The sequence below is a fragment of the Mizuhopecten yessoensis genome, unplaced genomic scaffold (genome assembly GCF_002113885.1).
Source record: "Mizuhopecten yessoensis strain PY_sf001 unplaced genomic scaffold, ASM211388v2 scaffold4123, whole genome shotgun sequence".
In the NCBI taxonomy this organism is placed as follows: domain Eukaryota; kingdom Metazoa; phylum Mollusca; class Bivalvia; order Pectinida; family Pectinidae; genus Mizuhopecten; species Mizuhopecten yessoensis.
The window spans coordinates 399,517-453,341 of record NW_018405387.1 but is presented as its reverse complement, the minus strand read 5'-3'; the positions used below and the strand labels follow the sequence as shown (position 1 = coordinate 453,341).

The following is a 53,825-nucleotide window of genomic DNA, read 5'->3' as shown; positions in this document are numbered from 1 at the left end:
TTAACCATATATATTGATATTTCAGACTTAAATTCATAAACGAAATAAACGATTTTTAAATAGCATTTAATTTCATCGATACACTATTATGCATGCATACAAATATATTTATAAACATTCCTTTGTGCTTATAATATGTACTCGACTTACCTTGTTGTCAAATTCTAAGTGGATATCGTCCATGCTGGATAGATCGATGCTAGGGACCGACAGTGCCAAATTACCTGGGGTAGGCTGTTTATTGCAGCATGTTTGAACAACTTACACATAAAATATAAATGAACCACTGTTGACACTGGTGTAATAGCGCTTGAGGTGAATGTATGCAATCTTCCGTAACAATGATTATCAATCAATATATGTAAGCTACATAGTGGGGCATTTAAAAATGGCGAATTATTTTTGGAAATTACAACAAATGGTCTATCATTGCTTTGGTGAATACAGGATACATGTACTTGCAGGTCACGACTTAAAGTTACAGCACAATGAATGCTTAACAGTTGATAACCTTACATGATCGAGGACATATGTATATTTCTTAAAATATATCAATGGCCTAATATCATGAAATAAAAGAACATTGACATACAAAAACTGCTATAAAGCAATGTCAGGGTATCTTTGCTAACAATAGACTGACGTCACTAAAACTAGGTCAACATCATACACTTGAAATAGTAATCAGACCAAATATATATGTATATGAACTTACGGTTTTTTGGTGCTTTGTGTTTGTTTTGTTAATTCTATTGTCGTAGAAAGCAAAAAAAATAGGGTGGGGACAGTTACTTCCAAAGGGTGTCAATATTGTTTTTCATAGAAAGGCATATGTAGAATCTATGGTATGAAATGTTTACAGCAGAAACAATACTATGGCAAAAGACTGATACCTGATCAGAATCACGACAAAATTCGAGTGGGTATTCGTTTCGCTCTATTCTCGATGGGTCAAATTAACACTGTTTTCGTTCTACTTACTTTAAAGTTGTAGCATACAAGCACATCATTTTATTTGTGCCGATATCATCAATAACATTTTCAAACTTTTCTCAAATTCTGTCAAAAGTATTTCTTTTAATAATTAAAGGAAAGTATTTTTTGTGTTTTACGTCCTATTTGCAGCTATATGTATGTTCATTTGAGGACGTGCCAGGTTTTGGTGGTGGAGGAAAGCCGGAGTTCCCGGAGAAAAAACATCGACCTAGGGCGACTGTCCCATGTAGGTATCGAACCCGCGACCCAGAGGTGGAGGCTAGTGATAGCTGAATGTCAGACGCCTTAACCACTTGGCCACGCGGTCCCAGCAATAGTAATTGGATAATGATCGCCAAGTGTTGTTCGGTCCAAAATACATGATCTTTGAAAAAAACACTTCCAATTTCAGGTTTTGTTTGATATAATCTGGAAAACAACATGTAGAAAATTTAGCGAACTTTGTAAGGAATAGGGCTATTTTAATGGGTCTGAGGGACGTGTCAACCTCAGAAAGTAGTGGTTGGTAGGTATTTGCTTTTTCGAGATTTAAACTGACATAATTGCGTTGTTATCAGTCTGATTAAACAAATGCACATGTTTCACATGCTTGAAGTAAGATACCATTAGGAACGAAAGGTATCTTGCTGAAGAATATGTTGTTAGCGTACTGAATTATTAGACCATAAATAACGTAATACATTAATTATTTTGAAGTTTCCAAATAGGGTCTGTTCGACGTAATTTCATAAATTTAACTAATCCTAGGTGTTATTTTGCAAATGTGAAACAATATCATTGTGATATTTTTCAAACTGATGAAATAAACATATTTATTGAATGGATAATTCCCAATTTTTCACATTTAAAATGTACTAAACACATTCATACGTTTAACTTTCGTAACGCCAATAAAATAAAACAATAAAATATTAAATTATCTGCAAATACTATAAAACCTTCATACATTTTAGTATCATTACCCCGATAAAGTAAAATGTAAATACATTAAAATACATACACTTAAGTTGTCAACCATTCATAAGTTGAATCATATTAACATTAGTAACGCAAAGTAAGTTTTAATTTACGTTTCGTTACATCAGTTATATATCTGATGTCTTCGTTGAAGCTGTTGAACACAACATTGTCATAGTTTTGTTAATATAACGTATAACAGGTTACTGGTTTGCCTCGATCAGGACTAATTCCCTCGGCCTTCCATCAGTGGGGAAGTAGATGTGGTCGCGGGGAACCTGAAGCATGCTATATCCCTCAAAACCCATACTTTTATTTACTGTATTTGAGATGCGTCATCTATGACTTTTAGTTTCCGCAAATCGGAATTATATTCAATGTATGATCCAAAACTGTCTCACAAACTTGTAAATGTGCGCAGGTGATAAATATGAGTGAGGCACGTACATGCACGCATGTACTTATGTAGCATATATAAGGTCAAATATATCAGGTATACTGTTCAACGTGTATGATGTAGTCCATATTCAAGAGAGGCCGATAATTCAAATGTAAAGCTGTCCCAAACGTTGGATTTTTAAGTATTGTACTAAATAACGTTCTTTTGTTTCAGTAACGCACGATGTATCGCATTTTAATTATTTACTGACATCTGGTTGTGGCTAGATGCAAACTGGATGCCTTTACATTCTTATTTTACTAAAGTCTTATCAACAATCCTTATTTAAAAACGTACCTATTATTTGATCTAGTTATTATTCCACACGTATCGATAGCTTGGGTGTCTATTAGTTTGAATAATTATTTGCTTACGTTTTTATGGAAATCGTTCGATAACTAAGACTGTATCAAGTGAAATTACAAGTGTACGTTGTGAATAAACATGAAGGTTTTGAAACCCATAGTAAATGCAAAACATCGACAAAATATAACTGGAATTCTCTACATATGCAACATTCCAGATTATAAATTGGAGTTACCTCCCGTACCCGGTAATTTTAGAAGGCTACGGAAGTTAACGTGTCTTCTCTTCACTACATATTCGAAACAAACAACACAACGAGCAAATCACATGTGCCCGACCAGCCTGTCGTGAAAATAGAGAATAGAGAAAATAGATTTGTAATTTCGTTGATCTCGTTGGTACTCTTCATCCACAAATTCATAGGTTCACGAATTAAATACGGGTTGATGCAAAGTCATTCTCCGTATGAGTAGGTACTCGTAATCCACAAATTCATATATCCAAGAAATGGTGTTTTTTGGGGAAACCACGAAATTTGGGCCCCATGAAAATATCTGATTTCACATTACGCTAATCGACCTTTTAAATGAAATGTTATATTAAAATGTTGCTATTGAAAGATAAAACTTGTCTGAAGGATGATGAGCTTCCACAAAATACGAGTTTATTTGATCAATGCAACTCGGCTATAGTATCATTAGTCGTGCTAAATATAATTTATTTGAATACTCTGAAAATCACATGAGGTGTTCGTCGCAAATTGCATACAATCTATATTTACGTCACTTAAACAAACCAACAAAAATAAAAAACGACACAAAAACATTTTGAAAGCAGTCATGTTTAGATGAGATGCCATTTTATATTTTGTCAATATGACTCTTGAATCTGCTTAAAATGACAGGTTGAATAGCTTTTGAAACAATCGCTCAAGTGACGAAAATTGTGGGATTGCTGTTCCGTCAATATCGCTTCATTAACAGCACTCACACAAAATGCAGTACTAATAAGAATACTTATTCAAACGTACGAACAATAGCTAAAATATTAAGAATGCCAACATTTCCAAATAGCAGAATTCATGAAAACTGCATGTATGTATGCAATCTGTTTCCGCTTATATAGGTATGTCCATTGTCCTCTAGGAAAGCCACGTGCCAATGGATACGTAGTTAGCTTTTTGCTAACGTAAGTGCTGTTGCTTATGCTATGAATACCATTTTTCGGGACACCTCGGTACAATTCATATAAATATGCACTTAGACGTATTCCTACTACTGAATATGGCTGTCGTGTATTTCTATTGTAAAGTATCCAAATTTGTTTTAAAAGCGGTGTCAACGTCACGGAACATGTCAAAAATGCTGATCATACCATATATATAGATGCTTTAAAATTTTTCAGAATTCCAAAATCTTCTTGAAAAGTCCTCATAAACAATGACAGTATGTCTTTCGACATAATGTTTATGAACATTTCCGTTTCTTATACAAATAAGGAATAAATCATTGTCTAAAAAAAATGTCATTTATGTTTTCAACATTAAAGTTGCAGACAATACAGAGGAGTTCCCTTACTGAACTGTTTGTACGTTTTGTCCTCTCCTTCTCAGTATATCCATAGCAGTTTCATTGTAAAAAGAGCCTAAAAACAACAAAACAAAAGTAATTGTAAAAATTAAATACTAATTGTAAAAATACACTTATTTAAAAAAAAATTCGAGTATAACTATAAATGCTATTGTATTGAGCGTATTTTGATATATAATAAAAACAATTGGGTCAGATTGTTCGAAAATTTCAAAAAGACATTAGTGACTTTTTTTTTAAAATCTTATAAATGTGATTCTGTTTCTTTGCCTTACACTTATGATTCTGAACCTTTCTTTTAATACGTTATGAAATATAACGTATTTTATTTATTAAATGAGCACGGACTATATTCTTTCAACGGAAGCATTTAAACAAAGCCTCAGAGGTGCAGAGGCCATATAAATTGAGGGCACAACGGAAAACTTGTACACTACATGTACGTATTATAGGGTGGAGGTACAAAAATGCACGAATAAATCATTGCCAAGTGAAATCTGGAAGTGGTATCACCCTTGGACCACCTGTCTCATGAAGTGTAGGAAAATCTAAACTGGGATACATCTATGAACATGGGATGTTCCTGTGCGAGAAATATTTCTTTCTATATTTTTAACGAATTATTTTTTGAAACTGTTTGCCTATGGACTTGCATCAGAAATACATATATCTTTCGTTGACATGGTAAACACACATGTAGCAATAAGATTGAGGACGACATCATAAATTACAATTGACACCATTTAACATAAAACTGGTCGAAGAGTCTCGCTAAGGAGATTATGGGCTTAAACACATATGTTAAAATTCAAAGGAATAACTTGACATTATTTTCGTAATTTTTTCTCCTCTGATATTTCTAATATATCGATCTTACATTGGCGTATATCCACTTGAAGGTATGCCTCCGCCATTAAAAATGTATCGGCACCAGGGGTTAGATGGATGAGTACTTCCAACAGCTCCGAACAATTTTGCAAAGGCTGTATTTCACTTTCGTCCATCACGCAAGTCCCAACATTTTCCAAATAACTGTTACAAAAAGATACAACGAAAATCATGCTAATATACATGTACATGATTGTTTTAATAATATCGTATACATGTTTTGTAATAAAAGCAAGTTCCCACATAAAAGTAACTTGGGATCAAGGAATGATTTATTAATCAAAGATGATTTTTGTATTATTACTCCATTCAATGATATCTATATATATGATATTTGGTTTCTCGTTGTAGAAACACATTTATCGCTGATGATAGGATTCCAAAATATTTCATGGGACAACAAATAAAGATATTCTGAAGCTGAAAAAACATTCATTTTTGGACTTATTGCATCAAAAATATATAAGTACGATGATGTTGTTCCAAATCATGTTCTGGGGCTAACCATATAATATTTGGCGCCATATTCTAATGGCACCACGCTTATCAACAGTGCGCATCTTAAATGAGCCTCTCACGCCATGCAATATGCAATACTTGATTACTTGCTCTATATCAGATGTGTAGGTTTGCATTAAACTTAGCATCTGTAACAAAAATGTACCAAAATGTTTCTCCAGTTGCATCTACTCATGATCACTATGGTTAGATTTCCATATAAAAATAAACTAAAGACATTAACAATGTATGTAATATGACAATAGATCAGATATAAATACGCAGCACTTACCTACCTAGCTAGTCCGAATTATTCTGACGTTTTATCGACTTTTTTTTATATCGGTCTGTCGTCGATTAACGTCAGAACTCCGGCCCTCTATAATATGCGGGAAATAAGCGACCCGCGCCCGGGTCGCACTTCAAACTGATATTTTAGAATCACATCGTCACTTTCACACACATGTCGCACACGGATCGCAAAAGGTCTAATTTTTATGCACTAGGTGGTATGAAAAACATGTTTCAAAGATCATAACGAACAGTATTTTACAACGTTTTCTATACCAATCCATGTTTTTTAATGGAAATGAGGACATGAGCAATGTCACATGACTTGACGAGATCTCGCGTTACCGAAGGTATTTCCCAACGTTATGACGTAGGCCGGCGATATTTAGGTCACCTGGCATTAGAAGGCGGGGCTATCAAAAAACTAGAATAAAACAGAGTAAGTTTAAAAAAAATATGTTTTTATTGTTTGAATTGGTTGTTTGAGGCATGTTATTTATGTTCATCTTGTGCATAAAGAATAGATCTTTCGATCCGTGTGCGACATGTGTGTGAAAGTGACGATTTGTTTCTGAAATATCAGTTTGAAGTGCGACCTGGGCGCGGGTCGCTTATTTCCCGCATATTTTAGAGGGCCGGAGTTCTGACGTTAATCGACGACAGACCGATATAAAAAAAGTCGATAAAACGTCAGAATAATTCGGACTGCTACCTAGCATACATAAATATAACTAGGATATCTTACAGTGACGCTTATACGTGAAAGATATCAAATTATTAGCCACACGATTAAAATGTGTGTTATACTACAGAAGACACTGTTATAAATTCTGTTTATATCTTCTCTTTTTTTACGAAAACCTTCTCTGGAACGAAAAGAGACACATCAAGCTAACAATACTTGATCTTGATCATTTTACCATAAGCATGTCTGGACAACTCTACTCGACAAAATATAGTCCTCTCTTCAAATATTTCAATAAAATGCAAAAACTCATTATTCAACTGGCGAAAAATGGTCACTTTTTCAATATTTCACTGATAAAATGTAATAAACAGTGTTTAATGCAGATTAAATGACAAGGATGTTCTACTCAGGAAAAATATCGGTATCAAAAATGAATATATGACCTTAGCTCTGTATACGTTGGGCTGTTTTATTACTTGATACTCTGCCCCTTTAAGATATATAATATTTGTCTGGGAGAAATAAAATATTTGAAAAAAAAAGTGTATCCTGTTTTGTTGATCGTAGGTGAAAAAGTTAGTTGGCGTCGAAAAAGAAGTTTTAAGCGTTTAAACTTTTAATATATATTATTTCATAACAACTTTTAATAAATATTATTTATTTATAACCATTAATAAATATTGCTTTTTTCAATTGACATTATTTAGTTATAATCTTAAATAAATATAATTAATTTTAAACTCTGATAAATAATATTACATTGTAACCTTTAATAAATATGATTTGATTGTTACCTTTAATAAATTTGATTTCATTGCAATTAATAATATTTTATAACCCTCAGATATATGTTTCGATAGGAAACCACCTGACACTGTGTTTCTAGGTAAACACCGATTCTAAAACCTTATACACTTACACATATTACTGGAATGTCGAGTTTATATCATTATGTTACTGGGTTAAAATTAACCCCTTATAACACCGTAATCAATTGATATTACACCGGCTATGACTATCTTACAAATATTATTAACACTTTATACTGGGGCAAAAATGCATACTATAACTCAAATACACGTCTTAAATAATAATAATAATAATAATATACAACATTTATATAGCGCCCCATATAATGTGTAAAATTACTCTAGAGCGCTTTACAACATATGGATAATAGTAATGGTTATAAATGTGAAAACAAAAAACAAAGGCTTACAATCACTTTTATACATTTAAACAAGCAATGTGCACATACTTGAACAAATAAAAGGGTGGTATTTACATGACGTCTTTGCAAGGATTCTAAAACGCAGACGTGAAGAGGTAGGTTTTGATGTTCCTCCTGAACCCAGCCAGGGTATTTGGCTTTCTAATAGCAGATGGTAAGCTATTCCACAACGTAGCCGAAACCCTCCCAAAGCATCTGTTTCCGTAGGTCACAGTACGAGATTTTGGGACACACAACAAATATTCTGACTCCGACCGCAGTGATCGTGACGACTGATACAGGGTAACAAGCTCCTGTAGGTACTGAGGAGCTGTTCCATTCAGTGCCCTGTATGTGTATAACAGAATTGTGTACTGCGACCTGTATCGTACAGGTAACCAGTGCAACGAATAAAGCACAGGTGTGATGTGCTCTCTGTTTCGGGTTCGAGTAACTAGCCGTGCTGCAGTGTTCTGGACCCTCTACAGACGACTAATTAAATGAATAAATATTCCTGACACCCTCAATACATCTGAACAAATCAAATCTACTTACGAGCATTTTCTCTCCGTCGTTGTTTCCGAAAAGTACTTGTCAATATCAAAGCAGTTTCTAATAGACTCACTGGTTTGAGTTCTACATCTTTCCGCCATCGTCTTTTCATGCTTTTGAGCTATGCAAAAACATAATGTCATAGATATAGGATTAGTTTATAGACATAGATTACAAATCATTATTTAGAAAATACTTAATAATCAAGACTTGATTTACAGAAAAAAAGTCTTTATGTTTTTTTTAAACATATTGAATTTAGCATTTATTTACGTAAGTAAAGATTGATATTGAGTTCCTTAATTAAAGAAACAATTTTACAAAAAAAACCCAAATATGAATGACATTGATAATGCATCAGTTACATGTATTACAATACGTATATTTCCTTCTTTATTATATAAAAAAATACATTTCTTCAAAATCATTTACCTGGAGGGTACTGGAAGCCACTTTCTATCGCTGCTATAGAAATAAAACAAAAACATCAAATTTAGTATTAAACCAAATTTGTTAAAATATATTTACAGGGATATTCCCAAATGGATTAAAGATGATATTTAATCTTCAGAGAGTGCCACAAAGGAAATTTTATTGTCAAATTGAAAAATAAAAAAAAAAAAAATCCCGAGGCGGAAATCCGAGAAAAAGGTTTGTCTTTAATGGTCATTTGATCTCAACGATCCTTTTTATAGGTTCGTCATGACAAGAAAAAAAACTATAAATGTTAAAAAGAACCGGCCTATGAATCCGCCGATTAAGTACAACAGGTTTTTATTGTCGTACTACTTTTAAAGGCGGATATGCAAAAAACGATAAAAATCATTTATTTTTAACGTTCAAGACTATTTACAGGTTTTCCATGTCCAGGAGACAGGAAAACTCATTCCGAGGTATTTTTCAAATTGGGTAAAATGCAAGACTTTCGAGAAATCCTGACGGTGGAATTTCCCTATCCTACATTTATTGGGGCGAAAGAGTATTTATCACTCCAATCCCCTAGAATCCTAGAATAAGCCCAAAAACCTTGATCATATTTTTTTGTAACTAGTAACTATTATTTTACGGTATTTACCTTGGAATATTTATAGATAAAACCAAACCAATTCGCGAACTTTGCTGAATTTAAACTTTAACGCTAAACTGTATTTACGCATGAAAAAAATAAATTCTTTTTGACTTATGTTGCTAATTTATTATTGTTGTTTTCAATGTCATCACGCCGCTGTTTCCGCATTGAGGCATGTGACGTCAAGCCTATGACGTGTAAGGTAAAATATTACCTAGTTTTATCGATTTTGAGTTCGAATTATGACTTTGTTGACACTTCAGTACTCTCTTGTTATAATAACAATAGAAGTCAATAGTAAGGTGAATAAACTATTATGTAGTATTCGTTTGTCTCCTCATAAACATATACGTTATAAATATAAACAGCTTATGTATCGACTCACTGTCTCTATATCCACATATAATATAGTAAGGTAACAGAGATAACTAACAAAAATGCATGTCTCCGTATCAACAGATACACTAGTAAGGTTACCAGTGTAACTAAAATTAATGTCTCTGTATCTAAATGCAGGTTAGTAAGGTTGCAAAGGTAACTAACGAAAAGTCATGTCACCGTATCCACGGATACACTAGTAAGGTTACCAGTGTAACTAAAATTAATGTCTATGTATCTTCATGTACGTTAGTAAGGTTGCAAAGGTAACTAACGAAAATTCATGTCTCCGTATCCACAGATACACTAGTAAGGTTACCAGTGTAACTAAAATCAAAGTATCTGTATCTTCATGTACGTTAGTAAGGTTGCAAAGGTAACTAACGAAAATTAATGTCTCCGTATCCACAGATACACTAGTAAGGTTGCCAGTGTAACTAAAATGAATGTCTCTGTATCTACATGCACGTTAGTAAGGTTGCAAAGGTAACTAACGAAAATGCATGTCTCCGTATCCACAGATACACTAGTAAGGTTACCAGTGTAATTAACGAAAATTAATGTCTCTGTATCTACAGATACACTAGTAAGGTTACCAGCGTAACTAAAATAAAAGTATCTGTATTTTGTATCAGTAACCTAGTAAGGTTACCAGTGTAACTAACAAAAATTAATGTCTCTGTATCTACAGATACACTAGTAAGGTTACCAGCGTAACTAAAATCAAAGTATCTGTATCTTGTATCCACAGATACACTAGTAAGGTTACCAGTGTAACTAAAATTAATGTCACTGTATCTACAGATACACTAGGAAGGTTACAAAGGTAACTAACGAAAATTCATGTCTCTGTATCCACAGACACACTAGTAAGGTTACTAGTGTAACTAAAATTAATGTCACTGTATCTACAGATACACTAGGAAGGTTACAAAGGTAACTTACGAAAAATCATGTCTCTTTATCTACAGATACACTAGTATGGTTACAAAGGTAACTTACGACAATTAATGTCTCTCTATCTTGTATCTACAAATACATCAGTATCGTAACAAGAGTAACGAAAAATGATGTATCTGCATCTGCAAATGCATAGTAAGCTTAATTAAAACTAATGTCTCTGTTTCTAACTTTAAAATGTATTTGGAAAGTGTATTACCTTCTCTTGCATCTATTTGATTAAGATGAGAATATAGCACTGAAACAAAAACATTTAATTTGTATTAACAATCAAACACATCCACCAGATTGTGACAAAAATACTATCTCAAAAGAAATTTGAAACTAAGACAATTCGTAAGTAGTCTTATCACTGAAATTAATACCTTATTATTGGACATATTGGAAATCTTCACGCTATATTAATAATCAACTGCTTCAACGGATGTACCTCTTACATAAATCAATGTAAGTTTTGATATATTCTTTAAAGAGAAAACGGTTACATAAATCACAGATATAATATCTAAGGTAAGATATATTCTCAAGGAAGATAACTCTTAAACAAATCAAATGAGTTCATATAACATTAAGGAAATCATCTAACCTTTATCGCAATCATAATGTGTAAGATATTATGTACCATTAACATCGCGCAGTCATCATCATCATCATCACCATCATCATCATCATCATCATCATCATCATCATATCAACATCATATACACAATTTTCGAAGCATTTTTATTATCACATATGCACAATGATGAACAGGTGTTACCCAAATACATTTTTTTCGCTGGGCATTACCATTGTGGAGCACCATGAGATTCTTTATGAAATATTTAGAAGTTTTTCCTTCCGGGTTTGTTTGTTGTTTTTCCTTCCGGGTTTGTTTGTTTTAAAACCAAGCAGTTGTCGCTAGGTTTTGGGATCGGTCAATCAGTGTGTGAAACTCTTTACATATTCACTTCACTTACGTTAGCATATCCAACGTAAACGTGAAAATAAAGACGAGTGTAAAAACTCGGTAACATGTAAAAGTTTACAGAAATTACACCATATGTCATGTCATTATTTTCATTGATTTGATCGGTTTTAATCAAAGGTGTTAAACACTTACGAATAAGACCCGTTGCCGAGCCCACAAACGTGCATATCATTAATGTGATAATGATGATATGTTTTCTTTTCGATGTTCCCTTGGAATCTGAATTTCCATAAAATAAAGAATTGTCGTTACATTTCATATATAAAAAAGAGATTAATTCTTTTGAGAGTAAATATAAAAAAAGTTATTTATTTAAATAACCGATCTGCATCTCAACCAAATTTTTCCTGTACCTCCGAACAACCGTTGATTTTCGCCCTTGAAGAAAGCTAGGAGGCCGAAATATTGGGACTTATAGTGATATTTGTTCTATATTTTTTATCTTTTTTTTCCCTTTGGAAATCATCTGTTGTTTATGATGTGAAGTTTGATGGATAGAAATAAATACATATATAAAAATCTAACACGCAGATTGATAGAATGATTTCGAATGTCATTGTATATAATAAAACTAAGGTCATTTCTTTAAATTTCAATTCACAAATATTTTAAATGGTAACAAATATTGTAAAACCTACCATTTGGTTTTCCTTTTGGAGATTTATTGTAATTTTTGAAATCTTGGGTCTTTGGTTGGTTATGTATTCCAGGATTTGTAGGCGTTGTTATATTTGTGGACGGACTATTTTCATTTATAGGCTCTAACTTGATTGGATTTTCTTTGCTCATAGCCGAGTCCTGAAAACAAAAACCGGAAAAATAATATCAGTAACACACCAAGACAAAATCCGAATTAAGAAAGTGACAATACACAACTTAACACCTATATAAACCAAGGAGTCACAAAAAGCTAGAACGATGACAATAACATTCACAAACACGGGAAAATATCAACAGGAGCCGAGGCGATGACAAACAAAAATCACAACAAAACCTGACAAACTCGGAAATACAACTAAATGAACAAATGAGATTTGATAAAGAATACAGTGAGACACCACAAACCCTCCTAAACAACACTAAAATATAATATCACCGGGACGACGCCATAAGCAAAAAGACATCAAAGGATATCAACAATAAAATACACGCAAAAATCCATCATAAAGAACCCAAAAGACGTAAGAAAAACAAGTCCTCACAAACATAACATAAAACATGCATTTTGTTTAAAATAGAAGTTTAAAGACGAGTGTTTCATCCACCACATGTGGATTCCGTCCAGAGGAAAAACCGATGAAAGTATGTGCGTTTTAAAGTAAGGCTGAGTAATATGCCCCGGTGAAATTAATTGATCTTCCACGTCCATATCGCATTGATTTCTAAGAGCAAGAACGTAAACATGTCAATATTGTTTTTAAAGTATTGTAATAAATCAAGGACTTTAAAACAAAAAAATGCAAAAATAAACAAATATTATTGACCATTTTTTTCTGATAAGACATACTATCAATCCTTCAAATATCATTTCAATCAAATTCCGTGACGTTTTACGTGTATTTTTAACAGCTAAAGCTCTAAACCATCTTGTAAAAGACTTTTAAAAGATAACTTAAATATTTACCAGTCAATTAGAACAAGGCAAAGAATATGAAATATTCTGATTCCCAGTTTATATATTATAAAGGACCTATATGTATTAAGGCATGATGAACTTATTTAGAAATAATATGCATCATCTCCTATATATCTGTTACCATATACCTTGTACGTATATCTCCATGGTTACGTAAGGCACTTCAGATAATATTATGAAAAGTTTTAATGGTATTATGGTATAACCTTGATAGATGAATGTAATGATCTTATATAAATCAAATATTGTTTGGCTTGTTAGACATGTTAAGAAAATGTATAACTAGTCATGTAAATGTCTTGTTATGTTCAATAATTTAAATGTATGAAAACATAACAAGAAACCCTGATTTCGTGATACATATACATACTTTTCATAGAATATACATTCTTACCGTTTCAATAGCTGCCATTTCCAGTAAGTGAAGTAGTCCCCTCTCAGGTGATACCTGGCGGTTAGTACATGCAACTGGAAAAGATGACTCATAACAATTATTCAGATTGCAACAAAACATTCATAATTAGCTCGTCAGTTATTTAAGGCAATTGGTAACTCGTTGGTCTAAAAAATAGAAGAAGAAAGCACAATCAAAAAAATAAAGAGTAACTGTTTTGAAGGCGTCAACATTTACTGACTCTTACTGTTAGTGTAAGGTGCAAACCAATGATGTGACTGCCGGTTTGTCAATACAGAAAGAACATACTCTATGTGATACTAGGTATATACATTACCATAATACATTTATAAATATAAATACATATATGCTGTACAACAATGCTTCGTATAATGTTTTGACGGTTTCGGATTTTCGCTGATTCAAACAATCGCTTTTGTATTTTTTAAAATCAATATAGAATATATTTCAAAATTCTATATCAATGAAGAGGTCATGTATTACTGCATTAATATTCATTTTGATAATAATGTGTTATTCATTCTTGAATGTTAGTCAATGCCTTTCGGATGTGAGAACTCCATGTATTTTCCGCCCAGAAATTAATTGTTATTATATCATGACGTAACAGAGCGAGATATGTGAAACAAGGTATACAGTAAGCGACAGTGAGTGGCTAGATAGGTATTCCAGGGTTAAGAAATGTATGATCATGCTTTACCTAGTTAAAGATGTTTAAGGTTGACACAGTGTATTGTTGTCGTTTGTTCTGACATTAAAATGCTCTCATCTGCATATCTTATAAATCAAACCTTATTATGAGTAGACGTTATAACTTAAACTTTATAATAAGTATAGTCATATATTTAATTATATATTAAATTTTATTATGAGCAGACGTGATATGTTAAACTTTATTATAAGTGTATTCAACTTTATAATGAGTGTATGTTATATATAAAACTGTATTATAAGTAGACGTTATATATTAAACTGTATAATGAGTATATGTTATATATTAAACTGTATAATGAGTATATGTTGTATATTCAACTTTATAATTAGTACATGTTATATGTTAAACTTAATTACGAATATATGTTAAATAAAACCTTAATAATGAGTAGACGTTAAAATGTCCGAAACCCATTGGTATACGGTACCATTTCTCCTTCAGCGCCGAAGCCAACCGAGCAACGCTGATCGGAAGATTCGACCTTCATGTACACCCTTGTTTTCTGTATAAACATGTTGCTCGTCTCGTGAATGCTCTTTTGTTGCACAGAGCAACTCTTTTCTCTGATTTAAAACACGTTACTGGAACTCATTCACTCACTCACTGACTCACCCACCCATCCACTCATCCACTCCTCCTACTCACGGAGAAGTCAGGGCTCTATGTGCGCAGTCTAGAGTGAGGACGTTGGCAGATAATTACAGATCCTCATAACATCTGAGTCACGCGCCTTCCTGCAGGAACGGGTGCTGCTGTACCAGTACTCTTGAATGGTCGTCGTAGGGAGCCTGATTTTGCTAAAACCTGGACTCATACAAGTTCATGTACACAGTATTTCTCCAATGTTGCATCGAGAAGCGTTTCACAGAAAGTGTGTTTAGCGTCACCGCGCGTTTACTGTAAGCCAAAATATAGACTCTACTAAAGTGTGCAATGTTTCTGTTTTATTTGGACCAAAATGACACCATGTTTTCCATGCCGTTTTAATTTATGGACGACGTCTTCGGGGACCGTTTGCAGTTACCTTCGTGATATGAACATTTTTGAACGAGACGTCAAATGGTCATTGGAAGGAGTCCAAGTTGATTTGTTACATGAGAATGCGGAAGACATTGTATACAAAGCGCAATGGTACACCCTATTAGGGCTTGAAAATATTCGAAGGATATTTACATTTTATAATATAATAATGAAAGTGACCCAGGATGTGTTTCCGTTTACATCTTTAAATTATAAATATTATGAATTTATTCCAATGACACAATTCCTTTCAATTCCTTGTTCAGATATATTCAATTTAACAAACGACCGTACAACGTCATGCATCTGCATCTCTGGAAACAATGTGCTGTAAGGTAAACCTGCAGCAATCGACATTAATCACAGAAATCATGATATTCGGAGCAATATATAGTAATAATTTCGTTAACATCCAATTACTTACCTTCTATTCTTAATCCTTCTCAGTTTCTCAGTTTTCCGATGTCGGTATATCCGGACGAATCAGCCCCAACAAAGACCACGAAGAAGAAGGTTTCCCGTTATGCAGCAGGTAACAATTGCTATGGTTTAAGTGCTGCTTGTATGTAAGATAGCAGTCGTAAAAAACAACCTGTCATAATATGATGTACTGATATTAAAATGGAATGTGTGTTCTGCCATAGATAAATGACCTTTATAGATAGACACTAACATGTGATACGTTTTTCATTCTGTTAAACTCCTTATGACCAGTGCCATGATACATGTACAATACCTAGAGAGATAAATGGTAATTTTGAATTACATTATGATATAAACGGAACTTAAGTATGTAACACTGGTAATATCACCGTGATTACTCTTATATCATGAAATTACTATACTAGATAGTCTTAGTAACATGAAATGCAACAAATTATGTGTATTCGAGCAACATGATATCATATAAACCTCACATACTTCAATATATAAATATAATTGTATATAAAAGTATCTTAAATTTGAATATAAACGATGTTCCTAACGACACGTTTCCCATGATTTACCTTTAACAACATATCTCCTTTTATTAGATACAGCTCATTTTAGTGAAGAATCTTCAAACGAAAATATAAATATAACAGGCTTGAGTCCTACTTAACATGAACTGTCCTGTAAGTGTGACACTGAATTGCATTAAATTAAGTTATGCTATCGTGGCCCTGTTCTGCATCGACTAACGTTCATTGAGGCCTACGTTAGGCAGTCGCCATGTACATACCGGGAACTCCAGCTTTCCTCTTTCAAAAAAACCTTGCACGTCCTTAAATGACCATACCTGTTAATAGGATGTAAAACACAAACAAACCAAACAAATCAAACCATCGCCTTACGACTAACGAGTTAAGTATGTCGACGTTTAAAAGTTTCAATATAATATCATATTAGCCGAGATAGTTTTCACGTTTGTGTATTTCCACTGAATAAATCACAACTGAGCACAAAGCTAATAAGGCTGACTGAGGTTGGAAAAAAGCCGGCAAAGCAAGTGATATTTTACCTGTACATCATTCAAAACACTACAGGTTATCAATCATGTAATCTTCCTTGACTGGTGCCAATAGCCTTGTTAGCTTCATTAATTATCGTAAAATATCCAATGAAAATACATGCAATCATTCTTCAGATTGGAATCATTTTCTTACATTTTTCTCGATAATAGTGAATATACGGATACTTCAGGAATGCATGTACAGGTAATTTTTTTCATGAATTATAATATTCAATGTAATATTTTCGCCACTCAAATACTTTCGACAAAACATTTCTGCAAAGGTCATTATTGAGGTCATTATTGACATTGTTCTTGACATAGGTATACCAAGCAGCTTCCATATTTATTTTCATTTTGAAGAAAGTTATGAGCCCATTACAAACTATATACACTGACATGACGCTGACTGAAATACCTTAAGTCGGTTTTTTATCGTGTTAATGCTCGATCATAATATCAATTTGCAATATTTTAGATAAATTAGAACAAGGATAGTTTTCAAAAAGTTCATAATGTAATGTACTTATAGCTTATATTAAGGTATATTAACACATATACATCATTGTATATTTCGTATATCTGCAATATAACTAGATTTATAAGTGGAAAGTCGATGTCACTTCCGGTCATTAACGCATTTGACCTATATTGTTATTATAACAATGTAACATTCCTGTTCCTCCGAATAAGTAAGATGGACGTTATTTGAAACAACCGTTGACTTTTGCCGTTGAAGAAGGTCAGGGGCCGAACTATTGGGACTTAGAGTGACATTTGTTCTATATTGTTCTCTTTTTTCCCTTTGGAAATCATCTGTTGTTTATATCGTAACTTTTTATGTCATAATAATCTCGGCCAAATTATCTTGGAGAATGATATTTTAAACTTATAAATTATTTCGACATATTTCAAGATTATGTCGAAATCTTTTCAGTTTGTTTAGATATCATCTTAAAAAAAAAAATGTCAAGATACGAAACTCCTAGATCGTTAGTCATAGACAGATATAACCACCATCCTATATTCATACTTAATACACATTACAATAACCCACATTTGATAAATCAATCCCATTTTATATACATCAGCTAGCACGAACTATATTTTTTACCGCGTATGTATTTAAAGTCTTCATATATCACGTACGAAGTAAAGAATCAAGTATTTCTTCTTTCTTCCTTTTTCATGTTTTTAACTTGAATTTTTTGAAGTTCCTACCAGACATTTTGTCTTATTAATTTATTTAATTGTTTCCAAATATGAACAACACTTTCATATCATAATATTTTGTGATCTACGTATTTTCTTGGATTTAATGAGCGAAATCACCACGCGTCCCACATGTGGCGCCGGACACGATTGCTTTTCTTTTTATGCTTACTATCGAATTCTGTGCTTTGATGGACCCCGTACCACTGCCAAAAATTGAAACTATGCATTCGAAACTCATTTTTTCAGGCATAACGATAGCTTTGATAAATCATTTTTGAAAAGAAAAATACACCTTGCGGAAATATTTTGAAAACCCCCCACAAAGGAGATAAAATGAATAAAACATAATCTGTTCTTCGGGGCAAGACTGTGGTTCGAAACCTTGGCTTCAGATTTCAAATGTACAAGTTATTTCATATTGCTGTAGGTACTTTTACTTGAGAAATATATCTTTTTCCTTTCGCCAAAACTTTGACGAGTTACCAGAATGTACGTTTGATTTACACTTTTGTTTCAATGATGATTTTGTATAAAATCGCACTTGTCCTGTTCTTATTTTATTTATATATATATTTATTTACAATATATATAAATTTCAAAATGTAAACCACGTCTGATGTAAAACTTCAGTTAAAAGCAAGGTTTTCACTTTACATTATATACTTTACATCATACCCTATACATTAATTTATACTCTTTGAAGTGTAATGCCTCGTCATGTTGTACATGTATGTGTAACAACTGATGTTGCCTAATGTATACCTTGACATATTACAAGAGGCCTACCGAGCCAGTAATGCTCCTGTTGTGGAGCTGGATTGACCGTACATCTAGAGTTTAGAGGTCCTGAATTCGAATCCAAGTCTGGCCATTGCATTTACCTTTCCCCTTTCATTTAACTCCAAACTGAATATATCCATGGACGGTGGTTTAGGCCTAGTGTGGGTTCAGGGTCGAAAACTTTGTTGAATGAGGGGATTTGTTACAGCGTCAATGTATATTCTGAGGTCCCACGTTCTGATGGCTGCATTTCCCCTTTCATGTTACACTCATGTTAATGGTGTTTATTGTTGTCACATTTCACGTTTATGACCTTTTAAGTTCAGATAGGTCAATTTGTCAAATTTATTTATTTCTAAATTGTATTCAAGCAGGAGCTACTACATTACAGGTCAAATATCATCACAATAGATTGGTGCTGATTAAAAATATGATTAACCGTTGTAATCGAAAGTCGTACATTTGTAACCTTATATGTTGAGGAATACTTTGGACATTGAGTTTTGTAATTTTAATAAATGAATTTAACACCACTTATAAGTGTGCAGGATGCCCGCATAACTGCCAAAAACTGTAAGCGCACATTGGAAACTGCTTTGAAAAGAAACCATACCCTACACTGTACCATACCGTATCACACAGAGTATTTTAGTGGGAGGTTGGGCTGGAAGTTTAGTTATTGGTCCGTGTGTTTTGGGTTTCTATGAATGGTCACTTTGATGTTTCTGTCTAGCTTCCGGTTGACGAGGGTGTCAAGGAAGGCTAAAGTGTATCATTCTCCTCCTCGGTAAATATGATGATATAAGAAATCGATGTGTTTGAAGAACTTTAGTGCTTTAGTCGCCAACCAAGATAATGGGAAACCCCAGGGTTCTGTAGTAATCCCATATCGCAAAGGCGTCTCGGGAACCGTTTCAGATGTGCAAGACTTACATGTAGGTGCATTTCAAGTCAATTAATGAATTAGGATAGAACCTTTTTAGAGTTAAGGATATCACTCCTAAAAAGGACACTTCACCTACCTGGCCCTGTCGATTAAACCAAGTGCCAGGGAAAAACGATCTAATGCCACCACTGCACAGAGACCTATATCTGGGAGATAAGCAGGATCCCGTAGAACAATCTCTTAGAACATTAATCAACATAGAAGACCAAGTTTAGTTTCCTCCTCAGAAGTTGCTCAACACTTTCACATCAAACCCCATGCCGATAAATGGATCTGAATCAGATTCTTATTCGATGTACATGTATCTTAATTGTGGGGTCCGGGAGGCAATCTAGATCCCCCTGTACTAGCCAAACCTAAGTCAGGACCAGCCACCAGGTGTCTACGACTCGCTCCTGAGGTCACGGGTCCGAAAGGTCAAGGGACCCCAGGTAATTACACCTGGCGAGTCTCGGTCCTACAGAAGAATGCCGAAGTAGTGATCGAAATATTAAGGTATGTAATCTTGTGTTGTGATCAAAAGTGGAAAAACAAAAACCAACAGAATTGTCAAAACCCAGGTGAAACTTCCTTCTAGTTTTAACGAGTATTATTTTGAGTATAAGATCATGAAAATGTTAGAGGAAATTCATCAACTCACCTAGGACAAGATCGATGCAATCATACCACGATTAAAATGGTGATAATAAGTCGGTTAAAAATTTTAACTTCTGAACAAACACTATACTCGCTACCAAACTCGCAAACAATCAGTAAGATCCACACAACCGATAATCGTAGTGATATATTGCTCAAAATCAATAATATTTGTAAAGGAAGTGGAATTCCTCACACTCCTACATTATACCCCCAGGTGTTTTTATATACATTTGTTACATAAAAAACAGAAACTAATGATACAATAGTAATAGATTTCACAAGTCGTAGATACATATTAAATCTGTAACAATAATTTATATCAATTTTAATTTTTGTTTAACGAAACCACATAATGTACTACAATTGTATATACTACACTTGTGGAACTTGAACTCTGGTGCTGTTGTGGTTCTTTCCAGACATTTCGACTAAGCAGGAGAAAACAACTGGAACCGGAAGGTGGGTTTATGAGCAGACTGTTGGCAACTGGTTTTGTTCCAGATCTATGTTATTACGTTCCAAAACTTGAACAGTTTGTAAATATTCAAAACTACACAACGCAAAGTCAATTTGGTGGCAAACGCTTGTCTCCTGACCCCGCCTACTACATGTACATACATTTCTTGAAAAAATATACAAATGTTTGTACTATTAATTGAACAAATTCCCGTTGAAGGTTCTGAGATATTAAAACTGTTAAATTAAAGTTCAGGGACTTCCGAACAAGTAAACCACACTCGTGTTATGTTAAGACTTGGTTGTTTTGATTTAAGTTAGGGCAAAATACTACATGTATGAAAAAGGGCATTTTGTACCAAAAAGTTAGTTCTTTCGAATCTGGAGTTGTTTAAAAATTACTTGCTTCACATTGCTTACCTTTTTATGATTACAGCTTTCATAAGCAGTAATTCATCTTCGTAACACCTGTCTCAACTTTAATTTAACACTATTTTTAAGGGAATGGTAAACATCTCTCCTAAGTTCCTCTCAAAACGCATGTTTCTTTCATAACAATTCCAAAATATCATTTTGGGAAATAAAAATAACTAAATCATAATTAAATGTTGGTAAGAATGTTTTGGTGTGTTTGTTTTTAACAAAGACAACAAAACTCCGTAAAATGTGATTTTTGTGTGATGGTTTAATTCCCTTTCATCAATATACACACATGTTTAACATATTATCTTTATGATAGACACAAATATATTTACTTATCTTATAACTGACAAGGATTTAATAAAACAGCTCCCTGTCATTCCGATAATACTCTATGTAAAAGACCTTATTTTTGAAATGGTTACATTTTACATTTGTATATATCTACAATTGAGATTGAAAAGGATTTGTTTTTACTCCAAATTAAATAAACTTAAAGTTTTTAAAAGGCGTAAACTGCGATCCTGTTTAAACAAATAGCACACGTATGTAAGTAATTTATTATTTGACTAAGCTACTAGGATTCTAAATTAGCGAGCTTTAAACGCTTTCAACAAAAGCCAACAGAACAGAAAAAGACAAAAGTATAAGACAGAGTAAAAACATTTACAAAGATTGTTTTTCGAATAAACATTACTTTATGTTCATGTCAACGATTTGGAGTGTCCAAGTCGTTTTATCAGAGTGCCGGATAAACATCTTTGATTATCGTATAAACAGTTTTGATTTTCGAGTATCGTTGTCACGAAAAGAAACTTCCATGATTATTAAATGAAAAGTTTGGTAAGGTAAAGAAATTAACAGGAATGGTCATGAAACGTAATCATGTTCAAGAAAGGATTAAATTAAGAAGCAAAGATCACAGCAAAGTGAACTAGAAAACAAAAAAATATGTAGCATTACATAGAGAATAATACATGTCTTTTTCCATATCACACCGAGTATCAACCCGAGACTGCAATATCAGCACGAGAAGTATTTTTGTTGTGTTATTTTAGACAATTTACTTTTTTTAAACATAAATAAATATATTGTCTTATTACATACTTACTAATAAAAGTTACTACCTTATGATCTATTTTTCTTTTGAAATATTGAAAAACGAAAAAAATATCCAAAAGGGCGTGATACGGGTTTTACGGGCTGATACGGGTTTTTGGGTGTGATACGGCGGGGGATGATACGGGTTTTGGGGTGTGATACGGATAGCGCTGATATGGGTTAGAGCAATTGTGTCGTATCGCATATACATAAAAAACGTATTTATTAGTAAGTATGTAATGAATTAAAAGACAGCAGACGGCTGCTTGTTGAGTGGCAATTATGTCAGCAATAAGAAATAAATGGTAAATTGTAGTTTTCTTGTTTAAGGTGATGTCCTGATACATATGATCGTTACTAGATTTATCATAAACCATATATCATGGAAACGTCCCTACAGACGTGCAGGGTATAGTACAATGAAATAAAAATATAAACACTTAGTAAACATCTCTTCCGTGATGTAACAACAGTTCTGATTAGTCAGACGCCGTGGATCGTCACATAACAATTGCATGTGAGTGGAATTATTCTCTGATGTTCCAATCATGTAAGTTAACGCCGTAGATGTTTGTTGATTGCCATTATTATACCAGATGTGTATTGCAATGTTAATATACTTGTGTCAAATTAAAGCTAGACATATTGTACAGTTTTTTTTAGCGAGGTTCTTAATATCGAGATAAAATACGTCCCGGAATATAAATAGCAAACTAATCAATACATAGTGCAGCACTTTTTGCTGTGACTACTAATTCTGAAATCCGCGAACAATAAATGCCCCGAAACTGACCACTTTAGCAAATTCGCAAAATCAGAGACTGAAAAAACCCTAAAACTTTTACAGTAAATAACGACAAATTTTGAAGAATGATATCTATACAACTACTTAAGATTCAAAATGCGTTAAACACTGGAATATAAAGGTCATATATGGAGATGATAACACTTACGTACATCAGGTACGTTTTAGTACCTGCCATGGAACATTCGCAAAATGTGAAAATAATTTCGATAATTAGTAAAACGCGTATGTGAAACATTTATGAAATGTCTTGACATGATAGAGTTGAATCAATGAACTGTTGTGAGTGTATCACATGTTTTGAGGTTATCTTCCCAGAAAGTTACATAAAATTAATGGAAAAGGCTTCCGACTTTTTATCATTAATGTTATGTATTACTTTCTAACCCACTATATAACACCATAACACACTTTACGACACTTAATCCTTTACACTCACACATTTAGTATTCCACACTTTATACACTCACAACATTAAATTAATTGTACTCAATAACGTTAATTCTTCTAATAATTCTAAAATAGTAGTAAAAATTAATAAAATACGTGTCTATCGCCTCTGAAAGGAATACAATATAAAAGCATTTCGATGATTTTGATGATCGAAATTTCGGTTTGGAAGTAATTGATTCTTCGTTTGAGAAAGTTTAACTGTAGCTCGCGGGACGGATATCTTTCCAAGTTTTAGTCGTGCTGTCACAGACAAGTCCATATCATGATAAATTGTGATTGACGGTATCCGTTGTGTTATTAAGTGCATCATTGTAGTAATCCCACCATTCCGGACCTGTGAAGGGAGAGGGATCATAATATAAAACACGAATATATGTTTCGCTAATTATGCACGATAAGGAAATCAATAAAAATGAAAAATGACCAATAAGGAAGCTATTTACATAGGGTAAAAGGTTATCATCCGTTCTAGTATCATTTTGAGGTTGATCGTGCTGTGGGTAGGCTTTCAATGGCTTATCTTCAAATTCTTATACAGTTGTAGATTAAAAGCTCGGCAAATCGCCAATAAGAGCTAATTAAAAATAATCAGACACGTTAATTAATAGGCTTGTGCTTATTTCTCAGCCTGCTGGTAACATATAAACAAATTAGACCATGCCCTGTATGTTTGAATTTATTTCTCTGACCATGTATCCCATGCATCCGAACGTTTAGCAGCGCTTAGCAGAAACGTTCGCTTACAGCTCCAGTCCACAGTGTAAGGCCTTTCGGTTAGAGTGATAGTATAACAATCTAATGTCTAAGGATAGGATTCCGGTCTATACCGGCTGTAGTTTTACACGTGGAACACTGATGTTGATTATAGCATGGTTTATTTAATCTTTAATATTCTTTTCCCATAACGCAATCGAAAGTATGGTATTCGCTTCAGAAATTATCTATCAAAAATATGGCCATGCCGGCATTGGTAAGGGGATCTTAAAGAGAAGTTAGTTATATGTGTATCATAACCCTTTATGTAAATTATGTAATTCTTGAGTTCCTGTACCACTCATTGGCTGAATCGAAGTACTTTTTCAAACGTGATGATACTTTATCTTGCCTGTATTTAATATTTGTATGAATCATAACTGAAATATGATATGAATTTTAGAAATTGTTAATATACAAAGTCTTATTCCTTTGGTAGCGTATATATTTTCGCATTCTAAGTGTTAGCCGTTAACAGATAACATTTGTATAAGAACATTTACTCGCTACATTACCAGCAATAAACAACCTCTATTTATAATTAAAAAAAATCAAATAGGTGGCAAGATGCAACTCTGAAGTATAAACGTTACTTACATTGCACAATAACGTCAAAGTTAACTGCCTTCTTGATGAGGTCAGCACTAGACTTGAATACGTAGAGTTGGTCCAGCTCGTTACAGGTCACGCGGTACCGCTCCTCCACCAATAGTTCCAAGCAATGTCCCACCTGTCTCAAGTAACTGTAGACAGGTGGATGAGAATTATTATAAAACATAACTTGTCTAATCACGTGGTAGGAGTTATATAATTGTGGTGTAGTAATATGTGTTGCGGTCATGTAAGGTGCTTTGCTAAAACTTTCGGTGGTGGGATTAGAGAAAGATAATAGTCAAAAACGTTTATGAACATGTAATGTTTAATGCTAATATATTGATTAAAGAAAGAAGTTAACCTAGTCAATATCTTAATTCTGCTATTCATGATTGTGTTCAGAGATGTGTGTGCATGCGTGCGTGCGTGCGTGCGTGCGTATGTATGTATGTACATGTATGCACACCATACACACACACACACACACACACACACACACACACACATACATACATACATACATACATACATACATACATACATACATACATACATACATACATACATACATACATACATACATACATGGTGTCGCCTATCGTCGTTGAAATATATCTATTTCTTATGTTCCAAACAATTTATATAAATATTCATAGTTTATTTTCTGCTATTGTTTGAGATGTACCTACAGGGAGAGGGGTTATATAGCCTTGATGGCTACGGTTATCTCTTTTAAGTAGTGCAACGATTCATACATGTAATATGCATACTTTATTAACTATTTGAAATTAAACAGTACTTCACTCTAAATTTTTAAAATTCATAAATTCAGGGGTTCTACTTTAGAATCATTTATTTTCGTGGGGTTAAAATTTCGTGGTTTTCATATACTAGTCTGTTTCATGGGCATTATATTTCACTGATTTCTTAGTTTCCCCTATCTATATCATACCAAGTTTTTTCGTGTGGATTTAATTTTGTGGAATTTTGTTATCCACAAAATAAACGAACTTGAATGTCCCACGAAAAATTATGATTTTACAGTATGCACTTCCCCTTCTGTTACAACAGTAGTTGATACCAATTTGCATTTCCGACGCTTTGGCCCATATCATCATCGATGAGGCATAGTAGGACAAAACAGCTATATACTACAGTGTAATTCATTTTTGTCATTCTGTCATTCTGACATGACAGACTTATTTTAAAAAGTATGGGGTCAATTTTCTGTAATTTATGTTGCGGTTAGATAAGTTAATCAGCAATACCATGTGAGGTTTCGAGTAATGTATTCAACTGTATCAAATTAATCATTAAGTGGCAGTTTTCCAGGTACATGTATATAGGTATGCAAACAGTAAAGTTATACTATGTTATAACAGTAATTCATCGTACATTGCTATTTAAAGAGTAACATACAAAACGTTTTTGGAAAGTTTCAAATTCCGTTTTTTAGTTCGCCCGTACGGAACAGAAGAGCTTGTGCTGTTTCTAAATCCGGCGGCGTCGTTGCCACTGTCGTCTATTTCCTTTCACATGTATGTGAAGGTTTTAGCATGACGAGCACTTATTAAATGTAACTGTTAGTGTGACCATACAAATTGTATTTTAACGACTTTTTCCGCCTTTTGGGCTTCTTTTTGCTGTGTGAAGTATTTTGTCTCTTTATCGTTTATGTTTTTGTTTCAGTCATTTCATTCAAATATTTATATGAATTTTTTTTATAATTTTTAATTGATCCTATTAAAATATATATTAAGACAGCTTTTTAAATTTTAATTGATCCTATTAAAATGATATATTGACAGAAATTGTTATACAATATGCAACTGTATACTTGACAAATCCATTAAAACTAGAGTAACATTTCTAGAAGATAATATAAACTTTAAACACAGACTAGTGTTGTTTTGTTAATACATGATGTATGTGTTTGACTCAATTGTTAAATAAAATAAAACGTACAAGCATTTCACGGTGTCATTATCAGGAAATTCCTCAAACTGCTGTCGATTGAAACAGCTGAGCACGAACATCGCTGCATTGTCTTGATTTCTGCACAGTGGATCAGTCGCTAAAATAAAAAAAAATAGTAAACAACAATTTGGAACTAAAAACAAAATATAAAAATAATTATACACTGTAGCAATAGAACAAATATAACTCATTAGGGCCCCGTATCGGAGATACGGGTGCCCTATAGTAATCACTCTGTCTGTCTGTCTGTCCACAAATTTTGTTCCTGGCTGATAACTTTGCTATTTATTGACTGATGTACATGAAACTTGGTCAAGATGTATAGCTCACAAAAATACACATTGCGGTTAAAAGTCAAGGTCAAAGGTCAAGGTCATTAGGTCCAAAGGTCAAGGTCAAATTTTACATCTTTTCAGTGATGAACATTTTGTTATGACATTATGAAGCAAAGTTGATCAGAATTAAACAAGGAGTCAACTGACCAAAAGTCAAGGTCATTGGGTCAAAGGTCACAGTTTAATTTTGTATCTTTTCACTGGTGAACATTTCGCTATGACACTTTGAAGCAATGTAGCTCATAATTTAACAAGGAGTCAATTGACCAAAGGTCAAGGTCACTTGGTCAAAGATGAAGGTTAAATTTTGTACCTTTTCCATGATGAACATTTTGTTATGACATTATGAAGCAATGTTGTTCAGAACCTAACACAGAGTCAACTGACCTTAGGTCCAGGTTACGAGGTCCAAAGGGTCAAGGTCAAGTTTGTATTTTTCACTGATGAACATTTTGTTATGATATTAAGAAGCAAAGTTGGTCGGAATTAAAGAATAAGTCAAATGACCAAAGATCAGTGTCGCTGGGTTAATGGTCAAGGTCATTTGGGTCCAAAGGTCAAAGACAAAGTGGATCTCTGACTTTGACCCTGGCACTTGATGGAGGAGGTAGATAAGGTGAAATGTGAAATAAAACAATTCAAAGCTAACAAATAAGTATTGCACCGGTATTTACATTTCTGTTAGCCCAGCAAATATGGAGGTGGAAGGAAACGAGACTCGCATCATAGTACATGTAAAATGTATATTTTGATTCCTTGCGATTCTTTTTGAAGTCCAAATATCAAACGTCAAGCTCAGCTATATGAGCAGATTGCTTCTTGATGATTATGGGGGATATATTGCCACAAGACGGGGCCCTTACTGACCTGTCAGTGTTCTAGTTGTAGACTTTTTTAAGTCCACACAAATCTTATAAACAAGTCTCATAAATCACTTTCATCTGTAGAAAAATGATTGAATGTCATAATTATTTGGATCCGGATGTTTATAGATATATAAACCCATTTAGCATTGAATCAAATTACAAACAATGTTTTTCTATATATTGATTAATATTATAATAATTAAAAAGAGCACCCAAATAAAACATTTTATACTAAAAGCACCGAATCACATCATTGGCAAAAGTTGTCTTACATTTGGTAGATGGGAAGCAACTCCTATTTGTGTTACTTTGATTTGAAATTCATTATATGAGAAGGCTATATCTAAATATCAGGACCACATGCTTTGTAAATCGTAAATGTCATTTTCCCTATTCTATGAATTAATCAATATAAATGTGTAGTTTGTCATAAAAGACGCCATTATATTATGATATCAACATGCAACTTGGTAAGATATTCAGTAAAACATCGTTATACAGTCACCATTTGTCCAGACATATTTTGGCGTTAAAGAGGGGTTTGGCGATAAATCAAGGGAAACCTATCAAAGAATTCTAAAGAAAAACTAGAAAAATGGGACGTGAAATATATTGGCGGTAACTGAAATTGCAAACGAAAAGAGGGGCATGCTATACTGTTTATAAGAGCTTACTTTGAGGAATTCGTATGTATTGCCGATTCCTTTTGTATGTGTTTTCTTTTTGTCATGACACAATAAAAAATGTTACGTATTAAAGAAATAAATATTTTATTTTTATTTAACACTTAAAAGGTGAAATGCTGTACCTTACTCCCTCTCTAACGCCCTGTTTATGTTTTTATCTTGTCTTCTGAAAAATCGGTTACTGTGAAATCACTAATTTTCGTTGGTTTTTTTTATCTACGTAGATTTCTTTGGTAATCTTCATCTCTGAATTCATAGTTTCATAATGACACATGACATGAAGTTGTTCTCCTTATGAGAGAACCAACACAATGATTTTAGAAAACCACGAAAGTTGGACCCCATGAAATATACGATATCACAATATATTTTTTTATACCAAAAAAAAAAAAGATTTTACAAATAATAAATTATTTATGATAAACTCATGGGAAAATAAGTTTTTTTCTTTTTTCTATGGAGTATATCAAAGATCTGCTAAGTTTAAGGAAGAAAACTCATGCGCCATGCCTACTAACAATGGTAATTTTGGTATGAAGCGGCCAGAGTGTTAACAAGAGTTTAAAATTGACACAGACTTTTATTCTATGTTTGTGGGGCTGACCCAAACACTGGACCCATGGTATGCAACTTCTCCATATGTATATAATAATGCTGGTAAGAGCGCTACTGTGAAGAAGATATTAGTATTAAAGTACAGATGTATTAGTGCTTCAGTCTGGGATATTTTGAACGTTGCGATTTGTATCTAATTGTACGGAGTCCAAATTTGTTTTTGTTCTCACATCTGGGAGACTGCAGATAGGAAACTCCCAATCACTTGGCCTCCTGGGACATTGCTTTCTAAATAAGCTTTTATAAGCATGACATTGCTAGGCATTTAGATTTGTTTACTTTCCCTATCAAAATGTTCGCCATTTCAGTAGGTATAGGATGTATAGGTGCTTTAGTATTTTTCGTTAATTACATAACATTACATAAAAGTGTTTTTGATTTGTCTAACTATTTGGAATTCTTATCATCACCATCTATTTGCATAATGATAGCTCTTCAGAGCCTCCGTAGTTTGTTAGTTTGTTGCTCGTACATCGCACTAAAGAACCGTTTGTGTATATTGTATTTAAGGATGAACGTTACACACACAGAGGTTATTGCACTTTTGAAAATTAGTAACGTATATAGTATGAAAATGTATTCGAAACACTGCTGTATATGCATTGGTATACATTGAATACAATTATCATATACATTGATCAAAACAATTGAGGAATTCGCAGGAGCTTTCTTATCAGGCGCTAACTACTAGTCCTATGCCACCTGGCTAATATCTCCCTATGTGTGTATGCCTGTGTGTGTGCTGCAGATGTAATGTGTTCTGTTTGTAGTGGAACCGTGTTTCCAACGGTATCATTTATAGTGCCACCTCACTTGAATGCTACAGCACAGATACCGCAACATCCACCCCAGACCAATTTATACTCAAACTGGGATGTTGGATTTGTGTTGTAGATACGAAAAGATTTATGTACGGATGAGGAACGACGGAGACCATAATGCACTTTTAAACTTTAGTAACAGTGAATTACACTTCACCACACAGCTGTTTCGTCCTTCTAGGAATCATTGATGATGCTTGGAGTCAAAAGATGGAAATCCAAAAATAGGCTTAACTACTATTGAATGGGGTTTACTTACAAAAAAGTGGAGCACCAGTGTTGTTTTGGCCAATGTTACCGACGTTTCGCAGAATGATATCTTGACCAGTAATGGTAGGGATTGGTAATAATTCAGAATCGTCAGCTGTTGAAATAACGTCTAAAAAGCCCGTAGGTATAGCTTCGGTAGTAGACGGGACATCCTTCGTTGTTGTAGATTTCATATTTAGGTCGTCAGATGACTTATCGTCGTCCGTAAGTGTATCATTTGATAGATTTAAGTTAATGTTGCTTTTGTTCACTGAAAAAAATGTAGATGATTAGTTAAACACATGGAGTAAACAAAACTTTGTTTCGATAAATTTTCAGTTTAATCATCGTAAACTTACATATGTTACATAATGCAAAATTTAAATACCAGCCATGGTCCAGGTAAAATAGCCAGATTTAAAGTAATTTTAAATAAACCACTTTGAATATAAATACAAGCATATCTTCACTTATGGTACATTTAGGTGGCACAGAAGACGCTTACCCTTCCGTTACATCTGGTCCTTTTGTATACTTTGTAAAGGATCTCCACGTTATTTTTCCTTTTTTACATTTTTTTTGCCCTAGTTTTATTGATTTTTAGTTCCAGTAATAGTTACATGAATTATTTATTTTTTAAGGTCATATTGTATCTTGAACAATACATATTTCATTTGGAAATGCATGCTTCCTGTTAACAATCAGGAAAACGTACAATTGCCATGTATCATGGCATCACCATCAAAGAAGCAAGCACATAACATCGTTACGTTATGTCTCTATTACATTTACAAAAACCTGGTCAAACACATCAGGTGAAGGAAGTAGCTCGTGTGTGGGGTAACATGAAATGCCTACCTATCCATTTTTGCTTATAAATTTATTTTTTCACGAGTGGTGAAAATTAACAATGGCTATGAGTTTGGTTGTTTTTTGGTTTTTGTTAAACGTCCTATCAACAGCTAAGGTGATTTAAGGACGTGCCTCCTTGTGTGTTGTGTATGCGTGCTTTCGTGTGTGTATATATGTGTGTGTGTGCACGAGGCAGGGTATAGTGGTGTATTTGCCTCCATGTAATAGCGCGGATCTGATGGCGACTTTTTAGTGCTATCTCACTGAAATATCATGCCTATTTAGTACTTATATGAAACAATGACACCTATTTTTTATCTCACCAGTTTGCTGTCCATCCTTTCCAGATGACATCACTACAAAAATAGAGAGACAACCGTTATATAAATTATGAATAATTAATAACTATACAAATATAGTTTACCCTATTGTGAAGGTCATATTATTGAAATAGTAAAACCCACTACCACGCCTTACACCAGTCACGCCATAAAGAATGTAGTAACGTGATAAAACGCCTTTTAACAAAATATTAAATTATATATAAAAAAAAATCAACTTATTTCAGTAACAATATCATTTTTGATTGAAGTAAAAATTCCTATTTATTTACCAGCAAAGTAGATCCCAACAGCTATTCCGATGACAAGGAGAAAGATAATAAAAATAACACATTTTCCACATTTACAGGTTTTTGTTGGTTCTGAAAAGAAACAATAAATAGAAAAACAATTACATAAATTAATTTGCTTGTTTAACCTGATCGAACTATTAATGTATTGCATATACAAATTTTTCATAGAGAGCATTCTTAATGATCTTTTCAACAACTTTGTTACACAAACGATGTACGTATCAAACGTGTCGCAAACGTTTCAAGACCGACTGGTCCCTTTGTCAATGCAATCTACTAATAGCTTGATAAAGGGATCAATCGGTCTTGAAGCGTTTGATAGTACACTATTTGTGGTTAAAATTTAAACTTTGATATTTTAAAAGGTCTCTTTTTCTGAATCTAAGTGTTTGAGGATAATGCCGAAAAGGCAAAACAGTTTACTTCGTTTAGAGAAAATCATTTTCCATAGATACCATACATTGTACTCAAAAACACCGAAGGTTTTAACTTCACCTTGATTTTAGGAATGAAATAAATAACATAACACTAGAAAATGTACCTGGTTGCCCTTGTTGAATGGTATACGATTTGGCTCGATCAATCTCATCTGTAGGGAGATACAATTGTGTCGTGGTCGATTTCCCTTCTAAATTTCGGACGTTTAGGACGTTGTCCTGCAACACAAAAAGATGTAAATGTGTAAAAGGAAAGCATTGATTAGGTTGCCTTACACGCGTCAGAATTTCCCTTTAGCTCAGCGGTAGAGCATCGGGCTGCAGAGCCAAGGGTAGAAGGTTCGAACCCCAGCGATGGCACTATCTTTATCACTATTCCTCGTCCTATTACAAACTGGTGCCGTTGGCCCTCCCCGTTCAAGGTAGGAGAACTCTTGACGGGGAGTCAAAGAGCCTGGGTTGGTGTAAGAAAAAAAGTGTGTAAAAGAAGTACATTGATTAGGTTGCCTTGCAAGCGTCATCTGTAGGGTATTTCCCTTTAGCTGGAGAGCTAAAGGTCGAGGGTTCGAGCCCCAGCGACGGCACTATCTTTATCACTATTCCTCGTCCTATTACAAATGTTTAATGTGACAACATTGGTAAGGTTTTATATCTATTATCAGAGCCATTGTTCATATGCTTTGCATTATCGATAAAGTTTTTATATTGGTAAAAATTATGTTAATGCTATTAGCATATGATGTTCTAAATCATTTATATTTTAGAGAAATTAAAACTCTAATCATTTTGCCCTCGTAAACATCAGAATCATCATAACATTGTTTATCACATAATTCATTTATTATCATATTTTTTTACAGCCTCCATCTCATCTCAATGGTCGAAAGACATATATTTGTGTCAGTCAGGTAACATATTTACTACTGCACAAAAAACAAGAGAAAATTAAAAAGAAATGACAGATACAAAGGTGTGACACTACAAGTTCACAATTTGTATTATCAAATTATTAGTTATGTTGGATAATACATAGATCGGAAGTACATTTACTTCTGTTTATATGTAACAACAAAGATGGGATACAAATGAAAGGAACCGATGAGGAGCGCAAGATACATACATGGACGAAATAATAATATATAGAAAAGTGCACCTCATCATGGCATATTAATTTAATAAATTAAGAGGGTATGGATAAAGCCTTACTCAAACGACTCTGACATAATAATTCCCTTTAAAAATAAAAAGAAGATACACACATGTGAAGGCACTTTTAAAATTTAGTAATATATACAGTGTGTCAAAAATATGATATAATAAATAATATACAATTAGCATATGCATTAATCCATATAATTTGAGGAATTCGCAGATGCTGCCTTTTCAGGCGCTAACACCTAGTCCTATGGCACCTGGCTAATATCTCCCTATGTGTGTATGCCTGCGTGTTTGCTGGAGATGTATCACACTGCACAATACTGCTGCTTTGTCTTTCTACGATGTGCGCCTGATGTTCTATTAATGATCCGCGTGTTATGGGTCCGTATTTCAAACTGTTCCTTTTGTGAAAGTCACATATACTACGAACAATATCCAAAACAGACAAACTGATACCAAGGACTTCACTTAGGCAGGTGAGTTGAGCAACAAAGAAAAGTGTGTGGTAAACACGTCCGCCCACTATTTATTACATGTAACTTTGCTTTATAGCCAAGAAAGGAACATCCAAAAATATTTTTTTTTTAGATAAAAAGAAGTACGTTAAACACATTTGTAATGAGTGTTTTAGATACACTAACCATTTTACACATATAATTATACACATTAAACTTAACTAACACTAACAATTAAAATACATAAACTGTAGTGACATGTTATGTAATTTAAGGTACACTGCACACACGTTTATGTAATGTAATTTAAGGTACACTGCACACACGTATATGTAATGTAATTGAAGATGCTTCTTTATGCATGAAAATAAACGTGGAAGTAAATTATGCACTTATGTATTTATATTATATCTATTTTATCGATAAGGAAACGAACATGCTTTACTAAGCACGGCTCTGGTCGATTTTCATTTGAAATAATATTGAAACACATCAATCATATTTCATATGCATTTATTACTATTGTTTGACAGATATGTAGGCTTGTTTGATGTTTATAGTTCGTAATTAGCCTCTGAATCTAAACAGAACTATTTTTAGATATTGATGTGGACTACTAAAGTAAACAAAGTCCTTTTTTACAATTAATCCTTCACTTTGGTTCGTACGTAATCAGATAGGTTGAAAGTGTATTGATTGTTTGTAAAACAATAAGGTAGTCCATTTATTCTAAAATTACAAATATCAATAGTATGATGTCTTTAAAATTAGACTTTCAACTTAAATACAAATGACATTATTGATTGACTACCCATCCATATACATGACAATGTACATTGCCATTGTGAATCCTCGGTTAACATACTGCGCTCAACTTTAAAAAAAAAAAAAATAGAAAATGGAAGAACAAATCATTTAAACCATCCATTTTGCAATTTAGCGCTAGTATATTAATAATTTTATTCTGGTAATTCACCGATTCTTTAACTCTGTATGTAACAATTATCTCAATATCTTTAAATACTAAAGAAAAAACACCTGTACTGCTTACCTTAATTGTTCTTAATGCATAGACAATTTTGCTAAACTTAGGTGCCAATACATATATCACTTAAAATATTTCATTCAAAATATCAATACCAGAAATAACTGGAATTAAATCCCTTGTTAAACATCTTACCTATTTATATATGATATAACATGCACTCTCATAATGAAGAAAATGTTAAGAATTCAGTGAAAGAAACATTCCATGCAAATGTCATCAAAATTCTTTTCGAAAAAAAAACCCCTTCTCAAATGCCTTAATTACCTTAATTGTTCTTAATACATAGGTAATTTTGATCAGCTTAGGTCCCAATACCTGTATCACTTATATTATATTATCATCAAAATATAGATACCAGGAATAACTGGCATTACATCCCTTATTTAACATCTTACCTTTTTATATATGATATACATGTATATATATAATATAACATGCACTATCACAATGAAGAAAATATATTAGTTAAGCGAAAGAAATATTTCATACAACAGTCATACCTGGAGAATGCAACCAAATATATAGCCTGGCATATACAAATATGCATAACGTTCTGTTAAACTGACTATACATATAACACATTCTTATTCTCTCTCGTATGGCTATAATGACACTAATTAAAACAACATTTACATATGTTATTAAATAATGAATCTCCCTAACATGACATTCATTATGTGTTTGAATTGCAAATGAAGACAAACCCGGTATAAATTATGATTATGTAATAACGAATGGGAAACCTCTGATAAAGTAAGATGTGTTTTTGAGTATCTTGATTTTAAAGTCTTTTTAACAAAGCGTGTTTATAACTGAAACACAAGCAGTAAAGCTGACTCGTTTTAAATATCAAAAGAAAATGTATAACTCTGCAAACTCAGTTCATAGAATATGATTAATTACTGGTTCATTATATATCAGTTCTGCAAAATAACTGATGTAGTATTAAGTCATAAATCATTTAATCAGAAAGTATGATCACTTATTTGTTAAGCATGTTTAATTATTGTTACTAACGTTTGCTTTTGTTCAGAACCAGTAGTACATTATAATGGATACAAGCTTGTATAACAAAACAATGTCCAAACTGTCTGTTAAGGCAAAACAACACCCATGCCTGTCTCATAATGCCAGCTTTACGTGATAAGAAAAGACCATTTGGCATATCTCCGTACGAATAAGAAATATCGTTAACGACTCTAAGCAACACATACATTATGAGCAAAAAACATCATACCTGTCCTTGCCACCCTGGCATCGTCGAGATAGTTCCAGAGAGTAGAAATCCAGTCGTGGTTGATATAAACGTATGTTTGTTTTTGAGCCTGTAATGTCTCAGCAATGATTCACGACGTGTAGTCCTAGCAATACCATTAACATATTGTGTGTCCGTATAGACGGTCATACATCAGCGTCAATACATAGCAACACATTATATTTGAATTTGTCATTTGATTTATAGCATGTCAGTTTACTTTTAAATCAATGTTTTGTTTTGAAATTTGTGGTTTTTTCTTTATATCTATAACGTGGATGTAAAAACAATGAAGCTTTGTTAGCATTACAATTCGATTTAGTGATGTTTGGAATGTATTCTAGTAGGTAACATTGTTTTCATGTGTTAACCTGATTTATAACATCGGACAATATATAACTAACATAGTAAAATACTAGTGCTATTATTTGAGTACGTACGTTTTATATGTCTCTAGTACATCTTAGTGCAGTTGCATATCGTACATGAGACAAGCAACACGGCTAAACATTTTTGCATTGAAGGTCAAAGTACCAAAGCCTATTTTATAATTAGGCAGAAGAGATCCACTGCATAGCACTTATTAGTCTCGTCACACCAGACGCTTGACCATTTTGTAATTCAAGAGTCTGGTCAAACACGGTACTTTAAAAATACCATCACCGGAGGGCAGTGTTTTACTTTCATTTCATGACGTTATGTCAACGCCGTTTAAACATTTCAAAAAATATTGAAATGAATGATTTTTTTTCCTGTGCATGCATTCCTGAATTATCCGTTTATTCACTATTATCGAGAAAAATGTAAGAAAATGTTTCGAATCTCCAGAATAATGCCATATATTTCCACTGAATAAATCATAACTGAGTACTAAGCCAACAAGTCTGACTGAGGTTGGAAAAAAGCATGCAAAACAAGTCAGATTTTTTCTGTACACCATTCAAAACATGTGACAGGTTCTCACTCAAGTAAACTGGCTTGACTTGTGTCAAAAGCCTTGTTAGCTTCATGAACTATTGTAAAATATCCATCGATAATTCTTAAGATTTGAAGCATTTTCTTAGAGTTTTTCTCGATAAAAGTGAAAACACGGATACTTCAGGAATGCATGTACTGGTAAGTTTTTTTCATGAATTAAAATATTCAATGCAATTTTGCGCCACTCCAATTCCGACTTCAAAAGTAGAAAAGGGTGTGTCTACCTTTGACCAATGAAATAATTTACCAGAATTCTGGTAAGCCTCGTTATGACTTCACAAAACGATATCACTGGGTTTGACCTGACTCTCTGTTTGGCGTAGCTTGCGCAGACAACAAGAGTCTGGTTGAACGAGACTAATCAAATGTGAGTTTTAATAGCTTAGAGATACTTCCCCTTTTCATGGTTTTCGTCTCTCATTTTCAATTGTGCATTAATAGTTCCATGAAAGCAAAATTGAAAGAGCGAGAGATTGGAACAAGATAGGTCAAAAGAGCGTCACGCGTGCGTCATTACAGCAGTGTAAATGACAGCTTACCTGAATTTCCTATGAACAGTCCAAATCCATCCAGTAATCACATAAAGCCGCTTCATTCATCTACTCCTACTCGACGTCCAAAAACATCAAAAACATCAGCACCACTCCGTACTTTAAATATAAACTTTCAGTCAATCAAACAAAAACAGTGCAGGTTTTCGAATGTCATCGACAGTGCAAAACCGGATATCATCAGGGGGACAGAAACGTGGCTTGATCCTAATATACAGAACAGCGAGAAAGCACCGGAGGGATACAACATCTTCAGAAAAAAATAGGTTAACAACTGGTGGAGGTGGCGTCCTTATCCAAGTAAATGACCGTTACAAATGTGACCATGCCCCTGAGCTAGATACCGACTGTGAGCTGATATCGGTGAAAATGAATCTCGTAGGCCATGGAACCATCTTTATATGCTCCTACTATCGAAGGAATGCTGGAGATGAAGTCAGCCTAAATGATTTTGAAAAATCTGTGAATAGGGTTTGCACGAACAATGCCACCATCTTAATCGGAGGAGACCGAACTTTCCGGGATGGGATTGGAAAAAAGGGGTAATAAAACCAAACAATCCCTACGTAAACCTTCACCTAAAGTTCAAGGATATCATAATCAAAAACCACCTCAGTCAAGTCATACGAGAGGAAACCCTGAAAAACGACACCTGGACCTCATTATTACCAACGCCCCTAGCCTGATACAAAGGACGGATATCCTACATGAACTGTCCGATCATGATATTGTGTTTGTGGACTTTGATGTTCGACCAACGATACTAACGCAGAAACGTAGGAAAATCCCAATGTACAACTAAGCCAATTGGAACGCATTTAAGGAAGCCCTCGTCAAATTTGCCGCCACCTTGGAGGAAATGTGTAAATCCATCAAATACACAGCAAATGACATGTCGACTTGCTTTAATGCCGAAATACAGAAAGGTATCAAGGAACATGTTCCACCTAAGACCACCAAAATGAAGAACGGACACCCTTGGATAGGAAAAGAGCTACGGCAGTTATTTCGACGCCAGACTCGCCTTTACAAGAAAATGAAAAAGGCTGGAGACCAAAGAATCATGGACGAGTACAAGGCTTTAAAGAGAGAGACCCAAAGAAAACAAAGACAAACGTACTGGTCTTATATAGAACAAATTGTAACACCAAAATACGATGACAGGTTTAGATCCGGATCGAAAAGTTTATGGACTTACATCAAACATAAAAAAGGCAAAAGTAGGAATATCATCGCTAAAGCACGAGGGAAAACTCTACTCAAAAAAGGGCACCATCTCCAAGGAAGAGTTTGATGCATCTGATAACATGGGCTCCATTCCCCCTGGTCCAGTTCTGGAAAACATCAACATCACTGTCAATGGCATCGACAAGCTACTAAGTAACCTGGACATACATAATATCACCCAGATTACTGTAGGAACTCCATGGGGCCATTGGCCCCCTGCTCCATCTTATCCTCAAGAAATCACTTGCCACAGGAGTAGTACCAGATGATTGGAAAACAGCTTACATCACCCCAACCTACAGGAAAGGCCAGAAATGTGTAGCTGCAAACTATCGTCCGATCTCACTTACCTATGTGTGCAGTAAGATAATGGAGCACATCGTCACCACCAGCATCATGACCTATGGAGAACAAAACAACATCTTCTACGACCTTCAACACGGTTTTCGAAAGGGTAGATCCTGTGAAACCCAGTTTATAGAACTTGTGGAAGACCTGACCTCCAACCTTTAAGACGGCCAGCAAACAGACATATTAATAATGGACTTTGCCAAGGCGTTTGATAAGGTCAACCACAGCCTGCTGACCCACAAACTTTACAACTACGGTATTAGAGGAAAAGTCAACACATGGATTAAGAACTGGCTCAGTGATAGAGCCCGAGAAGTAGTTGTAGAAGAGGAGTCATCGAGTAAAGGCAGTGTTGAATCTGGAGTGCCACAGGGCTCAGTACTCGGGCCAAGTTTATTCCTATATTACATCAACGACCTCCAAAGAAACCTACACTCAACCATTCGTTTTTTGCAGACGACACCATTGTTTATCTTACCATCACATCAGTCGATAGTGCAAAGACCCTCCAACTTGAACAAACTTGCCATCTGGGAAAGAAACTGGAGCTTGTAGTTTCATCCGGACAAATGCAACGTCCTTAGAGTCACCAACAAGAGGCAGCCTATCAAGACATCATACACCCTTCACGGACATCAGCTTGAAGAGTTATAAGATGCCAAGTACCTTGGAGTGACTATATCCAACACCCTGAAATGGAAAGTCCATATAAACAACATTGTGGAGAAAGGCAACAGGGCACTGGGCCTCCTACGAAGAAATATAAGAATATTAGCAACCAACATCAAGGAAATGACGTACTTCTCCCTTGTAAGACCGTTGTTAGAGTATGCAAGCACTGTATGGGATCCTGCATCCACCGTGCAAATGAACAAACTCGAAATGGTACAACGTCAAGCCGCGAGATACGTCACAAACCGAAGGCGAAACACCTCAAATGTAACAGACATGATCCAAAAGCTAGGTTGGAAATCATTACAACAGAGAAGGAAGGAAGCCAGGCTGGTAATGATGTACAAGATTGACCGAGAACTGGTAGCCATCAAGAAAGATATGTTATTACCACCAAGGAGGATAGGTCAAACAACACACAGCCGATCGTTCCAACTGATCGCCAGTCGCATTGACACAAGGAAGGCATCTTTCTTCCCAAACACCGTGCGCGATTGGAATGCCTTGCCTCCTGATATAGTGGAAGAGGAGACACTCAGTGGATTTAAAGGCCGAGTTTCACGTCTTTAAAAAAATCAAGGAACTTTTATCTATATATTTTATTTTATTTTTTTAACTTTTTAACCTGTCCTCACGTGTAGTGCACATTCCAAAACTTTGCAGTATACAAGGAAGAAGAAGAAGAAAGAAGAAGAAGAAGAAGAAGAAGAAGAAGGAAGAAGATGTCCAACGTTCGACTGCTATAGTGTTTATTTATTTTTGTTCTAATTATTATTACACTATATTTACATTTGCATGCCATTGTCACTATATAGCCTCTTTGAAAGATGTGTCGTTGATGGGACTTTAATTACCATGCAGCACGAGACACAATTCTTAGCGTATTAATACAACACTGACCGGAACTACAATAGCCAATGTAAATAAACATGACGGCTGCTGAAATATCTCTGGGCATTTTGAGACTTGACAATGTCATTGTAAATTTATGTGCAAAATAAAATAAAAAATCCTTTTATTACAACAAAAACAAGACAAAGGTCTGCAATATCGTACAAAATGCACATCGGTTGAATTCACCAATGCCGGCAATGGAAACAATTTTAACGCTCATGCAATTTATCAGAAATATCATCTGTTACACCGCACTGATTAACAGGGGTTCGCTACAAATGTCTAAAATACACATAATCTATAGACCTACTGACACACATGTTACAGACCTACTGATATGAGTCACAGTACATAAACAATTCAGACTTTTGTAACGAACCCCTGTGCTCCGTCACAAGATCACTCACTTCAAACGCTATCAGTTTCACGCGTTTCGAAGCCACGGTTTCCTCAGTTTCTGACGACATGTCAAATAACGAGGTTGTTATATAATCTATCGACTGTAGTCAGATTCCCATACAATCAACAAATAAATTCACGTCTGGATTCTTCACAAAATGAGCAAAGAGAAAAGTTCGAATTAACTTACAAAAATAACTCCCTCGTGAAGGGCAGGTCGGAGTTACGGTGTTCACTGTATTTATCCATGCGCGTAATTTGTTCCGGGGAAAAATCGAAACAATTTCAAATCTATCTTTCAGCTCAGAGTTCTATTGATAAATTTAAATCACCCTATAGACATATTATACGCAATTGTGTTGATACTGAATTGTGGAATAAAATTGAAGTGTTTGTTAAAATTCAAAGTACTACTTTGTTTGCCAATCAGCTCGCGACAATACGCTGTTCAACCTATTGAATGGAATTGTGTGGACTGTCGATAAGGCGGGCATTTTTGATTTTAAATATAAATAATAAGTTAAAATAGAACATAAGAGGCAGAGAAAACGGAAATATAAGTATTGAACTGTTTTTGTAAGGTATTTATGATCTATTTGAATGACACAGCTTTGCAATGTCATTCAAATAGATCATAAATACCATACAAAAACAGTTCAATGCTTAAGTATCTAACTATTATATAATACCATTTTGAACAACTGTATTTTTTGTAAAATGCATCACAAACGTTAAGTTATTTGAAATGCTTCTTAAAAATTAATTCAGAGAAATAATTCATGAAAGTTACAATTGTAATAATATAGTTTACATTGTACCTTGATGATAAGCTTTGCCCTCTGACGAATACGGGAATAATCCGTGGATTGATCGGGTGACTCAGAGGACAGTGCACTTGCCTTTCACGAAGACAGCCGGATACAATTCCCTGATTGGACGTGAAAGGGAAAGGGGTCACCTGCCCGATCACGTTGGTTTTCTTCGGGCATTCCGGTTTCTTCCCATATTTGTAAGACTCCTTCCGTGTTGCAACCCGGACCAACAAAAGAGATTGATGTACATGTAAGTTTATATAACTTATTTAATAATTGTTGTAAACGTTGAGGTAAATGCTGCATATATTAGAACAACATGATTTCCGATATCTCATCGTAGGAAACACAGAAAACTATATAATAACACTTGTCCGAATTTCTTATAGTCTATAGATTCGTGCGACTTAATGAAGTCCTGCAGACTTTATATAAATGGAACAAATGAAGGCGTCTTATTCGGATTTTGCATTACGTAACCTAGCAGTGTCCCGGCTGTTATTAAAAGACGGCATTCTATAAACGCCTGAATCAAGGTAAGGCTGAACGAGAAGGGTTAGGTTGGACTGAGAATCAAGGAGCAGACATACAAAATATCCTGATAACTAATTTTTGTGATGATGAACTGATCAAGTGATGAAGTTAAAACAACGCACAGAATTCGAATATTACGCAGTTTTTTGTTTTGATCACTTAGCATCATTGTCGCCGGGATTTATTTTTACTACATGCTTAAAACATCGCTTGCAACATAACTCAATAAGGTAATAAAACCGTAATGTATATCACTGTAGACCGCTAATACACTACTCAATAGCTATCAGTATACTACAGCAACATGTTTAGTATATTTTTCATTTATAGTGAACCCTGTTGTTTACGATATGTCATTATAAGTAATAAATCTTGCTGTAGTTCTAGTAATTTTTGCTATGTTTACTTTTCAAGATATCAAAATTAGCACAACATCAACATCATTGGGTCAAAAAACGCATCACGGATATAAACATCTCCTTTGTTTTGCTGAAACGTTTTCGTTTTAACACTACGTCTTCATGTTATTCATCTGAAAGTATGCAAAATAATGGGGCTTACAGCATGATATATATATAGATTAATACATGCCTTTTTTTCCCATATCACACCCATTATCAGACCGAGACTCAAATATATCGAGGGCTGATATTTGTCGAGGGTTGATACTGTGTGTGATATGGAAAAAGGCATGTTTCATTCTGTTTATTATATACTTACTACTAAAATACGGATAGATCTACTATCTTATGATCTATATTTCATTTGAAATATTGAAAAACGAAAAATTCCAAAAAGGGTGTGATACGGGTTTAGCGGGCTGATACGGAGAGGGCTGGTATGGGTTTTTGGGGTGCGATACGGCGGGGGCTGATACGGGTTTGGGGTGTGATACGGCGGGGGCTGATACGGGTTTGGGGTGTGATACGGCGAGGGCTGATTTGGGTTAGAGCAATTAATTTTGTCGTATCGCATATACAAAAAACCGTGTTAATTAGTAAATATGTAATAAATTCGTATTAAAGAATCCAATGCGTTCACCTGCTAATTTTGGATTTTAGCTGCGCAGCTTGCTACACTCCTATGCTCAGTTTGATATTTATGTTGACCAGTATATATACTGTTGACTTTTTTGTAGGGCCAGAGGGTCTGGACAATAACGTTCATTGCATGTTTTGTTGTGTATAACATTTCTAATTGGACGTAAAAAGTCAAAGGGGTCACCTGCCCGACCATCTTGGTTTTCTTCTGGTACTCCGACTTCCTCCTATATAAGACTACCGGCGCGCTAACATCCGGGCCAACAGGATTGATAAATATAAATTAAAATAATTTGTTTTATGATTGTTGCTAAAAAACTAAAGGTAATATAAAATGTATATGAATTAATCTCCAAATAAAATATTGTTTAAAGTAACGGTTATATGTATACGTACTTCATGATATCATTAAAACAAATTATATCAACAGGGTACGTTTTTGTTATCAAGGAATGTAACAATTTTTCTTGTCCGAAAATACGTCTATTTAAGGTTTACTGATCAGGTATAACCGTTACTTAAGAAACATTGATTTATAATTATGTTTTATAAACTCTCATTTACTCATAAGAATAACAATATGCATGTCATTATTGCTCATGATTATAACAGAAGTAAGCATGGGTAGATATATTGACGCAAGATAACGAACAAATTGAACGTGAAGCTGTCTACTGATTTAAAATCGCCTAGCGGTAACTAAGTTCTCATAGCCCTAAAAATATATGCAGTTATTCCAATCTCTTCCCATAGTTGTCGTTCCTTACACCCACTACGTGAATATAAAGGACGACAGCCCCGGTTAGAGATTGCGGCTAATCATTGCAATCTATGAAAGAGAGATCACTCCTGCCGTCTAATGTGGAAATGATGTTCTCTGGTTGTCAAGCGTTTTTGTCTGCAAGTGTTGATGGATAACGTAAAGCTCGCAAGCTATCAGAGCAAACAATATAAGCCAATTTGAACAGTAAACAAACAATGCTACCTCAACTGAACCTTAAACAAAGCGTGCTTATACCTCTTAATTAAGTTTGGCTTGAATGTGTTCATATTGTAATATCTTGAAGAGAATTTATTCATGTCGAAGTAAAATAGGAACTGCTATCTATAGGTTGTTTTGTCTTCATGTTACATCGTAGTGGTTATCAATTTGAAGATTTGAGAATATGATCACTATCAGAAATGATTAACGCTTGCTTCTATTGTACAATTTTTAAATAACAATATCTACTTTTTACTTGCTAAAAGCAAAGTATGATAATTAACATTCTCCGGAACGTGTTTCATTTTGACGCTTATTATCTTTGTTGATTTTTTTTTATTGTTCAATCAGCAAAAGTTATCGGTCAGACAATTTTACACAACAGATCGATTACTATCAGTCTAGGAATTATTCCATAGTGTTTTCGAAGGTTTTTGCCTTTTCAATGTTCTAATTTTCATTTCGTTTTCCCAAATTACGCAAACAGAATATTTTAAAGGTTTATGTGGTGTTTATTGACTGGTTATATATATTTACAATGTACAATTTTCAATTATGCCAAACCACTTCTGAAATCCCTCCAGGTTGTGGTCATTAACCACTTGTTTTTTGACAAAAGACATCATCGATACTCTAGGGGGTTACGCTCACTTACGCTCTCTGCATCCCTGGAATATGTCATAGCAACATTGAAGGAACGAGGCTAGTTATCTAATCGGTCACGGGTACATAAAAAACACTGACCAATCGCTAGGCTGATACCTGTCCTTTGACGATTACATAGGAGCGACCCCCGACTTCACAGCCAGTCAGTGTTACCGTTACGCGACCGCGAGATTATTTTGATGTGCATCAAATGAACAAGGTGGCAAACACTGAGTCTTCAATTTTGTCATGACATAGTCCAGGGTTGCAGAGAACGTACGTGAGTGTAACCCCTGGAGTATCGAGGATGGACAAAAGAGCGATACTGGAGGAAACAACTAAGGACAAACCACCCACTCGGCATCAAGCTATCATTCAATCGTCACAGATAAAAACAGACGTAGGTTTGAAAGGAATCATTCTTAATGAAATAGCTTATTGTTTTCCTGCAGGTAAGACACCCTTTAGCAGTCTTGGCTGCCCCTGGAAGTGTTAGGGATAAAACTTGCTATTGAACAATTTGTCAAAAACGTCATTGTATTTGAAACGATGTAAAAGGGATTATGCAAGTTTGCTTACAAGAATATCATGAATAATATTTCAGTATTGTATTTTTGAAGATTGCTGTTGTTTTTGTGTGAAGGAATTGTTCCGTCTGGGACAAGTTTCTGTCCCCACTCAAATATATCTGTGAAGTGTCTAACGGAACATTTTAGAATTGTATTGTGTAGATTGCTTTCGTTTTAGTAGTTCGGTCCATCTCCTTGGACAACTTTCTGTCTCTACACGCAGACAGCTGTGAAGTGTCTTACATAAAGTTTCTATATAGTATTGTGTAAAATACTTACGACTTTGTATGCAGCGTTCTCGTTCCGTTTCGATGAAAAAGCAGATCGGTTTGAAAATAAGACAACATTATGTTTCCATTCTTAGAAGTCTTTAAAGTGTCTTACAAATATTGGATATCGTGATAGTCTTCTGTTTTCATAAATTTATATTCATATATCGCTAATGACACTAGCCAATACACGTAAACATCAAAAGACTGATTTCGTTGAAAAATGTAATATATATATATTTGTGAATAAAGTCGACTTAATGTAAAGTGATAAGTTTTATAAAGGAAATTGTTAGATATCAAACTCACTTTCCTTAATAACAGTATTTCGAACATATTTATTTATCAAATAAAATAAAATTAAAAGGTTTATCAATTCACTGTAGCGTAACAAATACAAAATATGCAAAAAGATTGATCTTCTTACGATTAATGACTTTTCTAAATCTACATAACATTTTATGTAGATCGCGCCAATGTTATGCGGTATGAGACATCTCCAAGTTATAAAAAGGTGACACAAATCATATTGTTGAAAGCATTGTTAACTTATCAGGATAACACGGTGTATATGCAGGACATATCTGTCACTTGTAAAAGATTAATGAATGCTTGTAAAAGGATAATTAAGAAACGTTTGTCGCTGTCAAAAGAACAGTCAACTTAACAATGGAATCTGTTTTTTTTGCGGTATACTTTCCATATCTTAAAAATTGCAGCATTCAATCTACATGCTAAAGTGTATTTCTCAGACAGAGGTTGAAATTTGATTTGACTTTTTTTGCAAAAACTCGAGAAGCATTGCAGGACCATACACAATAAATTCTTGTGTAGTGCACTAGAGCACAACTATTTGTACGTTAAATATTTATTAGAAAACATATTAATATCTGAGAATATACACGATAAACCTGCTTGATCCTAAAATAATGTACTATTATATGTTTTTTTGTGATTACGTTTTTGAAGTTTTAAGATCAATAAATTAGAGTTTATTTTGATTTTTTTATTATCAGATTTCTCAATGATTTCAGAAAGTAGAAATCAAAACAAATCCCTGTTTACAAATCTTCTCCTACCTTATCTTCCCATCTGGTTTACACAGGACAGATTAAATCATATGGAAAAATGTCAACTCTCTTGCACTGTTTTTAATTTGACACAATAGAAAAGTACACTGTTTGTTTAATGGAACTGTGTTTGATGTATGGTACACTGTTTGTTAAATGGTACACTGTTTGTTAAATGGTGAACTGTGTGTTTAATGTTACATCGTTTGTTAAATAGGAAATTGTTTGTTAAATGGAACAGTGTTTTTTTGTATTGTACACTGTTTGTTTAATTGTACACTGTTTGTTTAATGGTACACTGTTTGTTTAATGGAAAACAGTTTGTTTAATCGTACATTGTTTGTTTCAGGGTACACTGTTTGTGTTTAATGGTACACCGTTTTTAATCGTACACTGTTTGTTTAATGATGCACTGTTTGTTTAATGGTACACTATTCAATGGTACACTGTTTGTTTAATGTGCACTGTTTGTTTCATGGTACACTGTTTGTTTAATGTGCACTGTTTGTTTCATGGTACACTGTTTGTTTAATGGTACACTATTTGTTTAATTGTACACTGTTTGTTAAATTGTACACTATTTGTTTATTTGTACACTTTTTGTTTAATGTACACTGTTTGTTTAATGGTACACTATTTGTTTAATTGTACACTGTTTGTTAAATGGTACACTGTTTGTTTAATGGTACACTGTTTGTTTCACGGTACACTGTTTTTTTAATGTGCACTGTTTGTTTAATGGTACACTGTTTCTTTAATGGTACACTAGTTGTTTAATTGTACACTGCTTGTTAAATGGTACACTGTTTCTTTAATAGTACACTATTTGTTGAATCGTACACTATTTGTTTCATGGTACACTATTTGTTTAATGGTACACTATTTGTTTAATTGTACGCTGTTTGTTAAATGGTACACTGTTTGTTTAATGGTACACTATTTGTTTAATTGTACACTGTTTGTTTAATGGTACACTGTTTGTTTAATGGTACAGTGTTTGTTTATTTGTACACTGTTTGTTTCATGATACACTGTGTGTGTACACTATTTGTTTATTTGTACACTATTTGTTTAATTGTACACTGTTTGTTTAATGTGCACTGTTTGTTTAATGGCACACTGTTTGTTTCACGGTACACTGTTTGTTTAATGGTACTCCGTTTGTTTCACGGTACACCGTTTGTTTAATGGTACACTGTTTGTTTAATGGAAAGCAGTTTGTTTAATCGTATACTGTTTGTTTAATGGTACACTGTTGTTTGTTTAATGAAAAACAGTTTGTTTAATCGTACATTGTTTCAAGGTACACTATTTGTGTAATAGTACACCGTTTGTTTAATGGAAAACAGTTTGTTTAATCGTACACTGTTTGTTTAATGGTACACTGTTTGTTTATTTGTACACTGTTTGTTTAATGTGCACTGTTTGTTTAATGGAAAACAGTTTGTTTAATCGTATATTGTTTGTTTCAAGGTACACTACTTGTGTAATAGTACACCGTTTGTTTAATGGAAAACAGTTGGTTTAATCGTACACTGTTTGTTTAATGATACACTGTTTGTTTAATAGTACACTATTCAATGGTACACTGTTTGTTTGAAAGTACAATGTTGTTTAATGTGCACTGTTTGTTTAATGTGCACTAGTTGTTTAATCGTACATTGTTTGGTTCACGGTACACTGTTTGTTTAATGGTACACCGTTTGTTTAATAGAAAACAGTTTGTTTAATCGTTCACTGTTTTTTTGATGATACACTGTTTGTTTAATGGACACTATTCATTGGTAAACTGTTTGTTTAAAAGTACACTGTTTGTTTAATGGTACACTGTTTGTTTAATGGTACACTGTTTGTTTCATGGTACACTGTTTGTTTCACATTACACTGGTTGTTTAATGGTACACCGATTGTTAAATAGAAAACAGCTTGTTTAATCGTTCACTGTTTTTTTGATGATACACTGTTTGTTTAATGGACACTATTCATTGGTAAACTGTTTGTTTAAAAGTACACTGTTTGTTTAATGGTACACTGTTTGTTTCATGGTACACTGTTTGTTTCATGGTACACTGTTTGTTTCACATTACACTGGTTGTTTAATGGTACACCGATTGTTAAATGGAAAACAGTTTGTTTAACAGTACACTGTTTGTTTAATGGTAAACTGTTTTTTAAAGGAACACTGTTAATAGTAAACTGTGATTTTAATGGTAAAAAGTTTGTTTAATGGTACACTGTTGGATTAATGGTACACTGTTAGTTTAATGGTACATTGTTTGTTAAATTGTACAGTATTTTAAATAATACTACACTATTAAATTGTACGTTGTTTGTTTAATAGTACACGTTTTAAGGGCACACAGATTTGTCATTGTCCGCGATAATTCAAATAATAAACTGTGTAAATATCGCATGTCGTATAACAATACATTGTAGGTGTTATTTATTAAAAAAGTAACAAAGGTAAAATTTAACTGGTCAATGGAAATGTCCAGGTCCATTTGTGCTTCAGCTTCATTCACACGAAAGAAAGGAGAGGTTTTAATAATAAGTGGTTAACACTCAGGCCTTTCACGTAGGCGGCCGAGATTCGATCCCCGAAGTCGTCGTGTTTTTATCCTGCCCACGCATCTCCAACAACCAAGGTGGAGTATAAATTGGTCTGGGGTGGATGTTGCGGTATCTGTGCTGTAGCATACAAGAGAGATGGCACTATAAGTGATGCCGTTGGAAGCACGGTCCCACTACAAACAGAACACATTACATAACCGGCACACCACAGGCATACACACATAGGGAGATATTAGACAGGTGGCATAGGAGTTGTAGTTAGCGCATAATAAGGCAGCTCCTGCGAATTCCTTGAAATTGTATTGAGAAGCCACAGTGCAGCCGGACAGTGATTCTTAACGGTACATTGTTTCTTTTATTGGTACTACAAATTTGCAATATTTTCTTTTTCTATTTGTTTTGATAGTGCGCAGTTGCTTGTGGACATACGTATATAACAGAATTATATATATAGTATCACCGAGACAACTGCAAAGTGAGTAAATGAAAACGCAAACCAAAACATAGCTTTTAACATTGGTTTTAATAGAAACCAATCGCAAAATTACTTCAACAAATGGATACATACTAGTAACGATGCAGCTTGTTGTGATACATGTAGGACAATGTTCATTTAGACGGACAATTAGTTATATTATTTATACAAAAAAACATCTGATCGAGATAACACTTTTACTTGTTAACTTAACGCATCGTTATGTTAAACATTTGAATTCTATGATGTATTTTAGGCAATCTATAAATATATATACATGAACTACATCAACTAAAACGAGACATCCAGTCTTTCCGTTTGATTCATACCAGGGTTCTGTTAGTTGCTTTTGTGTAAAATGTATACCATTCTCCACCTAAAATAGAATGCAGATATAAGGTAATCATTCCTTAAAAGTAATAGAATGTGTCAACAGTCATTTTAAGGCTATGCCATAGGAAACAAAATTTAAAACCTGCAACACCCAACCCAACCCCGAACCTCCACCACACATACACACAGACACACACATGTTACCATTACACTGATCACTTAAAACAGTGGAAAGGAATTATGTCCCTTCAACAAATGTAGATACGGAAGGCAAACAGTTAATATTATTTTATTAATCTTTGCTATTGAACAGTTTGTCAAAAACGTCATTGTATTTGAATCGATGTAAAAGGGATTATGCAAGTTTGCTTACAAGAATATCATGAAACTATCGATGAGTTGGTGTTATCTCTTTGAAATATTCTGTGTTGTAACTTTGTGCAAAATGTATGCTTAACTGAATTTAAACCAGGTTACTCACATTCCGTTTTGGCATCGAAGTTGCTTCTCTCCTTAAGGACTTCTGCATTTAAATTGAGGAGGTACAACTGATCTAGTCTGTCACAATCAACTCCGTATTCATTCTCCAATAGGTCTTGTATACACAAACCAACTCTGTTCAGATACCTAAGGAAAAAGCAATGCTATTATAAATACATTTTCCCCCCAAAAGAGTTGATACTTTGTGATACTTTGTGTTATATGAGTCGTATGTCGTCCATAATGACGTCATAATTACTTGTGTACTTTATGAACTTTACGCGTTTAATCGTGGTACATGTTATGTCCGTTATTACAGATTACGTATTCCGTCTTTGCGTATTGCAGGGGTATCTTCTCTTGGGAGCAGGTATTGATTGTTACGTCACTTGTTTGACAGAGTAACGTCATCAATTTTTGAGAAAACGACGTAATTTTTTCGCACAAACCAAAGACGTAACAATCAATACCTGCTCCCAAGAGCAGATAACTCTGCAATACGCAAAGACGGAATATACCATACATGTGTGTGAGGCTTCATGATGTGAGAGGGACGAACCCAGTGCACCAAAACACTCACATTCGTGCAAGAGAAAGGCAGGTAATCTAACACAATAACATCATGGTGTCATTATGCTTAAATCGAGTTAACATATAGTAATTGCAAGTTACACAAAGTTATATACACAATGTCTATTCAAGTTAACACATAGTATTCAAGTTACACAAAGTTATATACAAACTCTCTATTCAAGTTAAAAAAGAAACCAAGTTACACAAAGTTATATACAAATGTCCATTCAAATTAACACATAGTATTCAGGTTACACAATGTTATATACAAAATGTCTATTTCAGTTAACAACACATAGTGATCAAGTTACACAAAGTTATATACAAAATGTCTGTTTCAGTTAACACATAGTAATCAAGTTGCACAAAGTTATATACAAAATGTCTATTTCAGTTAACACATAGTGATCAAGTTACACAAAGTTATATATACAAAATGTCTATTTCAGTTAACACATAGTAACCAAGTTACACACAGTTATATACAAAATGTCTGTTTCAGTTAACACATAGTAATCAAGTTGCACAAAGTTATATACAAAATGTCTATTTCAGGTAACATATAGTTATCATGTTACACAAAGTTATATACAAACTGTTTATTTCAGGTAACATATAGTGATCAAGTTACACAAAGTTATATACAAAATGTCTATTTCAGTTAACACATAGTGATCAAGTTACACAAAGTTATATACAAAATGTCTATTTCAGTTAACACATAGTGATCAAGTTGCACAAAGTTATATACAAAATGTCTATTTCAGGTAACATATAGTGATAAAGTTACACAAAGTTATATACAAAATGTCTATTTCAGTTAACACATAGTGATCAAGTTACACAAAGTTATATACAAAATGTCTATTTCAGTTAACACATAGTGATCAAGTTACACAAAGTTATATACAAAATGTCTATTTCAGTTAACACATAGTGATCAAGTTACACAAAGTTATATACAAAATGTCTATTTCAGTTAACACATAGTGATCAAGTTACACAAAGTTATATACAAAATGTCTATTTCAGTTAACACATAGTGATCAAGTTACACAAAGTTATATACAAAATGTCTATTTCAGTTAACACATAGTGATCAAGTTACACAAAGTTATATACAAAATGTCAAAATTCAAGTTTACAAAAATGGTAACCCGAGCAATGCATATTTAACTTTACAAGATATAACAAATAAAATCAGTAAAGCGCTATCGGGTGCACCAGGGATATATGTTTCATTATATCGTTCTAATTTGAGTGAAGGTTTATATAAATGTAACAAATAATGATCAGATTTAAAAGAACGCCTGCATCTGAAAACTAGATATATTTTTTGTTTGTAGAACTGTCTTGATAAAATATTTTAAAAATGAAAAATAAATACAACCATTTTGAAAATCTGCAACCTTGTGTATCACTTGTACTCTGTAAAATGGCATAATTTCACTTTTTGACACCACATGAAAAATAGTTGTCATGATATCACAATTTGAAATAACATCATGTAATAACACAATTTGAAATAGCATTAGTTGTGGTGGGAATTAAATACGTTTCATATCTTCAATATAAAGTGTAAAACTGTTACTTATTACTTTTTAGGTCATCTTACAAGTTAAATTGTGGAAATCGGGTTTTGAAATAAGAGGTAGGAGTAACATTAGTTTTCTTTTTCTGATAATGAAGTATTATTTAAAGAAACAGAATTTTCATAACTTGTAAGAAAATATAATTTTTGGTAATTGAGCAAACATTCATACATTTGACCAAACAAATGT

At 33.9% G+C, this 53,825-nt stretch overlaps 3 protein-coding genes across 4 annotated transcripts in view; all 3 read right to left on the bottom strand.

The window, feature by feature from the left end:
- Nucleotides 1-3,527: 3,527 nt before the first annotated feature.
- LOC110448671 lies at nucleotides 3,528-16,625 on the bottom strand. Its single transcript, XM_021495052.1, has 10 exons — nucleotides 16,585-16,625; nucleotides 16,002-16,169; nucleotides 13,822-13,895; nucleotides 12,430-12,589; nucleotides 11,924-12,010; nucleotides 11,021-11,059; nucleotides 8,847-8,879; nucleotides 8,418-8,535; nucleotides 5,165-5,319; nucleotides 3,528-4,342 (listed from the first exon to the last, which is right to left on the bottom strand). The coding sequence occupies exons 3-10, from the start codon at nucleotides 13,837-13,839 to the stop codon at nucleotides 4,272-4,274; spliced, it is 681 nt and encodes a 226-aa protein (XP_021350727.1). The 5' UTR covers nucleotides 13,840-13,895; nucleotides 16,002-16,169; nucleotides 16,585-16,625; the 3' UTR covers nucleotides 3,528-4,271.
- Nucleotides 16,626-22,800: 6,175 nt separating this feature from the next.
- On the bottom strand, nucleotides 22,801-36,758 carry LOC110448669. The gene is made up of 8 exons (XM_021495051.1): nucleotides 36,602-36,758; nucleotides 32,808-32,922; nucleotides 32,246-32,335; nucleotides 31,956-31,988; nucleotides 30,791-31,051; nucleotides 27,197-27,305; nucleotides 25,235-25,380; nucleotides 22,801-24,218 (listed from the first exon to the last, which is right to left on the bottom strand). Exons 1-8 carry the CDS (start codon nucleotides 36,620-36,622, stop codon nucleotides 24,145-24,147), a joined length of 849 nt encoding a protein of 282 aa, XP_021350726.1. The 5' UTR covers nucleotides 36,623-36,758; the 3' UTR covers nucleotides 22,801-24,144.
- Nucleotides 36,759-50,687: 13,929 nt separating this feature from the next.
- LOC110448657 overlaps nucleotides 50,688-53,825 on the bottom strand; it is a 21,080-nt gene continuing 17,942 nt past the window's right edge. For both annotated transcript variants that reach the window (XM_021495026.1, XM_021495024.1), the window contains exons 8-9: nucleotides 51,473-51,618; nucleotides 50,688-51,034 (exon numbers count right to left, since the gene is read on the bottom strand). In XM_021495026.1, coding sequence (XP_021350701.1) covers nucleotides 50,982-51,034; nucleotides 51,473-51,618 — 199 coding nt within the window. In that variant the 3' untranslated portion in view covers nucleotides 50,688-50,981. The remainder of the gene's footprint in view (nucleotides 51,035-51,472; nucleotides 51,619-53,825) is intronic.

Coding starts and splice junctions, on each gene's coding strand:
- LOC110448671 (XM_021495052.1), bottom strand. Junction 8,880..11,020: donor TCAAATAGATGCAAGAGAAG/GTAATACACTTT, acceptor TTATTTCTATAG/CAGCGATAGAAAGTGGCTTC. Junction 8,536..8,846: donor TGGCTTCCAGTACCCTCCAG/GTAAATGATTTT, acceptor GTTTTTGCATAG/CTCAAAAGCATGAAAAGACG.
- LOC110448669 (XM_021495051.1), bottom strand. CDS start 36,622: ATGCCAGGGTGGCAAGGACAG. Junction 31,989..32,245: donor TGTTGGGATCTACTTTGCTG/GTAAATAAATAG, acceptor CTATTTTTGTAG/TGATGTCATCTGGAAAGGAT. Junction 27,306..30,790: donor CACTGGTGCTCCACTTTTTT/GTAAGTAAACCC, acceptor TTTTTATTTTAG/CGACTGATCCACTGTGCAGA.